The sequence below is a fragment of the Lepidochelys kempii genome, chromosome 21 (assembly GCF_965140265.1).
Source record: "Lepidochelys kempii isolate rLepKem1 chromosome 21, rLepKem1.hap2, whole genome shotgun sequence".
Taxonomy (NCBI): Eukaryota; Metazoa; Chordata; order Testudines; family Cheloniidae; genus Lepidochelys; species Lepidochelys kempii.
In genome coordinates this window covers 17,391,665-17,462,511 of record NC_133276.1, presented here as the reverse complement: position 1 = coordinate 17,462,511, position 70,847 = coordinate 17,391,665, and the positions used below count along the sequence as shown (strand labels likewise).

General features: G+C 54.4%; 1 protein-coding gene across 1 annotated transcript; it reads left to right on the top strand.

Moving 5' to 3' along the window:
- Nucleotides 1-48,612: 48,612 nt before the first annotated feature.
- AMIGO1 (adhesion molecule with Ig like domain 1) lies at nucleotides 48,613-55,669 on the top strand. The gene has a single exon (XM_073320015.1). It carries the CDS (start codon nucleotides 49,052-49,054, stop codon nucleotides 50,546-50,548), a length of 1,497 nt encoding a protein of 498 aa, XP_073176116.1. The 5' UTR covers nucleotides 48,613-49,051; the 3' UTR covers nucleotides 50,549-55,669.
- Nucleotides 55,670-70,847: the final 15,178 nt, after the last annotated feature.

The window sequence follows — 70,847 nt, the reverse complement described above, 5'->3', positions numbered from 1 at the left end:
AAAACTCAACCTACTCCTTGCGATCTGAAGCATAGACGTGACCTCCACAGCTGTTCTCAGAGGCCAGCCCTTACATTTGATTTCCTTGTTCCAGTTTTTGGGATCTGTAACTTACTTGGTTTTCTTAGTCATAGAATCATAGAATCATAGAACCATAGAATATCAGGGTTGGAAGGGACCTCAGGAGGTCATCTAGTCCAACCCCCTGCTCAAAGCAGGACCAATCCCCAATTAAATCATCCCAGCCAGGGCTTTGTCAAGCCTGACCTTAAAAACTTCTAAGGAAGGAGATTCCACCACCTCCCTAGGCAACGCATTCCAGTGTTTCACCACCCTCCTAGTGAAGAAGTTTTTCCTAATATCCAACCTAAATCTCCCCCACTGCAACTTGAGACCATTACTCCTTGTTCTGTCATCTGCTACCACTGAGAACAGTCTAGATCCATCCTCTTTGGAACCCCCTTTCAGGTAGCTGAAAGCAGCTATCAAATCCCCCCTCATTCTTCTCTTCCGCAGACTTTATAAACATCCCCAGTTCCCTCAGTCTCTCCTCATAAGTCATGTGTTCCAGTCCCCTAATCATTTTTGTTGCCCTCCGCTGGACTCTTTCCAATTTTTCCACATCCTTCTTGTAGTGTGGGGCCCAAAACTGGACACAGTACTCCAGATGAGGCCTCACCAGTGTCGAATAGAGGGGAACGATCACGTCCCTCGATCTGCTGGCAATGCCCCTACTTATACATCCCAAAATGCCATTGGCCTTCTTGGCAACAAGGGCACACTGTTGACTCCTATCCAGCTTCTCGTCCACTGTCACCCCTAGGTCCTTTTCTGCAGAACTGCTGCCTAGCCATTCGGTCCCTAGTCTGTAGCGTTGCATGGGATTCTTCCATCCTAAGTGCAGGACTCTGCACTTGTCCTTGTTGAACCTCATCAGATTTCTTTTGGCCCAATCCTCCAATTTGTCTAGGGCCCTCTGTATCCTATCCCTACCGTCCAGCGTATCTATCTCTCCTCCCAGTTTATTGTCATCCGCAAACTTGTTGAGGGTGCAATCCACACCATCCTCCAGATCATTTATGAAGATATTGAACAAAACCGACCCCAGGACCGACCCTTGGGGTACTCCACTTGATCCCGGCTGCCAACTGGACATGGAGCCATTGATCACTACCCGCTGAGCCTGACAATCTAGCCAGCTTTCTACCCACCTTATAGTCCATTAATCCAGCCCATACTTCTTTAACTTGCTGGCAAGAATACTGTGGGAGACCATGTCAAAAGCTTTGCTAAAGTCAAGGAACAACACGTCCACTGCTTTCCCTTCATCCACAGACCCAGTTATCTCGTCATAGAAGGCAATTAGATTAGTCAGGCATGTCTTGCCCTTGGTGAATCCATGCTGACTGTTCCTGATCACTTTCCTCTCCTCTAAGTGCTTCAGAATTGATTCCTTGAGGACCTGCTCCATTAGTAAGACAAAATGGGTGAGGTGATTTCTTCTATTGAACCAACTTCTGTTTGTGAAAGAGAGGAGCTTTCAAAGAGCTCTTCCTCAGGTTTACGCTGCCACTCCCAGTCAGATGGTGTCTTTGGAGTCAGAAAGGAACATTGTGCTCATCTACCGTTACCTCCTGTGACGTGCAGGCCAGAAAACTGCCCTGAAATCATTCCTGTTTGAACTAGAGCATTTATTATAGCAGCGTGGCAGCATCACAACTTCTGCTTAAAGGTCAACCTCTTCTAAGTCCTCTGAAATCGACGTGCTTAGTAGATTTCCTTTGAAATTGGGTGTGCTTCGGAAGGGTGCAGGGACAGGTAAGGAACTCACTGTGGAGATATAAACCCAGGAGAAAAAAAATCACCATTTTTTCAACTAGTTTCTAGGCATTTTCTATTCGTTTTTATTTGGGGTGTTTTGTTTGTTTTGCGCAGAGCTCGAGATCAAACCATTGATGTGATGCGGGTCCGAGTAAGGCCCCACTGAAGATGAAAAGTGGGTGTGAACCTGCCCAGGAGCTTTTGGCTGAGTGTTGCTTTGGGCAGAGAGTGTGTGTGCCACGTTTGTCTTTCTTCCACAGGACAGAAGCGACTTTGTCTGTACAAAGTGCAAGCTGGTCTCCATGTTGGAAGAGAAGATTGAAGATCTGGAGCAACAGATAATGACCCTGCGTTGCATACGAGAAATGGAGAATTTTCTGGACAAAAGTCAGGATATGCTTCTACGGGCACAAAGCTCTAAAGATTTAGAGCAGGTTGCACAGAGGAGCCAAGAGGCCAGTGAAGAAGCTTGGCAACATGTGATCTCCAGAAGAAGAAGGGGGAATGTCCAGGTTCCAGCAACGCGGACACAGGTAACTAACCGCTTTCATGTTCTCTCCACAGGTACCGTTGCGGAGAGTGGACCAGATGATATGTCTGGGGGGAGAAAGCAGAAGGAGACTCCGCTGGTTGGAAGGCATGAGATGCACTGTCCTGAGATGGGGGGTTCCATGACCACCACTCCCAAGAGAAGGAGGCGGGTGGTGATGGTTGGGGACTCTCTACTCCGGGGGACTGAGTCATCTATCTGCCGCCCTGACTGGGAAAACCGAGAAGTCTGCTGCTTGCTGGGGGCTAAGATTTGCGATGTGACGGAGAGACTGCCGAGACTCATCAAGCCCTCGGATCGCTACCCCTTCCTGCTTCTCCACGTGGGCACCAATGATACTGCCAAGAATGACCTTGAGTGGATCACTGTGGACTACATGGCTCTGGGAAGAAGGATAAAGGAGTTTGAGGTGCAAGTGGTATTCTCGTCCATCCTCCCTGTGGAAGGAAAAGGCCTGGGTAGGGACCGTCGAATCGTGGAAGTCAACGAATGGCTACGCAGGTGGTGTCGGAGAGAAGGCTTTGGATTCTTTGACCATGGGATGGTGTTCCATGAAGGAGGAGTGCTGGGCAGAGACGGGCTCCACCTTACGAAGAGAGGGAAGAGCATCTTTGCGAGCAGGCTGGCTAACCTAGTGAGGAGGGCTTTAAACTAGGTTCACCGGGGGAAGGAGACCAAAGCCCTGAGGTAAGTGGGAAAGCGGGATAGCGGGAGGAAGCACAGGCAGGAATGTCTGTGAGGGGAGGGCTCCTACCTCGTACTGAGAATGAGGGGCGATCAGCAGGTTATCTCAAGTGCTTATATATGAATGCACAAAGCCTTGGAAACAAGCAGGGAGAACTGGAGGCCCTGGTGATGTCAAGGAATTATGACGTGATTGGAATAACAGAGACTTGGTGGGATAACTCACATGACTGGAGTACTGTCATGGATGGTTATAAACTGTTCAGGAAGGACAGGCAGGGCAGAAAAGGTGGGGGAGTAGCACTGTATGTAAGGGAGCAGTATGACTGCTCAGAGCTCCGGTACGAAACTGCAGAAAAACCTGAGTGTCTCTGGATTAAGTTTAGAAGTGTGAGCAACAAGAGTGATGTAGTGGTGGGAGTCTGCTATAGACCACCGGACCAGGGGGATGAGGTGGATGAGGCTTTCTTCCGGCAGCTCGCGGAAGCTACTAGATCGCATGCCCTGGTTCTCATGGGTGACTTTAATTTTCCTGATATCTGCTGGGAGAGCAATACAGCGGTGCATAGACAATCCAGGAAGTTTTTGGAAAGCGTAGGGGACAATTTCCTGGTGCAAATGCTAGAGGAGCCAACTGGGGGGGAGCTTTTCTTGACCTGCTGCTCACAAACCGGGAAGAATTAGTAGGGGAAGCAAAAGTGGATAGGAATCTGGGAGGCAGTGACCATGAGTTGGTTGAGTTCAGGATCCTGACACAGGGAAGAAAGGTAAGCAGCAGGATACGGACCCTGGACTTCAGAAAAGCAGACTTCGACTCCCTCAGGGAACGGATGGGTAGGATCCTCTGGGGGACTAACATGAAAGGGAAAGGAGTCCAGGAGAGCTGGCTGTATTTCAAGGAATCCCTATTGAGGTTACAGGGACAAACCATCCCGATGTGTCGAAAGAATAGTAAATACGGCAGGCGACCAGCTTGGCTTAACGGTGAAATCCTAGCGGATCTTAAACATAAAAAAGAAGCTTACAAGAAGTGGAAGGTTGGACATATGACCAGGGAAGAGTATAAAAATATTGCAGGAATATGTAGGAATGAAATCAGGAGGGCCAAATCGCACCTGGAGCTGCAGCTAGCGAGAGATGTTAAGAGTAACAAGAAAGGTTTCTTCAGGTATGTTGGCAACAAGAAGAAAGCCAAGGAAAGTGTGGGCCCCTTAATGAATGAGGGAGGCAACCTAGTGACAGAGGATGTGGAAAAAGCTAATGTACTCAATGCTTTTTTTGCCTCTGTCTTCACGAACAAGGTCAGCTCCCAAACTGCTGCGCTGGGCATCACAACATGGGGAATAGATGGCCAGCCCTCTGTGGAGAAAGAGGTGGTTAGGGACTATTTAGAAAAGCTGGACGTGCACAAGTCCATGGGGCCGGACAAGTTGCATCCGACAGTGCTAAAGGAACTGGCGGCTGTGATTGCAGAGCCATTGGCCATTATCTTTGAAAACTCGTGGCGAATGGGGGAAGTCCCGGATGACTGGAAAAAGGCTAATGTAGTGCCAATCTCTAAAAAAGGGAAGAAGGAGGATCCTGGGAACTACAGGCCAGTCAGCCTCACTTCAGTCCCCGGAAAAATCATGGAGCAGGTCCTCAAAGAATCAATCCTGAAGCACTTAGAGGAGAGGAAAGTGATCAGGAACAGTCAGCATGGATTCACCAAGGGAAGGTCATGCCTGACTAATCTAATCGCCTTCTATGATGAGATTACTGGTTCTGTGGATGAAGGGAAAGCAGTGGATGTATTATTTCTTGACTTTAGCAAAGCTTTTGACATGGTCTCCCACAGTATTCTTGTCAGCAAGTTAAAGGAGTACGGGTTGGATGAATGCACTATACGGTGGGTAGAAAGTTGGCTAGATTGTCGGGCTCAACGGGTAGTGATCAATGGCTCCATGTCTAGTTGGCAGCCGGTGTCAAGTGGAGTGCCCCAGGGGTCGGTCCTGGGGCCGCTTTTGTTCAATATCTTCATAAATGATCTGGAGGATGGTGTGGATTGCACTCTCAGCAAATTTGCAGATGATACTAAACTGGGAGGAGTGGTAGACACGCTGGAGGGAAGGGATAGGATACAGAGGGACCTAGACAAATTGGAGGATTGGGCCAAAAGAAATCTGATGAGGTTCAATAAGGTTAAGTGCAGGGTCCTGCACTTAGGACGGAAGAACCCAATGCACAGCTACAGACTAGGGACCGAATGGCTAGGCAGCAGTTCTGCGGAAAAGTACATAGGGGTGACAGTGGATGAGAAGCTGGATATGAGTCAGCAGTGTGCCCTTGTTGCCAAGAAGGCCAATGGCATTTTGGGATGTATAAGTAGGGGCATAGCGAGCAGATCGAGGGACGTGATCGTCCCCCTCTATTCGACATTGGTGAGGCCTCATCTGGAGTACTGTGTCCAGTTTTGGGCCCAACGCTACAAGAAGGATGTGGAAAAATTAGAAAGCATCCAGCGGAGGGCAACAAAAATGATTAGGGGTCTGGAACACATGATTTATGAGGAGAGGCTGAGGGAACTGGGATTGTTTAGTCTGCAGAAGAGAAGAATGAGGGGGGATTTGATAGCTGCTTTCAACTACCTGAGAGGTGGTTCCAGAGAGGATGGTTCTAGACTGTTCTCAGTGGTGGAAGAGGACAAGGAGTAATGGTCTCAAGTTGCAGTGGGGGAGGTTTAGGTTGGATATTAGGAAAAACTTTTTCACTAGGAGGGTGGTGAAACACTGGAATGCGTTGCCTAGGGAGGTGGTGGAATCTCCTTCCTTAGAAGTTTTTAAGGTCAGGCTTGACAAAGGCCTGGCTGGGATGATTTAATTGGGGATTGGTCCTGCTTTTGAGCAGGGGGTTGGACTAGATGACCTCCTGAGGTCCCTTCCAACCCTGATATTCTATGATTCTATGATTCTATGTGAAGAGAGATCACACACAAACTGCGAACAGACAAAGCCCAGTCAGGGAGGGAGAGGCAAGAAAGCCCAGCAGCTGCCTATCAGCACAGCGTCACCCTGGAAAAAGCCAGAGAGAGCTTTTGGGCTCTGGTGTTGGCTCCTTTCGTTCTTGGTTTCTTCTGCATTCAGAGGCACAGGTACATTCCTTGTAAATAAATCAGATTCCAGCAAAGTCAGCACCACACTCCATCAATTGCTGCTTCCAGCTGGCACATCCTCAGGGCCCCAAACTTTGAGGAGCCGCTGAGGTCAAAAAGGGGCCATGCTGAGGTGAGGAGCAGGATAGGGTTTCCAAGCGGAGAGGTTGTGAGCTGGTTGTTCTGTTGAGCCCAGGGGGAGTGCCTAATGGAGGTGCTTGCAGAAATCCGAAATGGCCAATGGGATTCCACACCAGACTTGAAACAAGAGCTGAAGACGCCACAAAAGAATTTAAAACAAGACCTTGAGGTTTCACAAAAGGAACTAAAGCAGCACTGGTGGGTTCCTTGTAGGTGGAGGTTAAGTCTCTGTGGGAGCAACAACTCCAGCCAGGTTGGCAAGCCCAGCTGCAAAGCTCCCAGGCTGGAAGGAGAGGACAGATCAAAGAGATGCCAGCAACCTGACTGCCATAGACCAGGAGTTCTTCCATGAAAGAGAGGAGACCCCGCGAGCGTTAGCCAGAGGTTGTTAACAGAGATGAGTTGCAGCAAGGCCTTCCCAGAAGTGTCACAACCAGGGCTTAATTTGTGCCAGGGTTAAGTCCCAGCACCTCTTGGCTTGGCAGTTCAGAGCCCTGGCAGTTCTGGGCTTGGCAGTTCATAGCCCCAGCACCTCTGGACTTGCTGCATCAGTTATGAATGTAAAAGAATTTCTTGAGCCTCGGCACCTACTTGCTTGAGCCCCGGCACCTCTTTCATTCCAAATTCAGCACTGGTCACAACATCTAACTTTTAGGCACCTGGAAATTCACCAGAACAACTTCTGCGATCCACAGGCCTTGAGTCAGGTGCCCAGGCTCCGACACAATGAATGGAAGAGCCAGGCGCTTGGAATGGGACCCACAAAAGGCAGCACGCTGGATGGACAGGGAGCTACTTTAGCTAGCCAGTGGGTGATACCAAGAAGTAGAGTCCTGCGTGGATACAAATTTATACCCGCAAATGCGGATATCCGGGGATATAAATGGGTATCCGTGGAACCGCAGGACTCCCCTGGGAACTGCAGTGGTGAAAGGAGCAGAATACGGGGCCGCTGCTCCCAGCCCCAGGCTGGCAGCTCCTCCAGCATGGCTGTACCGACCCCACCCACTGGGGCGGGCAGTGGAGCACCAGGCTCACCGGCAGCTGTCCCTGGTCGCACTCTTGTGTTCAAGCAGCGCGCATGTTCCCAGCTGTGTGGAAGGGACAGGGGCGGGGCCGCATCAGAGGAGCTGCCGGCATGGGGCGCTGGCTCCTGGGAGCAGCAGCCCCACGTTCTGTTCCTTTCACCGCTGCAGTTCCCGGGAGAGCCCTGCAGTTCTGCAGATACTGATTTATATCCGCGGATACCCGCATCCTCGGGTACACATTTCCAGCATGAACCATTTCTACAATGCTCCAGGCCTTGGGCCCAGCTCTTCCGGGTGTCAGTCTAGCTCTGCCTACAGGCAGTGTCCTGAGCTTTGGTGTCTGCTCCCTTTGGGTGGAGGCGGTGTGCTCAGCTCCCAGCATGGCCAGGGAGCTTGAACTGTGCTCAGCAGGCCAGGGCTGCGCTGGGTGCAGGAGAGCTGCAGGTCTGTCCCTGCCACAGCACCAGCCAGTTGCAGCAGGGACAGGGCCTCGCTGCCTCTGGGGGGGTTGAGCAGCAGCAACGCAAATAAAAGGGGACTGTGTGGCTTGTCGTGACAGTCTCACCCCATCTCCTGCTGCCTGGGATCCCTGACTCGCCTGCACTGAGCGGGGCTATCCCGGGAGCTCTACTCACCACTAGAGCATGGGGATTAGCTCTGCCAGTCTGACACCCCTTCCTGCAGGTGCATGCTCCGTTTCTCTCTCTCTCCCTTGGGACTCGACTGCTCCAGCTTCATGGCTTGGCCCCCAGCCAGCTCACCGTACTTTTCCCCTTCTAGGGTGTCTGTACCAAAGTCTCTCCATGCCAGCTGTCCCAGCCAACTTTCCAATTCACTGCCCCTCAATGGTGTCACTTCCCCAGTGGCTGGTGGGGGAACCTGGGCCTGCCCTCGTCTTCAGGTCCAGCCCAGGGACCCTACAACCAGCGGCCAAGGTCCGCACTGTCCTGCACCTCGCTGCTGTTTCCATGGCCTGCTTCCTACACTGCCTCTATTGAGCTGCTTCTCTACCCGCGCCAGGTACAGTCTTCCCTCCAGCCCAGCTCCCTTCTCTCCAGAGCCTCTGAGACAGGGACTGCAGCCCCCTTCTGCCCTCAGCTACCCGGCTTTGTACCAGCCAGCCTGTGTCTGGCCTGGTCAGCGTCATCTTGAATTAGTCTTCTTGCTCCCTGGCTCCTCCAGGTGCAGCCTAGGCGGTTAATTGGCCCACTTGGCCACTTGAATGGGCAGCTGCGGGGTGAACCCCCTGTCATAGACAAACAGCCGTTTTGTAAAGCTGCTGAAGCTTGGTGAGGCAGAACACGGATAGACTCACATTTTCCCCCCCACACATGGGCACCACACACACAGCTACGCCTTCTCCCACACACCGATAGGCCGACAGACACGCACCCAAACTCCAGCATAAGGACAAACCCACCTACAGACAAAGCCATGCCCCCGCCCCCCTTGGAGAGGCTCTGGCTAGAAGGGACCGCTGGGATCTCAGGCCCGAGAACGGCCTGAAAGAATCTTCTACACTTTCCACAGTATGCATCCGATGAAGTGAGCTGTAGCTCACGAAAGCTCATGCTCAAATAAATTGGTTAGTCTCTAAGGTGCCACAAGTCCTCCTGTTCTTTTTGCGAATACAGACTAACACGGCTGCTACTCTGAAACCAGTGACCATTTGGGCAGTTATGGCCTCATTCTACAGCTGTTCGTGGATAGGCTGGCGGAGCGTTCGTGAGACGGCGAGCTGTGCAGAGCGGAGCCATTCGTGAGACAGCGGAGTGGAGCGTTCGTGAGACGGCGGAGCAGAGCGTTCGTGAGACGGCGGAGCGGAGCGTTTGTGAGACGGCGAGCTGTGCAGAGCGGAGCGTTCGTGAGACGGCGGAGCGGAGCGTTCGTGAGACGGCGAGCTGTGCAGAGCGGAGCCATTCGTGAGACGGCGGAGTGGAGCGTTCGTGAGACGGCGGAGCAGAGCGTTCGTGAGACGGCGGAGCGGAGCGTTTGTGAGACGGCGAGCTGTGCAGAGCGGAGCGTTCGTGAGACGGCGGAGCGGAGCGTTCGTGAGACGGCGAGCTGTGCAGAGCGGAGCCGTTCGTGAGACGGCGGAGTGGAGCGTTCGTGAGACGGCGGAGCAGAGCGTTCGTGAGACGGCGGAGCGGAGCGTTTGTGAGACGGCGAGCTGTGCAGAGCGGAGCGTTCGTGAGACGGCGGAGCGGAGCGTTCGTGAGACGGCGAGCTGTGCAGAGCGGAGCCGTTCGTGAGACGGCGGAGTGGAGCGTTCGTGAGACGGCGAGCTGTGCAGAGCGGAGCGTTCGTGAGACGGCGGAGCGGAGCGTTCGTGAGACGGCGGAGTGGAGCGTTCGTGAGACAGCGAGCTGTGCAGAGCGGAGCCGTTCGTGAGACGGCGGAGCGGAGCGTTCGTGAGACGGCGGAGCGGAGCGTTCGTGAGACGGCGGAGCGGAGCCGTTCGTGAGACGGCGGAGTGGAGCGTTCGTGAGACGGCGGAGCGGAGCCGTTCGTGAGACGGCGGAGCGGAGCGTTCGTGGGACGGCGGAGCGGAGCGTTCGTGAGATGGCAGAGTGGAGCGTTCGTGAGACGGCGAGTTGTGCCGAGCAGAGCCGTTCGTGGTGGAGCGGAGCCGTTTGTGAGACGGCAGAGCGGAGCCCTGTGGGGCAGTCAGCTTCAGGACACGTAAGGTGCCCCTTACCTCTTTCCCCCACACACAGGCACATTTTAGCCAGACTGGGGAGTAACACTCTGCAGATGAACTTTTGAACTCTGGGGCTGGACTTTTTGGACTTTGGGTGATTTGTGGATTGCTGGACTCAAGAGACATTTGGGTTGTGGGACTCAAGAACCCGAGGGAAAGGATGTGGCCCAATTTGCTGGGGTGGGTCTTTGCTCATGGTTTGGTTAATGAACACTAGTGGTGGTGTTTCCCCAATTTAATGCTGATGTCGTTTACCTCATGTTATTAAAGATTCTCTGCTACACCGAGACTCCGTGCTTGCGAGAGGGGAAGTATTGCCTCCTTGAGGCGCCCGGGGGGTGTGTAAGATTTTCCCAGGTCACTGGTGGGGGCTCGAGCCAGTTTTGCATTTGCTTTGATGAGAGGGAACCCCTGTGTACTGAACCCGGCCCTTGCTGCTATCAACTTGGCCTGGCAGAAGGGTTACACTGAGTTAGGATGGTATGCTGAAGGGATAGGGTGACCAGACGTCCTGGCTTGTCCCTCTTTTAAGCCCTGTCCCAGCCGTCCCCATGTTTTTGACAAAAGTGGGCATTTGTCCCATTAGCTCTTGCCAGCTTGATCAGGGACAAATGCCCACTTTTGTCAAACCTGTGGGGTGCAGGGGAAATGTGCGGGTGGAGGGCAAGTGGTGATGCCAGCCCCGCAAGAGGGAGCAGGCAGGGACTTGCACAGGGGCCAGGCAGGGCTTGGGCGAGCAGTGACAGCAGCCCCCCCAGGGATGGGGAAGCAGGGCCCAGGCTAGCCCCACGCAGTGTTACATTTTCCATTGGGGGAATAGGGTCACCCTATGAAGGGATCAACCCATGTTCTAACCCCAGGCTGCAGCCAAGACTATTAACACACAGAGGAACATGGGCCCTACCCACTTCCTGGCGCACAAGAGAGGGGAGGCAGTGGCAGGACCCTATCCCAGTTTGAAACCCAAAGGTTTTGGTGTGGCAATAGGGCACGGGACTGCATAAAAGTACCTCACGTGGGCCCTGCGAGTGTCACCAAGCAGCCCTGACTTATGGGAGGATGTGATACAGCTCTGAGCTATGCATTGTAAACTAATTGTGATGGATCAACAAGGGTGCTAAGGAAATCTTGAAAGGGTCGGGTATAACAACTGCCAAGGGCTTGGGAAAGATGCTGTGGCACCTACGGACTCCATTGGTGGGTTCAAACTTCTCCAGTTCACTGGCTGAAGTGACCCCACTCAGCTTGGTCTCGAAGTGGGGAGAGATATGACAAAGTGGGATTTTTTTCAGACTATTTTATATGAATAATATGTGTGCCTCAGTTTCCTCCCTATTATCTCGTTGCAGGCTGGGAGGAAGGTGGAAAAGGTGGGCTTTTTTGCAGAAGAATCCAGTGATCCAGGTGGGGCCTGGGCTCAGACAATGGCCCAGCGATTTGTTACCTAGAAACTGGCCCTCTACGGGAAGCCAGCCGGTTTGACCAGCTGGAGGCAAAGAGTGAGTCAGGAGGAGACCGGGTGACCCTGTTTGCCCAGGAAGAGGAACAAAAGACCGGGCAGTGGCCAGGGGGTGGCATCATATGGGGCTGTGGGCTCCTGGAGACACACTTCTGGACTGGGGGGAAAGAGGGGACTCTACAGAGGGGTCTGAGCCCACCAGGGCTCTGGCCACACCCAGATGGACTAAGCTGTAACTTTTCCATTCTCTGTGCTAACCAAAGACTTTCTACACTGTGTCCCAGACATCTAATAAACCCTTCTGTTTTTACGACTCTGTCTGAGAGTCGCTCCAGTCTCAAGAGGGCGGGAGTGCATTGATCCCTTTGTCTGTTCTGGTCCCCAGGTGTCCAGTTTGAGGGAGCTCATGGAATGAAGCAGAGGTGCTGACGGCTCAGAGGTGAGGCCCCAGGAGGTGGTGAACCCAAGGGGTTTACCCCAGTGAAACAGTAGGACTCTAAGGGGGTTAACACTCAAAAGGGGTCTCCCAGGGACTGTTACAGAGCCGTGAGAGAACATCAGACCTGTGAATCCGTGACACCTTTGTCTACTATTCCCCTTGTAGGTACCTATAGACTGGTCAAGTCACCCCGTAAGCTTCTCTTTGTTCAGCTAAACAGATTGATTCTATCACTCTGTGAGTCTATCACTACGGCATGTTCTCCAATCCTTAAATCATTCTTGTGGCTCTTCTCTGATCCCTCTCCAATTGATCAGCACCCTGCTGGAATGGTGGGCACCAGACCTGGACACAGGATCCCAGCAGCGGTCACACCAGGGCCAAATATAGAGGGAAAATCACCTCTCTGCGCCGACTGAAGATTGCCCTGTTTATACATCCCTGGATCACAGTAGCCCTTTTGGCCCCAGCATTGCACTTGGAGTCACATTCAGCTGATTCTTTACCATGACCTCCAAGACCTTTTCAGAGACTCTGCTTCCCAGGATGGAGTCCCTCACTGTGTAAGTGTGGCCTGTGTTCTTTGCTCCTAGATGGATGCATTTACATTTGGCCATAGTAAAGCACATATTATTTGCTTGTGCCCAGACTACCAAGTGATCCAGCTTGCTCTGAATCAGTGACCCACTCCCTGACTCTGCAAGCTGTATCAGGGGTGAGTTTGTGTTGTCTTCCAGGCCACTGATAAAAATGGTAAATAGCACAGGACCGACCAAGAACCGATCCCTTCCACCCCCTCTCAATGCACACAGAAGCCAGAAGGCCAGGGTCTCAGATGTGCTCAGGAAGGGCAGTCCTCTCCTTTCTGCCTCCCCTGCATGGCTGAGATTATATTCATGGAGGGCTCAGGACACTTGCATGCCCCTCTTCTGTCATAGAATCATAGACTATCAGGGTTGGAAGAGACCTCAGGAGGTCATCTAGTCCAACCCCCTGCTCAAAGCAGGACCAACACCAACTAAATCATCCCAGCCAGGGTTTTGTCAAGCCGGGCCTTAAAAACCTCTAAGGAAGGAGATTCCACCACCTCTCTAGGTAACCCATTCCAGTGCTTCACCACCCTCCTAGTGAAATAGTTTTTCCTAATATCCAACCTAAACCTCCCCCACTGCAACTTGAGACCATTGCTCCTTGTTCTGTCATCTGCCACCACTGAGAACAGCCTAGCTCCATCCTCTTTGGAACCCCCCTTCAGGTAACTGAAGGCTGCTATCAAATCCCCCCTCACTCTTCTCTTCTGCATACTAAATAAGCCCAGTTCCCTCAGCCTCTCCTCGTAAGTCATGTGCCCCAGCCCCCAAATCATTTTCATTGCCCTCTGCTGGACTCTCTCCAATTTGTCCATATCTCTTCTGTAGTGGTGGGACCAAAACCAGACCCAGTACTCCAGGCGTGGCCTCACCAGTGCCGAATAGAGGGGAATAATCACTTCCCTCAATCTGCTGGCAATGCTCCTACTAATAGGGCCCAATATGCAATTGTCCTTCTTGGCAACAAGGGCCCACTGCTGACACACACCCAGCTTCTCGTCCACTGTAACCCCAGGTCCTTTTCTGCAGAACTGCTGCTTAGCCAGCCAGTCCCCAGCCTGTAGCAGTACATGGGATTCTTCCGTCCTAAGTGCAGGACTCTGCACTTGTCCTTGTTGAACCTCATCAGATTTCTTTTGGCCCAATCCTCCAATTTGTCTAGGTCACTCTGGACCCTATCCCTACTCTCCAGCTTATCTACCTTCACCCCATCTTAGTGTCATCTGCGAACTTGCTGAGGGTGCAATTCATCCCATCATCCAGATCATTGATAAAGATGTTGAACAAAACCAGCCCCAGGACCCACCCCCGGGGCACTCCGCTTGATACCGGCTGCCAACTAGACATGGAGCCATTGATCACTATCTGTTGAGCCCGACGATCTAGCCAGCTTTCTATCCACTTTATAATCCATGCCCACACTGTCCTGTCCACACTGGTTCCCTTCCAGGACTCTGTGTCCATGTGCCCTTGCAACACCACTTAATCACAGGTTTCAGAGTAACAGCCGTGTTAGTCTGTATTTGCAAAAAGAAAAGGAGTACTTGTGGCACCTTAGAGACTAACCAATTTATTTGAGCATGAGCTTTCGTGAGCTACAGCTCACTTCATCGGATGCACACCGTGGAAACTGCAGCAGACTTTATATATACACAGAGAATATGAAACAATACCTCCTCCCACCCCACTGTCCTGCTGGTAATAGCTTAGCTAAAGTGATCATCAAGTTGGGCCATGTCCTGCACAAATCCAGGTTCTCTGTGCAGGAAATGGCCCAACTTGATTATCATGCACATTGTGTAAAGAGTTGTCACTTTGGATGGGCTATCACCAGCAGGAGAGTGAATTTGTGTGTGGGGGGGTGGAGGGTGAGAAAACCTGGATTTGTGCTGGAAATGGCCCAACCTGATGATCACTTTAGCTAAGCTATTACCAGCAGGACAGTGGGGTGGGAGGAGGTATTGTTTCATGTTCTCTGTGTGTATATAAAGTCTGCTGCAGTTTCCACGGTATGCATCCGATGAAGTGAGCTGTAGCTCACGAAAGCTCATGCTCAAATAAATTGGTTAGTCTCTAAGGTGCCACAAGTCCTCCTTCACTTAATCACAGGGACTTTCACTCTCTAGACAGTGGCCAGAGGCAGCAGATCTTCCACCTACAGAATTCAAATGAAGGGGGAGATTAGGGAGAGGGGGAGGGGAGAAATGCAATAAATCTCCTCCCTTATAATCTGTTAGCTTGATCTTCTTTCACTTCTGAAGTTAATCTACTCGCTAATCTCCATCCACTGCCCTGGGCTCCCTCCCCAGCCCACCAGCCACATGTGCTAAGTCTGTGTCCCCCCGCCAGCACCGCAGGAAAGGGGAACCAGGGAATGATGTGGCTTTGGCACTGGGACAGTGACTGCCCCCAGATGAGCATGCAGAGATGGGGCAGCACCGCTGGGCATGGGAGGGAGAAGGCAGGAGATGGGCGCACGGGCAATAGAATCTGGATCTGGGTTTTAAAGTCCTGATGTTTAGACTTGGGGCTGAACTCTCCCTCCCCCAGCACTCTATTAGTTAGCTGCATGATGTCAGACCAGCCTGGTTCTTGGCTCTGAAATGCTGAATTCAGCTGAAGGGACCAGGGAGGCAGGACACCCTGCCTGTCTCCCACAGCTTCCCCCACCCCTAGCCTGGGTTCTACCCCTTTACTGAGGCCTACCAGCCAACACAGGTACACTGCGGGGCTAATTAACCCTGTGGCTGCAAGTTAACCCCCTATCTACGCTGTCCCAGGGGGTCTCAGCTCTGCCAGGCCAGGAGATGGGGTTGCCTCTGCTCTGAGTGGCCCCAGGGTGTGGGTGAGGGAATTAGATACTAGCTCAGCTCAGGGGCCTGGGTGATTCTGAATGAGACAGCTGAGAATCCAACCACCCAGTACGCGCCCTCCGCAATGCTGCAGCATCCCAGCTGCACGGCAGAGCCTCTAACTCCTGCCAGGCAGTGATCAGGGAAATCGTTATCGCGCTGCTATTTATTCCAGGCACTAATCAGAAGCCCGCAAGTAACGTAACAGAGAGAAAAACAGAGGCCAAGTCCCAGGGGTGCTCAGTGCTTGGAATGTTTGCAGCCCAAGTGCTTGCAGAACTGCGTGAAGGCAGAGTAAAGGAGATCCAGCTGGGGCTGGGAAAAGCAGGCCCAGCTCTGAAGATAATATATACGCTTGTACCCAGCCTTTGAAGATGACACTCCCTGTGCTCCCCCTCCCACTGGGAGGGATTCTCATCTCATTCTGTTCTGCTTCACTGCAGCCAAAGCACCACAGCGAAAGCCAGCTTTAGAAGAGAATGCCACTGATTCGGCTGCATAGAGAGGTGACCTTGGGCCAGAGACACAGCGAGAAAAAGCGAGAGATGGGGGAGCAGGGAAGAGAGGGAGGAAAGAGATTGTATAAACTCGAGGTAGAGAGAGATGGGGGGGCAAGTGATGGATGAGTGGGCGGGAGGGTGGCTGGAGAGATGATGAGAGAGAGGAAAAGGAAAATAGAGAGAGATGGAGAAAGGAAGGAAGGAAAAGTAGCAGAGGGAAAGGAGGGAGGTGGAGACGTTGTGATGGAGGGGAGAAAAAAGGGGAGAGGGAAAAGTCAGGGAAGGAGAAACATGAGCTCAAGGGAGAGAGAGAAGGAAGGAGAGGAGACTGCTCAGGGAGAAAGGGACAGAGGGGTGGTAAGAGGAGAGAGGCTGGGGGGCAGGAGATGCTGAGGTGATTCTGTCAGACACCATGAGGCTGGGCGTAAGGAGAGCCCTGAATTCAGCCAGGCACTACAGTTCCAGTGCCAGTGATGCCATTCATAGCCACACTTCGCACTTGCTGCCCGCAGGGCTCCTCATGCTGCACCAGTGGTCCATCTAGCTCAGGGGCGGGCAAACTTTTTGGCCTGAGGGCCACATCGGGTTTCCAAAATTGTATGGAGGGCCGGTTAGGGGAGGCTGTGTTTCCCCAAACAGCCAGGCATGGCCCGGCCCTCGGTCCCTATCTGACCCCCCGCTCCCTATCCGACCCCCCCTGCTTCTCGCCCCCTGACGGCTCCCCTGGGACTCCTGCCCCATCCACCACCCCCTGCTCCCTGTCCCCTGACCACCCCCGGATTCCCCACCCCTGACTGCCCCCTGCCACCCCATCCAACCCCCCCCATTCCTGACTGTCCCCACCAGAACCCCTGCCCCATCCAACCCCCTTGTTCCCCGCCCTCTGACTGCCCCGACCCCTATCCACACCCCCGACCACACCCCCGACCACACCCCCGAACTCCCCTGCCCTCTATCCAACCCCCCCTGCCCCCACACTGCACCGCCCAGAGCACTGGGGCAGGCCGCAGCTCTGCACTGCGCTGCCCGGCTGCCCAGAGTGTTTCGCCGGTGGTGAGGTGCGCTGAGACTGGGGGGAGGGGGAACAGCAGGGGAGGGGCCGGAGACCAGCCTCCCAGCCAGGAGCTCAGGGGCCGGGGCAGAGGGTCCCGGGGGTCGGATGTGGCCCACGGGCTGTAGTTTGCCCACCTCTGATCTAGTATCTCCAGCTAGTAACAGGAAAAGTGAGGCACTGGGAGGTGAAGGGAACTGGCCCCGGTCATACAGCGAGCCTGAATAGAGCCCAAATCTCCTGAGGCCTAGCTCCATGTCCTATCCATGACCACACCGCGTCCCTTTTAGGAGGAGTTTAGCCTGAGGAACAAACATCACTTTGGGGACCTGCTGGGATGCAGCAGAAGTTGCAGAGCTGGAGCAGGGCCAGCCAAGAAGCTGATGGGACCAGTGCCCACTGGAAACAGAGCTCTGGTGAAACCCAGCAGCCAGAGGGCGCAGGGACTAGCAGAGAAGATTTCTGTCCTAAAATGTCCCACTGCGACTGCAGCAGGCCAGCTCCACCGGTGGTGAGAACAGTGAGACCCTTAGAGCCCACCAGTGTGGGCCATGCCCCGCTTTCTCGTCCTGCTCTCAGCAGGTCTGAATCCTTCTGGATCCCGCTCCCCCATCTGTAGGGAAGGCCAATGGGCTGGAGGAAGCAATTCCTTGTTTGGTCTTTCCCCTGGTTTGGTCTGCTGCAGGACAGTGGAAGGCTGTGGCTGAGGCACTTGGCTGAGGACTCAGGAGATCTGGGCTCAATTTCTGACCCTGCTTCTTACTCCCTGTGTGACCTTGGGCAAGTCACGTCATAGAGTTGAAGGCCAGAAGAACCACCAGACCATCTACTCTGATCCCCTGTTCATCACAGGCCGCTAAACACCGCCCCACAACCAGAACGAAACCACCGTATTCCAGCCCTCAGGAGACAAAGCTATTGTGTGCGGTAAGCAGAGAACAGAAGAACCACATCCCTCCATGCCACCTGTTATGTGGGAATAACAGCAGTGTCTGTCTTGTCTCGTTAGACTGTGAACTCTTCAGAGCCTGGGCTGTCCCTTTCCATGAGTTTGTACAGCCCCCGCACATCGGGCCTGCTCGGTGTCAGTGTCATGCAACTCACCCCACAAGCCCAACTAGCATCTCCCTTGTGTGAGCATCCCCGAGAGCTAGAAGTGCCGGGCCCCCTAGAATGGGTGATGAGGGAGAGTTGGGGGTTGCTGGGTTTGTGGGTGATGAGTAAGATGTTCAGGGGATTGTACGTTCTTTGCATTTCAGTCTGGCGAGCTTCCCACCTTCCTCCAAACATCTGATTCAGACTTTGATCCCTGTTTATTTGTCTCCATTTCCCTTCCCCCTAATTTTGGATCAAAAAATTGCACAAATGTTTGCATCTAAAAATCTGCCTGAGAGCCAAGGATACAAGCAACTTCCGTACACAGCGAGGAAGAGGGCGGATGCAAAGGAAGGTCAGTCCTGGAACAAGCAGGGGGAGGGGGAAGGACATGGCTTGCTGAGTGAAGGTTAAAGCCTCTAGCTATGCTCTCATGAGGTTGCTGCTTGTTCTCAGACTCCCAGCATCTGGAGCCAGACGGTTTCTGTTCCATCCCCACACACAGGGTGGACCTTCATTCCAAGCCAGCACAGCCTGGCTCTCTCAGCTGGGGCTGGACGAGCTCCGCTGAGGTGCAGGGTAGGGTGGGGCCATGACGGATGTCAGACATTCTCATCTTCCTCCTCGCTGCCTGCCAGCCTGTCAGTTTGCTAGGCTGGGACATTGTCCAGAGCACAAGGGACCCAGGGCAGGACAATTGACTAGCCCCTCCGCGGGGTGGGTTCAGGGTGAGGCATTCACAGCCCATGAAGGCTGATGGGTGTCCACAGTTCAGCTGTGGGGATGTGGAAAGGAGTCACCTTATCAGACTTCTGCATGTTTTAAAAGAAGTTTCCATTATTTTATAGCTTCCTTTAGGTGTGCAGATACCATTGTAATGAGCATTAGATAGATAGATAGATAGATAGATAGATAGATAGATAGATAGATAGATAGATTAGATAGGGTGTGGGGGGGGGGAGAGAGAGAGAGATGCAGTGTATGGGGATGGATAGATAGACAGACAGATGGACAGTGTGTCTGTGCACCATACATGGCTGTGTGTAGATGCGCAGTGAAGGTGAGTCTTGGTGTGTATTTGTACTAATGGGTCTGCCTGTGTATGTGCGTGTCCTATATATGTGGCCAGTCTCCACCCCCTTGTTAAATTTTCTAACAAGCTCCTTTGTGCTTTCCCCCAGGCTTCCCCTCCTGCTGGGGCGGAGGTCCCTGTAAGCCTAGAATCATAGGATCACAGAATATCAGGGTTGGAAGGGACCTCAGGAGGTCATCTAGTCCAACCCCCTGCTCGAAGCAGGACCAACATCAACTAAATCATCCCAGCCAGGGCTTTGTCAAGCCGGGCCTTAAAAACCTCTAAGGAAGGAGATTCCACCACCTCCCTAGGCAACGCATTCCAGTGCTTCGCCACCCTCCTAGTGAAATAGTTTTTCCTAATATCCAACCTAGACCTCCTCCACTGCAACTTGAGACCATTACTCCTTGTTCTGTCATCTACCACCTCTGAGAACAGCCTCTTTGGAACCTGCCTTCAGGTAGTTGAAGGCTGCTATCAAATCCCCCTCACTCTTCTCTTCTGCAGACTCATAAAGCTCCTTCATTCTCCTCCTTCATGTCCCTCCGCAACACTCTCCTTTGCTGTAAGGGCTTCAAGACAACTTGACCACACCTAGTCTGCTGGTGTGCTGAGAACACAGCCTGTCATGCTGGCCAATCCTGTCTCACTGTTTCCTTGTGTGCCCCCTTTGGTCTGCCTGTGTCCAGCTGTTGTCTCTTATCTGATACTTAGGTTGTATACTCCCTGAGGCAGGGACCATCTTTTTGTTCTGTGATTGTACCGAGCCTGACAAAACAGGTCATGTGCCATGAGTGGGACTCCTAGACCAATGGTTCTCAACCAGGGGTCCGGAGCCCACTGAGGGGGCCGCAAACAGGTTTCAGGAGGTCCGCCAAGCAGGGCCAGCATTAGACTTGCTGGGGCCCAGGGCAGAAAGCTGAAGCCCCACCCCATGGAGCTGAAGCCGAAGCCTGAGTAACTTAGCTTTGCGGTGCCCCCTGTGGCGTGGGGCCCAGGCAATTGCCCTGCTTGCTGCCCCCTAACGCTCGCCCTGGCTTTTATATGCAGAAAACCAGGTGTCGTGCACAGGCGGGCCCTGGAGTTTTTATAGCAGGTTGTGGGGTTTTCTCAGAAAGAAAAAGGTTGAAATCCCCTGTCCTAGACACGACTGTAATCACAATAAATGCTTTCCGTGTGCATGTGTGTATACATAATCTGTATGGGTGTACTGCCTGTCTGTACATACGGTCTAGCTGTGTGCATGTCTGTGAGTATATTGTGGCTGCACAGATGTGTGAGGTGTTGTCAGTATTTTTGTGTGTCATTACTCCTGGGGGAATTCTGTGCCACTGTGCGTGCGCAGAATTCATGTCTACCGCAGATTTCTTTGCTTCCCTGCAGAAAAATGGCTTTCTGACAGGGAAGCAAAGGGAAGCTGCAAGAGCAGCCACGCACCACTCCCTAGCTGTGCAGATTGCAGATACATCGCTTCAGGCACCTGGAGCAGCTGACAGAGAGGTAAATCACCGCGGGACTGGGGATGCCCCAGCCAGTGGCTCCTACCCTGAGCTGGGATCAGCTTCCTGTCCCTATCACTCCTCAGCTGCATGGGGAGGGGGTCACTGTATGGGAAGCTGCTCCCCCATCTGCCCAACCCCCATGCATCCAGAACTCCCATACCCAGACACCCCTGCCAAGCCTCACCCAGAACTCCTCCAGCCCTCCATACCTGAACCCCACCCCACTGAACCTTAACCCCTGCATCTGGAGCCCCTCTGCACCTAGACTCGCTGCCTCCAGAACCCCAACCCTGCACCCAGACCACCGCTCCCTGAGCTCCCTGAACTCAAACCCTCACCCTGATGCCCCACCCCCTGTGCCATCCTAAGCCCCCACATCCAGACCCCCATGTCACTGACCCCCAACTAGCTGCACCTTAACCCCCCACCCCACCAAGCCCCACTCCCCAGCACCCAGACCCCTCTGCTGAGCCCCAATCAGCTTCACCTGGAATAACCTGCAGAGTCCGGAACCCCCCCACCCCCCCATGAGCCTCTGTGCATCCTGATCCCCCCACACTGAGCTGCTTGCACCCAGATTGTCCCACACAGAATCCTCTCACCCCACACCTGGATCCCCCCCACACTGATCCCCTCTACACTTGGATCCTGCCTGGTTGAGCCTGCCTGCCCCACACCTGGTGCAGAGGGGCAGGGCTCCAGGGTGTTTCTGGGGCAGGCCCAGACCTTGTGCTTTGTCAAGGTCGGGTGCGGCCTCACTGCTGAGTCTGTGTCCTGGGGTGGGGGGCTGCAGGGTGATCTACCACCTTTGTGCAGCCAGTTGCCTGTGGGCCCCCCACTCCCCACTGCAATACTGGAGCCTCTGCATTTATTTATAGACAAATAAACCTTGCAGAATTTTAAAATATTGTGCACAGAATTTTTATTTTTTTTGGCACAGAATGCCCTCAGGAGTAGTGTATATTCTGAGTGCATATACACTGAGTATGGGGGTGTGTATATTTGTGGTGCAGGTATATATTTTGTGTGCATATGTATGTTGTGTGGGGCTGTGTGCATATATATGTTTCCTTCCCTCCCTGGAAGCCCTGCTCTCCGCTTTCCCCACACACAACAAAGGGCACAATTCTCTCCCTCCTTTGCTTGCAATCCCTGCATTCCTGTGGGTCCATCAGACCCCCTGGGGCTCCTTAGACATTTCCTTCAGTCTGTTGCCCAGGTAGCCCTCCAGCAGCAGCTGCTGCTCTCACTGCCTGGTGCATTTATCCCTGTACCCGCTTCCACTGGCCAGAATTTACCACTTGACACTGTAGCCAAGAGAGGACAGTACAAGGAGAGAGGTGCTGTTTTTAGCAGGCATTTCCCTGTATCCAGCCTGTACAGCCTGTATTTCGTTGGCAGTGTGATGCTGGCAGACCACGTCATGCCAGAGTTTTTTCAGGTACATTCACTTGTGTATAGATCAAAGTGATTGTTAAATGTATCAGAATGTATTTGGGGTGTAAACTTCGTGAAAACTAATGGGATGTTACTGGCATTGTTGTTACTTATCCTGCTATAATGTAATGGCAAACGTTTCCATTGTGTGTCCACCAGTAACTAACTAATCCCTCAGAGAAGCCGTATGGAATGCCAGTGAGGGACTTTAACAGAAAAGTGCTAATTTCAAAGCCAGTGGTTATTGTGTGTGATGATTGGAGGTCAAAGACTCCAAGTGCATTCCTCACTCTCCATCATCAGAAGAAGAGCCCACGTGGGTAAAGACACAGTCGGCTTGTTTTCTGTGAGAAGAAGCTATAAATATGGATTCAAGGAGAGATCTTTCATCTCTGACCTGTTTGGACTCTCACAGGGAAGTGCACCAGAGGCAAAGCGGAGATCCCCAGCAACAATCTGGGTACCCAAAAAAAGACTTTTGGGAAACTGGCAGCTTACTACATCACTGCCATCATTTGGAATTACAAACTGTGACTCACCTGTGCATATATTTTACCTGCTTTAACCTCTCAGTAACTCATTTCCTTTTCTTAGCTAATAAACCTTTAGTTAGTTTACTATACAATTGATTGTCAGCATTGTCTTTGGTGTAAGATCTAGAGAACCACCAACTGATCTGGGGTAAGTGACTGGTCTCTTGGGTCTAGGGCCAATCTGATGTGTGATTTTTGCTGTAAGTGATGTGTCGTGGGGCAAGTACACCCCATCATTCTAGCGGGGGGTGGTCAGGCCATGGTAGCCCTGCGATTGAATTAATATGGCTGCCCTTAGCCTCAGGGCTGCATGGCCTGATGGTCGGAGTTAATAGGACTCCCCTTGGCTGTAGGGAAAGGTCCATAGGAGGGGGTTTGGTGGGCCACCTGCTGTGACGATGTGACGCAGCAGGGAGGGGGGAGTGTTGTCCTGGGAATGTGCCCTGGGGATGGGAGACCTGAGAGCCTGTCACCTGAGCCAGGAGGGGGCGGGGGAGGTAACACCTCTGCCCAGGAATGTGAAGACAGGCTGCAGGAGAGAGCCTGCTGGGGGGGTTTAGTTTTCAGTTTGGGGCTGGGTGCAGGAACGCAGGGAACCCCAGGGCTGGGATCTAAGCTCCCTGCTCCCCCAGAAGGACTTGATGGGGGGGTCCTGGTTGTACCCACAACCTCTGTTTTGGACTGTGTTCCTGTTGTCCAATAAACCTTCTGTTTTACTGGCTGGCTGAGAGTCTCAGTGAATCCCAGGAAGAGGGGTGCAGGGCCTGGACTCCCCCACACTCCGTGACAACTGGTGGCAGCGGTGGGATGTACTGCACCCCGTGAATGGCACTTCCTGCAGTAAGTGACTGGGGAACAGTAAAACGAAGGGGGATTGACGGGGACCAGGCGTGCTGAAGATTCAGAGAGAGACAGTTTCAGGGGGCGGTTAACCCCTGGGAGTGTGTGACCAGAGAGAAGGACTTTTGCAGTAACAGGATCCCCCGGTGGATTGCAGTGAGCAGTCCCAGGGGCGGAGGAGTCTGCAGCTCGACCCTGGCAAAGAGGTGGTGACCTCAAGAAGGACTGGCACTCGAGGGGTTTTTCCTGGAGACCGTGGAAAGCTGCCCGGCCTGCAAGTGGCCAGCAGGGAGATGTACGCTAAATGCCTTAAGAGTGACTTGGTGGAGCTGTGCAGGCAGAGGGGGCTGCGCATTGGGAGGTCCACCAAGGAACAGCTGATTGCCCAGTTGGAGGAGAGGGATCGCTTGGATGACCTGATCCCTGCCCCTGAGGGAAGCCGCCCCGTGGACGCAGCGTGGGCCCTGGGGCCTGACCCGGGCTAGGAGGGGTCAGACTGCTGCAGAGGACATCCCGAGACCCTTCCTACCTATGCCTGGGGGAGGGGTTGGGGGAAGCCCAGCGAATATCGAGGGCACCCTGACCCCAGCAGCCAGCAGGGGATCCTCCCAGTGGAGCTCCCCATCCCTGGAGCAGATGCGGCTGGAATGGGAGAGGGAGATGAAAACGAGGGAGCTGGAGGATCATGAAAAACAACGTCAACATGAACATCAGGAGAAGGAGAAACAAAGACAGCATGAACTGGAGCTGGCCAGGCTGAGGAGCAGTGGGGCCCCGGCTGGGGTGAGTGAGGGGGGACCCAAGACTGCAAGGAGCTTTGATAAGTGCTTCCTGACCCAGCAGAAGGAGGGGGAGGACATAGATAGCTTCCTGACGGCCTTTGAGAATGCCTGTGAGATGCACAGGGTTGACCCTGCAGACAGGCTCCAGTTTCTCACCCCCTTATTGGACCCCAAAGCCGTGGAGGTGTACAGCCGAATGACAGGGGCGGAGGCAGGGGACTACGAACTGTTCAAACAGGCCCTGCTCCATGAGTTTGGGCTGACCACCGAGATGTACCGGAGAAGTGTCCGGAGTCAGCGTAAAACGCCTGAGGTCACCTACCTACAACTGGTCAACCGGATGCAGGGGTATGCCCGCAAGTGGACATCTGGGGCCCAAGCTAAAGAGGACCTGCTTGACCTAATCGTACTGGAGCAACTGTATGAACAGTGCCCTTCCGACCTGAGGCTGTGGTTGGGGGACAAAAAGCTCAAGAACCCCCAGCACGCAGGGCAGCTGGCCGACGAGTTTGTGAACAATCGGTCAAGGGGTAGCCGGGAGGAGTCCCAAAAGAACAGGCCCCCCACGATGCAGAGAGAGAGTCACCATGGGACCTCCCAGCGGGGAAATAGGGAGAACCCCCTCCAAAGGGGAACGCCTGGCGTCGGGCCCCTCCCACCCGCTCGAGGGGACCAACGTGACCTGAGCTGCTATCACTGTGGCCAGAGAGGCCACGTACGGACCCAGTGCCCCAGGCTCAGGGACAGACTGAGCAGACCCAACCTACCCAAGGTTAACTGGGTAGGGACCCAGCTGGACGAGGGGAAGACGGCCCAGGCAAGGGGGGCTGCCAGCTTACCACCTGCTCAGGAAGGAAAAGTACCCCCGGCCAGCCCCGCCAGAGGGCTGGATGCTCTGGACTCAGGGTTCTCGGTTTACAGGGTGGGCGCAGGGCTGTCCCTCCGGAGAGAGTGCCTTGTTCCCCTGGAGGTGGATGGGAGGAAAGTCAATGGATACTGGGATACGGGCGCGGAGGTGACAGCCCCAGATCGGGTGGTGCCCAACACCTACCTGACCTTGGCGGGGGTGGACGGGACCCCATTTAAGGTGCCCATGGCAAGGGTACACCTGAAATGGGGGGCCAAGAAGGGCCCCAAGGATGTGGGGGTACACCACCATTTGCCCACTGAGGTTTTGATGGGGGGAGACCTAGAGGACTGGCCAAGCAACCCCCAGACCGCCCTGGTTGTGACCCGTAGCCAGAGCCGGCGAGGGTCACTGCTCCCTGACCTCGGGGAGGGTACCGCACTGGAGGCGCAGGACCCTACCCTGGTGGGGAGGGAGCGCCGAGGGGCACGGCTCAGAGAGGCTGTAGCCTCAGACCTGGCCAATGAGAGGAAACCGGGCCCCATCCCTTCCCCAGCCGCTGAGTTCCAGGCTGAGTTGAGGAAAGATCCCTCCTTGCGGAAGCTCAGGGACCTGGCCGACCTTAGTGTGGGACGGACCATGAGGAGAGGCTGCCAGGAGAGGTTCCTGTGGGAGAAGGGGTTCCTGTACCGAGAATGGGCTCCCACAAGGGAAGAAGAGTCCTGTGGGATCAGGAGGCAGCTGGTGGTCCCCCAGAAGTATCGCCGCAAGCTCCTGTACCTAGCCCATGACATCCCCCTCTCAGGGCACCAGGGAATCCGGCGCACCCGGCAGAGGTTGCTACAGAACTTTTACTGGCCCGGGGTCTTTACCACGGTCCGGCAGTATTGCCGATCCTGTGACCCCTGTCAGAGGGTGGCGAAGGCTCAGGACAAGGGGAAAGCGGCTTTGAGACCTTTGCCCACCATAGAGGAGCCTTTCCAGAAGGTGGCCATGGACATCGTGGGGCCTCTCAGCAAGATGACCCGGTCGGGGAAGAAATACATTCTGGTGGTGGTAGATTTTGCCACCCGCTACCCCGAGGCAGTGCCCTTAGCTTCCATTGAAGCAGACACCGTGGCCGATGCGCTCCTGACCATTTTCAGCCGAGTGGGGTTCCCCAAGGAAGTCTTGACAGACCAAGGCTCCAACTTCATGTCGGCCCTGCTCCGGTGCTTGTGGGAGAAATGTGGGGTCCGGCACAACTGGGCCTCAGCTTATTACGCCCAGTCCAATGGGCTGGTGGAGAGGTTTAACGGGATGCTAAAGATGATGCTGAAAACCTTTATGCACCAGCACCCGCAGGACTGGGACAAGTACTTACCTCACCTGCTGTTCGCTTACAGGGAAGTGCCCCAGGAATCTACCGGGTTCTCGCCTTTCGAACTGTTATATGGAAGGAGGGTAAGGGGCCCCCTGGACCTGATGAGAGACGAGTGGGAGGGGAAGGCCACTCTCGAAGGAGAGTCAGTGGTGGAGTATGTCCTGATCTTCCGAGAGAGACTGGCTGAACTCATGGGCCTGGCCAAGGAGAATCTGGCCAGAGCCCAGAAGAAGCAGAAGGTCTGGTATGACCGCACGATGCGGGCCCGGGCCTACGCCACCGGGGATCAGGTGATGGTTCTCATCCCAGTGAGAAAGAACAAACTACAGGCCGCCTGGGAGGGCCCTTTCAAGGTTGTCAAGCAGCTCAATGAGGTAAACTATGTGGTGGAGCTGTCGAACCGGGCGCACCACCACTGGGTGTACCATGTGAATATGATGAAGCCATATTATGCCAGGGGGAATGTGGTGTTGGCCGTGTGTGGACAATGGGAGGAGCAGGGAGATGACCCTTTAGTGGATCTATTCCCTGGGACTAGAGCTGGTTCCCCCCTGGAAACAATTCCCCTCTCGGATCAGCTAACCCCTGCCCAGCAAGCTGAGGTCAGGGGGGTGCTGCATCCGTACCGACAGCTGTTTTCCAACCAGCCTGGACGCACTAATCTGACTGTCCACCGGGTGCAGACAGGGTCGCACCCGCCGATAAGATGCTCCCCCTTCTGAGTTACAGGGAAAACTGCTCAGGACCTGGAAAGAGAGGTCTGGGACATGCTGGCTTTGGGGGTGATCCAGCCATCTGCCAGCTCTTGGGCCTCGCCGGTGGTGCTGGTCCCCAAAAAGGACGGGTTGGTCCAGTTCTGTGTGGACTATCAGAAGCTCAATGCCATCACTGTATCAGATGCCTACCCCATGCCCAGGCCTGATGAGCTCCTAGACAAGCTGGGAGCAGCTCGGTACCTTACCACCATGGACCTTACAAAGGGCTACTGGCAAGTGCTGCTGGATGCAGATGCCCGGCTGAAATCGGCCTTTATCACCCCTCTGGGGCTCTATGAGTTCCTGACCCTGCCTTTCGGCCTCAAGGGAGCGCCAGCCAACTTCCAGTGCCAAGTGGATCAGCTACTGAGGGGGATGGAGAGTTTTGCCATGGCGTATATTGATGACATCTGTGTCTTTAGCCAGACCTGGGAGGACCACGTGTCCCAGGTTAGACAAGTGCTGGACCGACTTCAGGGGGCTGGACTGACTGTAAAAGCGGAGAAATGCAAGGTGGGGATGGCTGAAGTATCTTACCTGGGCCATCGGGTGGGGAGCGGTCGCCTAAAGCCGGAACCAGCCAAGGTGGAGGAGATCAGAGACTGGCCCGCTCCCCACACCAAAAAGCAGGTCCAAGCCTTTATTGGGATGGCAGGATACTACCGAAGATTTGTGCCCCACTTTAGCGCCATAGCCACCCCCATCACGGAGCTATGCAAGAAGGGGAAGCCAGACAAGGTGGTCTGGACCGAGCAGTGCCAGGAGGCTTTCCGGGCGCTGAAGGAGGCTCTGGTCAGTGGCCCAGTTCTGGCAAACCCAGACTTTGACAAGCCCTTTGTGGTGTTCACCGATGCCTCAGACACGGGACTGGGGGTGGTGTTAATGCAGGAGGATGAAAAGGGGGAGAGACACCCCATCGTGTACCTGAGCAAGAAGTTGCTACCCCGGGAGCAACACTATGCGGCCATCGAGAAGGAGTGCCTGGCCATGGTGTGGGCCCTCAAGAAACTAGAGCCCTATCTCTTCGGGCGACACTTCACCGTCTACACCGACCACTCTCCCCTGACCTGACTGCACCAGATGAAAGGAGCCAACGCCAAGCTCCTGAGATGGAGCCTGCTCCTGCAGGATTACGAGATGGACGTGGTCCACGTGAAGGGAAGTGCCAACCTGATAGCGGATTTGCTGTCCCAGAGAGGGGGCCCCGAACTTCCCCAGGTCACTGGTCACAGTGACCCCGCTCAGTTCAGTCTCGAAGGGGGGAGAGATGTGACAATGTGACGCTGCAGAGAGAGGGGAGTGTTGACCTGGGAATGTGCCCTGGGGATGGGAGACCTGAGAGCCTGTCCCCTGAGCCAGAAGGGGGAGGGGGAGGTAACACCTTTGCCCAGGAATGTGAAGACAGGCTGCAGGAGAGAGCCTGCTGGGGGGGTTTAGTTTTCAGTTTGGGGCTGGGTGGAGGAATGCAGGGCACCCCAGGGCTGGGGTCTAAGCTCCCTGCTCTCCCAGAAGGACTTGACTGAGGGGTCCTGGTTGTACCCACAACCTCTATTTTGGACTGCGTTCCTGTTGTCCAATAAACCTTCTGTTTTACTGGCTGGCTGAGAGTCTCAGTGAATCCCAGGAAGAGGGGTGCAGGGCCTGGACTCCCCCACACTCCATGACACCTGCCAAAGGGGGTGGCTGGGGTAGGGGGACCCAGACCCTCCCTGCTCTATTGGGTCCCAGCCCAGGGCCCTGGTAGTGGCAAATGGGTTCGTCACTAAGTCGGTGGGGAATCTGCCTGAAACACACCAACTGCTGCTGGGATTCTGGCTAGTCCCTCCCTGGGCTACTTCCTACCGTGGCTCCTGTAGTTGAAGTCTGGGCGTCTTTGGAGTCCCCAGGCTCCTTGGGCAGTGCTGCTCCCGGTGACAACGATCTCCCTGGGGCGTCCACAGGTGCCTGGTGTCATAAATATAAAGGGAAGGGTAACAAAATTTATGTATGCAGTAACACAAAATCCATCCTGGCCAGAGGTACAGAATCACTTTACCTGTAAGGGGTTAAGAAGCTCAAATAACCTGGTTGGCACCTAACCAAAAGGACCAATAAGGAAAGAAGATACTTTCACATCTGTGGGGGGGGGGGAGGGGAGGTTTTGTTTGTGCTCTCTTTGTTGTTCCCTCTCTGGACAGAGAGAGAGACAAAGCAGGTAAAATATCTCCTGAAAACACACCTGAAATGATACATCTAAAATTACAGAAATTGTAAGTAAAGGCAAGGAAATGCGTTAGATTATCTATTGTTTTAGCTTGTGAATTTTCCCTATGCTAAGAGGGAGTTTTATTCCTGTTTTCTGTAACTTTGAAGCTGAGCCTAGAGGGGAATCCTCTGTGTTTAAATCTTTTTATTACCCTGTAAAGTTACCTTCCATCCTGATTTTGCAGGTGTGATTCTTTTACTTTTTTTTCTTTAAATAAAGTTCTTCCTTTAAGAACCTGTTTGATTTTCAGTGTCCTAGGGACAAAGGGTCTGGCTGGTACTCACATTATTCTCAAGCCTCCCCAGGAAAGGGAGTGAAAGGGCTTGGGAGGATATTTTGGGGAACAAGGAACTCCAAGTGACCCTTTTCCTGAATTTTTGTCTAAATCACTTGGTGGTGGCAGCAATCCCATCCAAGGACAAGGAAAGAATTTGTGCCTTGGGGAAGTTTTTAACCTAAGCTGGTAAAAATAAGCTTAGGGAGTCTTTCATCCAGGTCCCCACATCTGTACCCCAGAGTTCAGAGTGGAGAGGGAACCCTGACATGGTGGCAGCGAGGTGGGATCAGTTTCAACCAGAAGCACAGACCTCAGGATTTTAAAAGGACACATTTTTTCTTTTGGCTGCTTGAAAACCAGGGAGGATTTTTTTTTGTTTTTTTTGTTTTTTTTAGCTGAGAGCAGCTGGAGTTGTTTTGTTTTTTTTTTTCTTCTTTGCCTGAAGGCAGAGTAGTTAAGTTCCTGCAAGGGAATTCACAAGCTGGTTTTTTTTCTTTCTTTCTAGCTCTCGGGTTAGGCTAGGCTAAGTGCAGGAAGGCTAGGATGATGGAAAGTGAGGTCCAGAAAAACTGGAATTAGCCAGATTGGAGGCTGAACAAAAACAGAAAGAACATGAAAGACAAATGGACTTAAAAGGCTTGGAGTTGGAAGCGGAGGAGAGGAAAGAGGCAAAATGCTTGCAGGCGGAGGCAAAACACTTGGAGATGGAAATAGAGGCGAAACTCTTGGATATGGAGTTAGAGCTGAAGTGCTTAGAGCTGGAAAGGGCTAAACTGGGTCTACCAGACAACCCTAACAATCCTTCTCCAGGTACCGCTCCCCATTCCAAAAAATTCCCCACCTACAAGGCAGGCGATGATACAGAGGCCTTCTTAGAAAATTTCAAAAGGGCCTGCCTTGGGTACAGCATCTCTACAGACCAGTGTATGGTGGAGCTGAGGCTGCAGCTCAGTGAACTCTTAGCAGAGGTGGCAGCTGAAATGCCTAAGGAACAAATGAACAGCTACAAACTTTTCTTTACAAAAGGCCAGAATTAGAATGGGGCTAACCTCCAAGCAGGCCCGTTGGTGGTTCGGAGCCCTCAGGTGGAAACCGGACTTGGCATTTTCCCAACACGCCGACCACATTGTGAAAAATTGGGATGCCTGGATATCAGTAGAAAACGTTAAGTCTCGGGAAGATCTGTCTCTCCTAACGCAAATGGAACAGTTCTTAGAGGGTGTTCCTGAGGAAATAGAAAGGTATGTCCTAGATGGGAAACCCACAACGGTAATCAAGATGGGGGAGATCAGAACCAAATGGGTGAAGGTGGCGGAAAAGAAAAAAGCTAGTAGCAGTTGAAGTGGATATCAGAAGGGGAACCCGAGACAACACCCTACCACCGGGAGCAGCACAAGGCCCCACCTACACCTCAAGGAAAATCCCAACCACCTTATCGTCCCATCACACCATTCTCCAGCAACCCACCTCACCCCAGTGACCAGTCAGCTGGGCGATATTTTAAATGTAACTAGCTGGGGCATGTGAAGGCCAACTGCCCCAAGAACCCCAACAGACTGCAATTCATTACACTGGAGTCACACCAAAGGTCCCCAGGCCCGATGCCTCCCAGATACCCTCAGAGAGAAGGGAAACTGTGAGTGTGGGCAGGAAGAAGGTTATCGTGTGGAGGAATACTGGAGTGCAGATGTCAGTCATCCACCGATCCTTAGTGGACCCCAAATTCATCAACCCAGAGGCCCAAGTGATGATTCAACCCTTCATGTCCAATTCTTTAAACTTGCCTACAGCCAAGTTGCTTGTCCAGTACAAGAGCTGCTCAGGAATGTGGACTTTTGCACTCTTTAGCCCTTGCCAGAGAAAAGCTAAAAGATGCTCAGGAAGAGCAAAAGGCCTGGTATGATAAACATGCCAGAAAGAGTTCCTTCAAAGTAGGAGACCAGGCCATGGTCTTAAAGGCGCTCCAGGCCCATAAGATGGAAGCATCATGGGAAGGACCATTTACAGTCCAAGAGCTTCTGGGAGCTGTTAACTATCTCAAAGTGTCCCCTACCTCAAACCTAAAGCCTAAAGTGTACTATATTAATTCTCTAAAGCCCTTTTATTCCAGAGAATTAAAGGTTTGTCAGTTTACAGCCCAGGGATGAGATGACGCTGAGTGGCCTGAAGGTGTCTACTATGAAGGAAAAAGTGATGGTGGCGTGAAAGAGGTGAACCTCTCCATGACCCTTGGACATATGCAGCGACAGCAGATCAAGGAGCTGTACGCTAGCTACGCGCCGACGTTCTCAGCTACCCCAGGACGGACCGAACGGGTGTACCACTCCATTGACACAGGTAATGCTCGCCCAATTAGAGCCCAACCTTACTGGGTGGCTCCTCACGCCAAAACTGCTATGGGACAGGAGATCCAGGACATGCTACAGATGGGTGTAATCTGCCCCTCTGGCAGTGCATGAGCATCTCCAGTGGTTCTAGTTCCCAAACCAGATGGGGAAATATGTTTTTGCATGGACTACCGTAAACTGAGTGCTGTGACTCGCCCAGACAACTATCCCATGCCACGCACATGGCTATTGGAGAAACTTCTTAGGCTTGGCCGGATATTACAGGCGATTTGTACCCCACTACAACCAAATCGCCGCCCCACTGACAGACCTAACCAAAAAAACCAGCCAATGCCGTTCAGTGGACTGAAGAGTGTCAGAAGGCTTTTAACCAGCTTAAAGCAACACTCATGTCTGACCCTGTGCTAAGGGCCCCAGACTTTGACAAACCGTTCCTTGTAACCACAGATACATCCGAGCGTGGTGTGGGAGCAGTTTTAATGCAGGAAGGACCGGATCAAGAATTCCATCCTGTCGTGTTTCTCAGCAAGAAGCCGTTTGAGAGGGAAAGCCACTGGTCAATCACCAAAAAGGAATATTACGCCATTGTCTATGCTCTGGAAAAGCTACGCCCATACATTTGGGGACAGCGTTTCCACCTGCAAACCGACCATGCTGTGCTGAAGTGGCTTCATACCGTCAAGGAAAATAACAAAAAACTTCTTTGGTGGAGTTTAGTTCTCCAAGATTTTGATTTCGACATCCAACACATCTCAGGAGCTTCTAACAAGGTGGCTGATGCACTCTCCTGTGAAAGTTTCCCAGAATCAACTGGTTAAAATCATTCTTGAAATGTGAGAAATATTGTTAGTTTTTATATAATCGGTAACATATTTAAAGGTGCATGTGTCTTATTAACTCTGTTTTCTCCTAGAGGTCCAGGAAGAAATCACAGCCAGTGTGGAACAGGCTGTCCGGCACTATCTGTGATTTGGGCGGCGTGTCATAAGTAGATAATCTAATGCATTTCCTTGCCTTTATTTACAATTTCTGTAATTTTAAATGTATTATTTTAGGTATGTTTAAATAAAACTTTCTCCAATAGCTCATCTGTGCGTGGCATTGGATAGTTTTCTGAGCAAGTCACAGCATTTAGCTTACGGTAGTCCATGCAAAAGCATATGAACCTGTTTGATTTTCAGTGTCATAGGGACAAAGGATCTGGTCAGTACTCACATTAGTCTCAAGCCTCCCCAGGAAAGGGGGTAAAGGAGCTTGGGGAAATATTTTGCGGAACAAGGAACTCCAAGTGACCCTTTTCCTGAATCTTTGTCTAACTCACTTGGTGGTGGCAGCAATCCCGTCCAAGGACAAGGAAGGATTTGTGCCTTGGGGAAGTTTTTAACCTAAGCTGGTAAAAATAAGCTTAGGGGGCCTTTCATCCAGGTCCCCACATCTGTACCCCAGAGTTCAGAGTGGGGAGGGAACCCTGACACCTGGGCACCTGGCTGGGTCTTGGCTTCTCCTGCTCCCGTGGTCCAGGATTCCTGCTGCTCCTTGGCTGGAGCCAGCAAGGTGCCTCCTCCCTCCTCAGTGTCAGCCCTGACCTAAGTTCCCTTGAAATGACGCAGGTGCACGGGGCTGCAGTGGGGAGAGATTCCTTTCCCCCCACCCCAGACCCAACCCAGCCTGGCCCAGACCTGTCATGGCTGGGGAAGAGGCGCCCCGCCCCCATCCCCAACCCAGCCCCGGCCCAGAGCTGCCGCAGCCATGGGAGAGGTGCCCCTCCCACCCCCAGCCCAGGTGCTGCTGCGGGGAGAGAAAGCTGGGGAAGTCCTCTCTCCCCACCATAGCCCCGGGGCAGCCTGCACCCTAAACCCCTCATCCCCGGCCCCACTCCAGAGTCTGCACCCCTAGCTGGAGCCCTCACCCCCCTGCAGCCCAACCCTCTGCCCCAGTCCTGAGCCCCTCATCCCCAGCCCCACCCCAGAGCCTGCACCCCCAGCTGGAGCTCTCTCCCCCCTGCACCCAAACCCTCTGCCCCATTCCCGAGCCCCCTCCCACACTCTGTACCCCTTGGCCCCACCCCCACCATATGAACTTTGTTATCTGCATGGATATGGAGGTGATGTGTCACACATCACAAAATTCATTCATAGAATCATAGAATATCAGGGTTGGAAGGGACCCCAGGAGGTCATCTAGTCCAACCCCCTGCTCAAAGCAGCACCAATCCCCCACTAAATCATCCCAGCCAGGGCTTTGTCAAGCCTGACCTTAAAAATATCTAAGGAAGGAGATTCCACCACCTCCCTAAGTAACGCATTCCAGTGTTTCACCACCCTCCTAGTGAAAATTTTTTTCCTAATATCCAACCTAAACCTCCCCCACTGCAACTTGAGACCATTACTCCTTGTTCTGTCATCAGCTACCACTGAGAACAGTCTAGAGCCATCCTCTTTGGAACCCCCTTTCAGGTAGTTGAAAGCAGCTATCAAATCCCCCCTCATGCTTCTCTTCCGCAGACTAAACAGCCCCAGTTCCCTCAACCTCTCCTCATAAGTCATGTGTTCCAGTCCCCTAATCATTTTTGTTGTCCTCCGCTGGACTCTTTCCAATTTTTCCACATCCTTCTTGTAGTGTGGGGCCCAAAACTGGACACAGTACTCCAGATGAGGCCTCACCAATGTCGAAGAGAGGGGAATGATCACATCCCTCGATCTGCTGGCAATGCCCCTACTTATACATCCCAAAATGCCATTGGCCTTCTTGGCAACAAGAGCACACTGTTGACTCCTATCCAGCTTCTCGTCCACTGTCACCCCTAGGTCCTTTTCTGCAGAACTGCTGCCGAGCCATTCGGTCCCTAGTCTGTCGCAATGCATTGGATTCTTCTGTCCTAAGTGCAGGACTCTGCACTTGTCCTTGTTGAACCTCATCAGATTTCTTTTGGCACAATCCTCTAAATTGTCTTGGTCCCTCTGTATCCTATCCCTACCCTCCAGCGTATCTACCTCTCCTCCCAGTTTAGTGTCATCTGCAAACTTGCTGAGGGTGCAATCCACACCATCCTCCAGATCATTTATGAAGATATTGAACAAAACCGACTCGAGAACCGACCCCTGGGGCACTCCACTTGATACCGGCTGCCAACTAGACGTGGAGCCATTGATCACTACCCGTTGAGCCCGACAATCTAGCCAGCTTTCTATCCACCTTATTGTCCATTCATCCAGCCCATACTTCTTTAACTTACTGGCAAGAATACGGTGGGAGACCGTGTCAAAAGCTTTGCTAAAGTCAAGGAACAACACGTCCACTGCTTTCCCTTCATCCACAGAGCCAGTTATCTCGTCATAGAAGGCAGTTAGATTAGTCAGGCACATTCTGCACATGGGATGGGTGGGAAACATTAAAGGGAACATGGGCTGAGCTGCTCCCTTTTATACTGTAGCTGCAGTTGGAGCACACCCCGCCGGGCTGAAGGGGTATGGCTTCCACTGCTAAGAGTGCCACCTTCACCCCTTCCTCTCCAGTGCGGGGCACGCACACCCCGTCACAGGACCATTAGCACAAAGCCCAGTTTGTCTGGCTGTCAAGTCAGGCTGGAGAGTCTAAGGGGACTGTCTGTGACTCCGTCTACAGTGATCCAGGAGTTCACATTTGTTACTGGCGTGGTGAAATCTCCTAACAGAACACACCACCAGTTTGGGGTGTCTGCCCTGTTACCTGACCGTCTGCCCTGAGGTCGGCACTCACGATCATGAGCCACTCCCGACAGCGTGGCAGGCAATACAAACTAGGGGAGAGGCGGACAGGCAGATATGGAGAGAGGATGGAAACAAAGTGGAGAGGAAGGGAACACAGAGCAGAGAAGACCAAAGCTGGAGATGAAGATAGGCTGATTACCAAAAAACTAATGATGAAATACCAGAGAGGTGCAGGGGGGTGCGGGGGGGTGCACACACAGCTCAGGGGAGGGGCGATGGATATAATTGTGGGGCCAGACCCCAGCTGGTGCAAAAGGGCTTCAATGGAACTATACTGATTTATACCAACTGAGGTTCTGGCCAAACATTCCATCACCCTTAACTTGCCTTTCGCACCGTGTAACCCTACTGACCCGCTCCTGTCCTTCCACCCCAGCTCCTCCCGGCTGGTTTGTTACCTGTTTGTCCCATTGTCTATGAAATTCAGCTGTGAGCTCTTTAAGTGAAATAGTTATAGGCAGATACCCTTTCAGCAATAACAGATTCACATGGCTACAATGTAGCCATGGTGATCATAGAATCTCAGGGTTGGAAGGGATCTCAGGAGGTCATCTAGTCCAACCCCCTGCTCAAAGCAGGACCAATCCCCAATTTTTGCCCCAGATCCCTAAATGGCCCCCTCAAGGATTGAACTCTCAACCCTGGGTTTAGTGGGCCAATGTTCAAACCACTGAGCTATCTCCCCCTGTCCACCTTGAATGGTCCCTTGCAAGTCTTTGTCTGGGGTGGGGGTGGTTTTGTTTGACAGCCTAGGCGTGTTCTTCACAAAGGACTGTGACGGGTCCAGGGAGGAATTCTGAGACACAGAGGAGTGCTGGGAACTTGAGCAAGATTTAAGCACTCAGCCCATACTGACTCTTGCTTTTGACACTGACAGCTGTTTAGTTTCCTCTCCTCGGCTGTTTTTAATGACCATTTGTGGAGCTCATGACCGAGCAACACTCCCTGGCTATTGTGCTCACTTACGCACTTTAAAGCACAGAAACATCAGCTCACCCGTAAGCTGCATTCGCACTTGTGCACTATAAGGGCTTGAGGACACAGGGAAACTGACCCGCCCAGCCATAACAGAATAATGCCAGCCCATTTCCCCGTGCAGACAAGTGTTCCCTCGCGCTTTGCTTTGGTAACCAGGCCACAGCTCTCTCAGCCGGCCTGGCGACAGGAGCCCGACACTTTCCCACAGCTCAGCCCTGCGTCGGTTCAGTCCGTGCACCTGCACTTGCCTGGCTGCGTTCGGATTGACGCACTGCAGGGAAACGCAGGCAGCTATCCCATAGTGCCTCAGCAGGGGACAGAGCGCCTGGCAGCCGGGCACTCAGAGCAGCACCGGCAGCATGCAGGGCAACGCGCTCTGGGATAGCCTGCCGCACCGAGGATAGCCAGGGCTGGCCCGCCTGGTTACACAAACACCCTTCGGGAGGCCTGGTTCCGATGCAGAACAACAGGTAGGACCTGGCTCTCAAAAAGAATCCTGTGTCCGCTGAGCCCTCTGGCCAGGTGCCTGCCCGCTAACGGTAGCCAGCACCTGGGGGGTGGACAGGTGATGTGGCGAGCGCCAGGCGCACCGAGCTGTTTACCGGATCAGACAAACGTGACAGGCTGTCGCCAGAGCCTCTGGGCAACAGGATACAACCCCCCGGCCAAAACCAGCAGGCAACGGGGTCCCGTTAGACCAGTGTGTCTGTCTGACAAAAGAGACATGTGTGCAACACAGGAGTGATGAATAATTCTTCCACTTGGGCTATGCCAGTCCAGTGATGAAACCTGTTATATGGAGCAGAAACATGGTCCACAGGTGAGTCTCTGTACGCGCGCAGCGTCTGCAGGGGGAGTGACCCCTGGTGTGGGTTCTTGCCTTAGAGCTCTCAATCCATCCGCAAACCCTGTGGTGACAGGGGAGTTACAGATGCTTAGCCGCACTTTGTACCCTTCCAGAGCAGGCAAGTTGGCAGCCAAAGTAGATCTGAGGATCAGAAAAAATAACTTGGCCACACAAGATAATGCACCAAGCCAGGCCATTATAAGCTCACGGCCTGGTCTCTGCGCTTTGTGCTGTGTCCCCCACCCTGCTCTCCCTGCTGCATGTCTGCGATATGCACCAAGCCTGAATTTAAAAACAGGACATTTCGGGGCAACTGTATCTCCGGACCCCTTTGATCAAATGACCCCGGGGTGGCCCCACCGAGCTGAACTAGCCTCTGATCCGGCATGCCAGATTTCACTCTTCCTGTGCATTTCAGAGCACTTTGAAACGTTGCCTTTGCAAAGAAACGCTGCCCCAGCCTGCGTCGCTCAGCCCGCTCCTGCTGGCACGCTGGACCTGTCGCACTCACGTGCACCCCTCGGACAACCAGACACCAAAGGCTCCTCACGGCTGACCCACGGGGTTTTGAAGCTGGCTCTTGGTGGCCAGGGCCAGCTGAGATGAGGGGCAGCGCAGTGATAGAATCTGTATGTGAGTACTCCCTCTAGTTTTCCCCTAGCTCTGGGCAAAAAAGTGTAGTCAGAACCAGCAGATTCTAAAAAGGAGGTCACGGCGTGGGGGCGGAATCTCAAGAACCCCTGTACCAAATGCCCCAAATTTCCAGTGCTAACGCTCTCTGGGCTCTCCATTGGCCCAGCAGTTCTCTGCCCAGTTTGACGACGTGTGCAGATTTTAGTGCACTTACAAAAATCGTCTCTCCACAGAATACACAGAAAGCTCTGTGCAACCTTAATGATGGATCTTTTAACAATTTTCACATCTCTCTCAAAAGCTCTGCTGACTGTATTCCTAGATAATGTCTCTTTCCACAAACACTAACCGCGGTCAGGATTGTTTTGTTTCTGATATTTACACGGCAAGGATTTGTAAGTCACATTGTTAAAACAAAGAAAACAACTTCCATCAGCACCCAAGAGTAAGGTGACTCAGCTCCCTTCCATGACTGAAGGGTCTTTGGTCAATCATGCGTAGATCACAAGTGATTTGTCTGGTTGTCTAGCAAAGTGCCCAAGGTCTCACTGGGGCAGCTGGGACTCAGTGCAGTGGTAACCATTGATTTTAAGTTCCAGAGATTCTACAGGTTTTCGCAGCTCATCCAGCATTAGCTGTAGTTGGTCAGTGGCTCTCCCAGTGAGACAAAACCATCCGCATCGTTCAGATCCTCTAAATTTGATTAATCTTTATCTTTCTCACCTCCTACTTTGGCCTACATCAGCTTTCTCACTGGGTAGTCTATCAGAATATTAAAAAACGAAGGTGAGAGAATGCACCCCTGGAGTACTCCTGATTCTACTGAAAACCGATCTGTAAGGCAGCTGTCGACCCTCACTCCGCTCAACTTATCACAACACAGTTTTTTCATGTGGCACCCTGAGGCCTAAGGCACCCCACACTGGGGTACCAGCATCCAGAGGGCAGACTGATGCACTGAGTCAAAAGCAGCTCCTCTCTCTTTTACTGATCCTGGTGTAAATCAGGAGTAACTCCTCTCTATGTCTGGTATATATCATCATGACTCACCATAGGCACCAATTTTCCTTTTCCCCGAGGGCTCTCCACCCCTGCTCCATCCCAAGGCCCCAGCCCCCTCTGCCCCCCCTCAAGGCCCCTGTCTGACCACCATTCATTGCTTTCCCTCCTCCCCAAGCCACCAAACAGCTGTGTCTGGTGAGTGCTGAGCACCCACTTTTTTTTTCCGTGGGTGCTCCAGGGCTGGAGCACCCACGGAGTCTGTGCCTATGTGACCCACTCGTCAGAAACCTGGGTCAGCAGGGTTTATAGGAGCAGCCCTGCTCCAACCCTCCATCTGACAGCCTGCATACCTAGGACCCATGAAGCCCAGCTCCGCCTCTGCAGTCCTATTGGTGGAGTCCCAAGGCAGCTGATTGGTCTGCTAGCCCTACTTAAGCCAACAGCAGGAACAGGAAGCTGTCCACACTGTTCTGGAGTGTGTGCTCCCTGCCTCATTTCCTGGCATCTGATTTGTGGTTTTCACCTCCAGTTTGTCTCCTGTTTCTGACCTCCTCATATCCTGACCCAGCTGACTCCTGTCTTGCGACCATGGCCTCTGGCTACTAGGTCTGGCTGCCCACAACCCCACTGTGACACTTACAGTGTCTCAGCATCTCACAGTCCTGAATATATTATCCTCACACACTCGTGTGGGGCAGGGCTGGGCTGGAAGTCCCATTGTACAGATGGAAACTGAGGCAAGAGAAGCTAAGTATATTGCCCAAGGTCACACAGGAAGCCTATGGCAGAGTTGGGACTTGAACTCAAGTCTGCCATGTACCAGTCTAGTACCCTACTCATTGGGCCATCCTGGTGCTATTTCACAGTCCCCAGTCATGTGCCAGGCAGGCCCCTCTTGATACAAGGCCCCCTGCAATTCCACTGGGTGGTCTTCTCTCACCCCCTGGTGTAAATGAGGGTCACCCACTGGGTGACACCAGTGTACAGTTGGTGTAAGAGAGATCAGAACTAGATTCCTTGGTTCCACCTTAGGAGGAGTGTGGCTTGGAAGGTGGGGCAGGGGCGGAGCCTGGTTCATTTTGAGCCCCAGGGTCAGGGTGAGGGCCCTCTGAGCAGCTGCCCCGGTTTGCTTGTTAGCATGCTTCCTGCTCCTGCGAGTGCTGGCGCGACCTTCCAGTCATTAGAGCCAGGAGGATTGCAAGGCTGAGCTGGGAGCACACACAAGCCAGGCATCAGCAATTATTTTTAATGTGGTTCAACTCCCCATGCTCTGTAGCAGGGTATCCACATCAATTATCCATCAATTGGTGCTCGTTTAAGAGGATTATTTCACTGTGTGCACCATCACCGCACTGGGCAGCACACACTTGCATTTATCTACTTAACAGCTTTAGCCAGTCCTGGGTCAGCCGATTGCCATCTCTTGCTGTCAGCCCTGCACAATTCGGCCTCTTTTAATTCCTTAATCAGACATTCTGGAGCTAATGTCTTCCAAGGACATCAAAGATTTGCGTAGACTGCCATTCTGGGAACAAGCTTGCCACAGACACACGCCAGTGCCTCCTTATCACATTTTTGGGAGCCAGGGGTCACTAGGGCAAGGATAATTATTATATAGATCATCATGACCCACCATAGGCACCAACTTTTCCTTTTCCCTGGGGGTGCTCCACCCCCACTCCACCCCAAGGCTGGCCCCACTCTGCCCCCTCCCCAAAGCCACCCTCACTCCACCTCTTCCCGCCCCCGCTCTGCCCCCTCCCCAAGGGACCAGGTACAGTGACGATTGGGTGTAGCATTTAAATGCACAGAAGTTAGGGTATTAGAGGCTCATGGTCTCTCACACCAGCCATCTCTCAGCACACCCCTCCCCCCCAACTGGGATATCTCAGCCAAGATTGTCCACAGTAACTAGAGATTTTGGGGGCATCAATTTTTGGATGCCCAACTTGAGATGCCTTAAGGGGCCTGGTTTTTAGAAAGTGCTGAGCACCTGTCCTCTGAACGCCATCCCTTTCCTGTGTCTCAAGATCAATCTATCCATCAGTCTCCCTCTCCCTCCACATCCACCCATCTGTCTACCGCACAGTGTGCCAGAGTTACCATTCCTGGGACAATCTCGCATCCATTCACTTTCGCGGATGTCAAAGGTGTTACTCCAGCTTTACACTGGGGTAAGTGACAGTAAAATTGGGTCCAGTAACTCTGCAGTTCCTGGCTTTTGCGCATTAAAATAATTAACAAAATAATCACTGTTACTGTCATTTTTGCACTGCTTTCAAGGAAAGAAAAGAAAGCTGATTAATGACATACTGAAGTGAACCCATGTAGCATTTAATGGGAGAGTGACATAGACAGAGATTCAGACAGAGCCAAGTTGGAGTGCATGTAAATTCCCAGCTGGATGACGGAGCATGGGCCACTGGTCAGTGCTCAGGATTAAGAGTCAGGAAACGCATGGTCTATTCCCAGTTCTAAATCTCCGTGACCTTCGGTAGGTCACTTCCTAAATCTGTCCCTCAGTTTCCCCATCTGTAGAATGGTAATAACACTACTCATGCACCTGTGATGCTAGGAGAGCAAAAAGAGAGTCAGGACTCCTGGGTTCTATTCAGTTTCTGCTGTATGCATACCATGTCACCTTGGACAAAGCATTTCTCCTCTTCTCCGCCCCCCACGCACCTGTGAAATGGGGATAGTTGATATAAACTCTTCAGGGCAGGGACCGTCTCTTCCTCTGTGTCTGTGCAGCACCCCACACAATGGGGGCCTGATCTCAGGGTCCTGGGCCACAACTTGTGCTTCTAGGCACTCTGGTAATACAAATGATAAATAATAATTGTAATAATTCCCTGCAATGTCCCTCCTCCAAACATGCGCAAACCCGAGTCACTCTCTGACCTCTGGCACGTCTCACACGCTTGTGACTATGATACCCGTAAGTGTGGAGCAGCAGTGAAGAAGCCCTGAATGTGCCTATAAAGAATTATTATCTCATACTGGCAGAGGCCCCTGCCTGGTGGCATTTCAGCACTTCTGTTTCTGACCACCCCCAGGAAATGCATAGGGGGCATACTCTGGTGTTATGCAGACCAGTGATCTGCTCGGTCACTCCAATCCTTGACTCTGGGAGCCAGCCTTACCCTGCTCTTCTGTGAGAACCCTCACTCCTGGGCTGTTCACACACAGCCTCTAGCATGTAAGCTGCTCCTTGGATTGTGCAACCGAATGACACTAGCTAATATCTCCCATCCCAGACACAACCCTAGGAACCTCCGTCTTGCCGTGTCCAGTTATACCTGCTGGACGCTGCAGGTTTATATGAATTCATCAGTTTAACAAAGAAATTCACAGAATCATAGAATATCAAGGTTGGAAGGGACCTCGGGAGATCATCTAATCCAATCCTATCATAAATATAAAGGGAAGGGTAACCACCTTTCTGTATACAGTGCTATAAAATCCCACCTGGCCAGAGGCAAAATCCTTTAATCTGTTAAGGGTTAAGAAGCTAAGGTAACCTCGCTGGCACCTGACCTAAATGACCAATGAGGAGACAAGATACTTTCAAATCTGGAGGCGGGGGACAAGGGGTTTTGTCTGGCTGTGTGATACCTTTGCTGGGAAAAGATCAAGGATGCAAACCCTTCAACTCCTGTAAAGTTAGTAAGTAATCTAGCTAGAAAATGCATTAGATTTCCTTTCGTTATGGAGCTGCTCTGTCCCTAGGCAGAGAGACAGAATCTGCAGCTGCAATCATCTTTTACAAAACCTTTTAAAATCCTGCTGTGCTTCTGGTTCAAAATGATCCCACTGCTCTGCCACCATGTCAAGGTTCCTTCCCCATTCTGAACTCTAGGGTACAGATGTGGGGACCTGCAATGAAAGACCCCCTAAGCTTATTCTTACCAGCTTTGGTTAAAAACTTCCCCAAGGTACAGACTTTGCCTGGTCCTTGAACACTATGCTGCCACCACCAAGTGTTTTAAACAAAGAATAGGGAAAGAGCCCATGGAGACATCTTCCCCCAAAATATGCCCCCAAGCCCTACACCCCCTTTCCTGGGGAAGGCTTGATAATAATATCCTCACCAATTGGTACAGGTGAATGTCACGGAGTGTGGGGGAGTCCAGGTCCTGCACCCCTCTTCCTGGGATTCACTGAGACTCTCAGCCAGCCAGTAAAACAGAAGGTTTATTGGACAACAGGAACACAGTCCAAAATAGAGCTTGTGGGTACACCCAGGACCCCTCAGTCACATCTTTCTGGGGGAGCAGGGAGCTTAGACCCCAGCCCTGGGGTTCCCTGTGTTCCTCCACCCAGCTCCAAACTGAAACTAAAACCCCTCCCAGCAGGCTCTCTCCTGCAGCCTGTCTTCACATTCCTGGGCAGAGGTGTTACCTCCCCCTACCCCTCCTGGCTCAGGTGACAGGCTCTCAGGTCTCCCATCCCCAGGGCACATTCCCAGGTCAACACTCCCCCCTCCCTGCTGTGTCACATCGTCACAGTGAACACAGACCCAAACCCTTGGATCTTAAGAACAATGAAAAATCAATCAGGTTCTTAAAAGAAGAATTTTATTTAAAGAAAAGGTAAAAGAATCACCTCTGTAAAATCAGGATGATAAATATATTACAGGGTAATCCGATTCAAAACATAGAGAATCCCTCTAGGCAAAACCTTAAGTTACAAAAAGACACAAAAACAGGAATACACATTCCCTCCTGCACAGCAAATTTTACAAGCCAAAAAACAAAAGGAAATCTAACGCATTTTCTAGCTAGATTACTTACTAACTTTACAAGAGTTGGAAGGCTTGCATCCTTGATCTGTTCCTGGCAAAGGTATCACACAGACAAAACCCTTTGTCCCTCACTCCAGATTTGAAAGTATCTTGTCTCCTCATTGGTCATTTTGGGTCAGGTGCCAGTGACGTTACCTTAGCTTCTTAACCCTTTACAGGTGAAAGGATTTTGCCTCCAGCCAGGCGGGATTTTATAGCATTGTATACAGAAAGGTGGTTACCCTTCCCTTTATGACAAACCCCCTGCTCAAAGCAGAACCAATCCCCAACTTTTGCCCCAATTCCCTAAATGGCCCCCTCAAGGATTGAGCTCACAACCCTGGGTTTAGCAGGCCAATGCTCAAACCACTGAGCTATCCCTCCCCCCAGGCTTGTTATCCCAAGGGGAATCTCTTACATGCTTCAAACCAAGCGCACTGCTTCAGGTAGAATAAACAAATAGATTTACTAACTATAAAGATAGATTTTAAGTGATTATAAGCCAAAGCACAACAAGTCAGATTTAGTCAAATGAAATAAAAACAAAACGCATTCTAAGCTGATCTTAACACTTTCAGTGCCCTTACAAACTTAGAGGCTTCTCACCATAGGCTGGCTGATTGTCCTTCAGCCAGGCTCTCCCCTTTGATCAGCGCTTCATTCGCTTGGTGGTGGAGTCTGTAGATGTAGGTGGAAGAGAGAGGAAGAGCATGGCAAACATCTCTCCCTTTTGTCATGTCCTTTCTTCCCTCTTGGCTTTGCCCCCTTCGCTCCTCCCCCCACCCCTTCAGAGTCAGGGGAGCATTACCTCATCATTGTCCCAAACTGACCAAAGGAAGGGGGTGTCATGGAGTCCCTGGGCGATGCTCTGGAACTGCTCCCTACGAAGACAATCAGGACTCTGGGGAAGTCTCCTCTCTGTGAGCAGCCTGTCTTCAGGACACACAGCTCACACAGCTTCCACCTTCCTGGGTCTGACCTTGGAGCCTTCAGCATCCTCTGCCCCTCCGTGCGCTTCCCACAGCGAGTCCACCCAGGCAGAGTCTTGGGGAAGCCAGAGGGTCCTGCCCCGCAACTCCGCAGTCAGCCGTGACTCTCAGCCAGCCAGTAAAACAGAAGGTTTATTAGACGACAGGAACATGGTCTAAAACAGAGCTTGCAGGTGCAGAGAACAGGACCCCTCAGCTGGGTCCATTTTGGGGGGCAGTGAGCCAGACAACCACGTCTGCACTTCACTCCATGTCCCAGCCAGCCCCAAACTGAAACTCCCTCCAGCCCCTCCTCCTCTGGGCTTTGTCCCTTTCCTGGGCCAGGAGGTCACCGGATTCCTTTGTTCTCCAACCCTTTAGCTCTCACCTTGCAGGGGGGGAGGGCCAGGTCATCAGTTGCCAGGAAACAGGGTGTCGGCCATTCTCTGTGTCCAGACCCCTGCACACACCTGCCCTCTAGGGCTCTGCAATGATCATACACCCTTACCCCACCACCTAGATACTTAAGAACTGCATAGGGGAAACTGAGGCACCCCCACACTATTCAGAGGAAACATTAAGAACAGTCCCACTTCGTCACAGGGGGTGACTCACTCGAGAGTCCACCAGATTCTTTTGTTGCTGCCTAGGCCAGCGTCCTTTGTTCCTGTGAGGCTGGGCAGGTTTGTCCCATACCTGTCCTTATGAGGTGTGAACTGCTTCTCTGCTCTTGGAGAGTTTTTGTCTGGGCTTATTTTAAGCCATGAGGATACATTTTCAGCCTCATAACTATATAGATGTAATTATAACCTATAACATTACTGTAACAATTACTATAACATCACTATAACAACAATGATCAGTGTATCATGAGCCTTCCGAAGACACCCGACATGACAAACTTTGCATTGGATACCACAAAATCATTTTACAAGGATGAACATGGGGATGCTGGGTGTTCCCCTGAGGTACAGAGTGTCACAGCATGAACTATAAACATTGGGTTGATGATCCAGTACAGCAGGCGGCAGGATACTGGACTATATAGGCAGCCCAGTTTCACATGCAAATTTGCATCCACCCAAGAAGACCATACCAGAGGTAGCCAAACTTTTCAGAAAGTCAAAGAAAGACTTGGCTCTGGCTGAAGATTCGGGCTGGTTCTTGTTGTCTCCAACCCTGTTCAGCCACCCCTGAGCCTTGCACAGCTATTTATATAATTCTGCTCCATCCAATTCCATCTGGATTCAATAGGTCAAATTGTGCCCTCAGCTGCTCATCAAAGTCAAAGCGGTTTCCACTGCTGTCCCTGAGAGAGTTTAGCCCAACATGTCTCCATCAACTCACCGCAAGCCCATGATTTGTAGCCATCCTTCCCGAGCCCTCTTCTGAGAGAGAGAGAGAGAGAGAGAGAGAGGATTAATGCTGTGTTTTGGGGCATCTGTGCTGGGAAAGATCCAGTCCCATAAGTGACATGAAAATTTAAAGGCACTAATAATTTATGACCTTTAGCAATTTCCTTGATGTCTCAGTTAAAAGTAACTTTGGAAACCACAACTAAGATGAAAAGTTGGCTGCTTCCATGGCTTGCCTTTGAGTGATGGAAAAGAAGTGAATATTGCATGGCTGTCTCTCCTCCAGCCTGCTGAGCAAACTGCAAAGCACACCCGCTGGGCTACAGGAGGCCCCAAGGGGCAGGAGACCACCGCAAAGGCACCAGAGGTAACTCAAAGGCAAACCTCGAAGTGTTCTAAGGGTTGAGACTAGTAAGAACCCAAATGTTTCCAGGCTTTTTGGGCCCTCTGGATCTGCACACAACACTGGGCTGGCTATGCTACTCTCCTGCCTCCTGCCGTACGGCGTCAGACCAATGGTCCATCTAGTCTCCTCAAAATGCAGACTGGCCTCATCCAGTATCTTGCCTATTGCAATAACTGATGCTTCAAAAGAGGGCAAAATATGCTTGGGGGGCTATGTCCATTTTGGATGCACAGACACTGCCTGGGGAAGAGGGGGATGCAAACCTGGCCCTGAGAAATCGGTGCTGTTCCCTGGCATTGGGGTCCTATTGCCCATGTGGGACCTACAGTGGGAATAAACTATATAATGCCTGCCCCTCAGTCTGGTCCAGCTCTCTAGTACCAGAGTAATGGGGCCCTGCTACCGGGAACCTCCCCCCAGTTTGCAGTTAAAGCTACATAAGCAAACGAAAGCTTCAGAACCAGGGCTGGGTTGTTTTTCCCATGAGAAATTTCAACCAAACCAAAAATATATTTGTTTTTGTCAAAAAAAAAATCTTTGATTTTTTTCTGACTTTTTAAAAAAATAAAATATTTTGGTTTAAAATAGAAATATTTCAGGTTTTGGATAAAAAATATCCTTTTTTCCAAAATGGACATTTTTTCCCCAATGGGGAATTCTCCATTAGCTCAATTGCAACCCCATTTAGAGGCATGCACCCCCCCGTCTGGCCCATCTCCTTATCTAGTGCCCACCCCCTGCCCACCCTTTCCCACCACCCTCCGCTTCTTCTCCTGCTCTCCATGTGCCATCTCTTATCTAGAAGGGAAGGTGCTGTGAACCTGCTAGCGCAGTCGAGTAAAGAATAAGATCTGGCTCCCTCAGTGGAGCCTGGCATTGCGAATGCTTCTCCTCTGGCACCCTGCGAGTTGGGTGGCCACCCATCCCTTATTTCTAAGAGGCAGGAAGTGAATTCAGACTGGTAAGTACATTACGTTGACGCTGGTGACAACTGTCTCGAGGGCAGTAGAAATGTACAAGTGAGAGGCAAAGGCCTGCTCTGCGAAGGGACATGGTGTTGTCCCTTATTTTTCATGTGGTTTCCCCTGATCCCCATGCCACCCAGGAGGCCACCCACCCTCCCGGCTGGACGCACTGCCCGCAGCCAGCCCAGAGTCTGCGCGGGGCGCTCCCTTCGGACAGCTCTGCTCATTCCGACCTAGAGAGGGGCCCGAGTCAGCCGGTGCTGAGCTGCCCGCGTCCCCGCAAGGAGCGCACGGGCCGGGCCGGGCCTAGCTCCCCGGCCCCGCTCCCGCGGCAGCGGGGCTGGGTGTCTCTGCCGGCAGGCAGCGCGTCACAGGCTACAAGCCAGCGACGGTTCATTGGGCTCCTGCGGCGCAGCCCCAGCCAATGCCGGGCCGCGGAGCGCGGGGAGCGGCCGGGGACTGGTTCGCGCCGCACCCCCCGGAATAATACGATCCGAGTCATGCTAATAAGGCGCCCGGGCCCGTCAAGGCGGAGGAGGATCCGGAGCCAGAACCTTTGCAAAGCCAGGCGGGCGCCGGCTGCGGAGCATCCAGGAGCGGCCCCCGCCTCCCTCCAGCCGGGGACCGAGCCAGGGTTGCTGCAGCGTCCGGGCTTCCCGGCTCGCTCGCTCCCGGGCTTCCCGGCCGGCCGCTGCCCCAGGAGCCCCCGGCCGCGGCGGGCGGCGATGAGCACGGCTCGGGGCGGGCAGCGCCGGCCCGGCCCCCCGGCCAGCCAGCCCCCCGCGCGGTGACAGCCGCCCCCCGGCACTCGGGGCCCCCCGCGCTCGCTGCGCCCCGGGCAGGCTCCTTGCCGCGCCGCGCGGCGCCGTCCGAGGAGCGGGGCGCGGGCTGCCCTCGCCAGCGGCTCGCTCGGCCCCGGTGCCGGGAGGGGCGAGGATGGGCTGAGCGCCGCGGGGGTCTCTCCCCGGACGGGAGGAGCCGCGGCCCGGCCCGCACCCGCCCGGCTCGGAGAGGGAGCGGTGGCGCCGCCTGCCCGGTGCGGGGCTCGGCGCAGAGCAGCGAGGCGGGAGGAGACGGACTCCGCCGGGCCAGGCTCCGCTGCCGCGGCCCGATCCCCCGCCGGGCAGCCCGTGGCAAAGAGCAGGTGGATGCGAGCATGACTCGGGTGATTAATATTCCGGCAGCGTGCCAAGCCTTCCCCGCGCGCTGCGCCAGAGCCTAGCAGCCTGCGAGCCCGAGCCCGAGCCCGAGCCCGCACCAGCCTCGGCGCTGCGCCCATGGTCCCGGCCCTGCGGCTCTCTGCGCCTGGCACCCCTGACCATGTTAGCGCCGGGTCACCGCCTGGCGCTGCGCTGCGGGAGAGTCTGGCTCCTGCTCCTCTTGCTGCTGGGTTGCGGCCTGGCCCCGGAGGCTGGGTCCCTCCTGAACTGCCCCCCAAGATGCCTGTGTGCCAGCAACATCATCAGCTGCTCCAAGCTGGGCCTGGGGATCATCCCCACCCAGCTGCCTCGCTTCACAGCCATCCTGGACCTCAGCCACAACAACCTGACCCGCCTGCGGGCGGACTGGACCCCCGCCCGCCTCCCGCACCTCCACTCCCTGCTGCTCAGCCACAACGCCCTGGGCTTCATCTCCACCGAGGCCTTCTGCCACGTCCCACACCTGAGGTACCTGGACCTCTCCTCCAACAGCCTCAAGGCGCTGGAGGAGTTCCTCTTCAGCCAGCTGCAGGAGCTGGAGGTGCTGCTGCTGTACAACAACCAGATCGCCCAGATGGACCGCAGCGCTTTCGACGACATGGCCAGGCTGCAGAAACTCTACCTGAGCCAGAACCAGATCTCCCGCTTCCCGGTGGAGCTGGTGAAGGACCGGGCCAAGCTGCCTGACCTGGCCCTGCTGGACCTTTCCGCCAACAAAATCAAGGGCCTGCCAGTCATGGCCCTGAAAGGCCTCCCCGCCTGGATGAAAAATGGCCTCTACCTCCACAGCAACCCGCTGAACTGTGACTGCGGGTTGTACGAGCTCTTTGCTCACTGGCACGCGCGCCAGCTAAGCTCGGTGGTGGACTTCCGGGAGGAGCTTGTGTGCAGCCTGCCCCAGGCCAAGCGCAGCGTCAGCGTCTTCACCCTCAACCGCCACGACTCCCTCAACTGCAGCGAGTTCAAGGAGCACATGCTGGAGGCCTACCTGGGGGACACGGTGACCATCGACTGCGACACCAAGGTCCGGGGGGCGACCACCAGGGAGTGGGTGACCCCAACCAACGGGCGCTTCCCGGAGGAGTCCACCAACAGCACCATGACCGTGCTGGGCAACGGCAGCCTGCAGATCCGCCCCATCCGGGTGGAGGACATGGGCACGTACACCTGCTACGCGGTCAGCCAGGCCTTCAACGAGACCCTCTATGTGGACGTGATGGTCCACAACTTCACCCAGCATGGGCCTCACGACACGCTGAACACGGCCTACACCACGCTGGTGGGCTGCATCCTCAGCGTCATCCTGGTGCTCATCTACCTGTACCTGACGCCATGCCGATGCTGCTGCCGGAGCAACGAGAAGCTGGCCGCCCCGCCGGAGGACAGCATCAACTCCTCCATGCTCAGCACCACGCCCAACCACAACCCCGAGGCAGGCGGCCGGAAGGGAAGCCTCAGCCACCTCGCGGCTTCCGGCCCCATGCAAGGCCAGAACGGCAAGGTCAAACCCCACAGCACGCCAGAGCAGGCGGCCAGAAGGGCCCAGAAGGCCCACAGGAAAGTGTCAGACCCAGACTCTGTCAGCTCTGTCTTCTCGGACACGCCCATCGTAGTGTAAGTGTCGGAAGACATGGAGAGGTGGGAGTGTTGCAGAGCGAGTGGATGAGGACAGGTAGTGACCCTCCCCTAGAGCGTAGCTGGCCAGGGGGGCAGGGGCTGGGCCCAGCAGTGGGGTGATGGATCTCCATGCACATGGCACAACACTGTTGCCAGGCGCTGCCTCCCGCTATGCAGCACTGATCCTGCTATCACCCCAATTGTCCTCCCATCCAGCAGAGCCCAAGTGGCAAGCAGAGCCCGGCAGTCTGCTCCCTGCAGCCACCCCCAGCCCTCGATGTGGAATGACAACTGCAAGTTCCTCCAGCCAGAGCTTTGCAGAGTCCCACCGAGAAAGGAAACGTGAGCAGGGACACAGCACCAGTGGCCCACCCAGCTAAGATGGGATGTGGGGGGTTGCTGCTGCAATGCCGGGGCAACCCTTCCTTACTCCTCAAGGGACATCCCAGGTCTGCTCTTGACTACTGTGGTGTGAAACCATGTTCATCTCTGAGGTGTCCCAGCACCACAACCTTGACCTGGATCCGCCATTTGAAGGTCACCTTCTGCTTTCATAGCTTGGCCACTGAAAGCCTTGACATCTGTTGGGGACCTGCATGTGGGAGCGGGGGTCTCTCTCCTGCTACCTACCAGCTTCTTGCTAGACACCCCCTTTTGGAACTAATGCAACCCAGAGATTTTCAGCTCCATCAGGATGAAAGTGGCAATTGATCACTCCTGGGGTCTGTAAGATGGCATGTCAGCTGCCCCTCCTGCATCACGAACTCAGGACACAGTGGGGCATGATCAACACCAGCTGGTCCCCCAGTGCACTCTCTGGATGACAGCCTAATGATCCGATTCCCATTCCTAATTACAGTGATACATCAAGGCACAAGCTGGGTTTCTGGGACAGCTATTCAGCATTGCAGAACATCAGCAACCCCTTGGCAGGCTGTGCCGTGGCTGCCAGGGAGGCACTGCTCCTCTACCCCTCTGTACGGCGCTTGTGTGGGCTGTCCCAGCGAGCCGAGGGGCTGCGTGCTCCAGGGATGGTAGGAAGGAGAACTGGTAATGGAGGCTGTTGAAGGCAGCAGGCAGCGCACAGGAGTCCTGCAGGGAAGGGGGGTTGGGAACTACGTGATCAGACGTAGCAGCACTTCTGAGCAGATAGGGGGGTTGGGGCCCCCAAAATATGCTCCTGCTCCTTCTACATCTCCCTTCCTCAAGCCTCCTCCACCCCCTGATCCTGGTGGCTTTTCTCTCTGCCGAGCTACAGATTGATTCTTTCCATCCTATGTTTCCTTTTCCCTTCTCCTTTCACCGGGGAGAGTCTGGGCCCTTCCCAGGGAGAGGATGGGCACAGAGAAGGAGTGGGGGCAGTAGAGCAGTATGTCCCCTTGTAGTGGTCCCTTTGCCTGCCTCAATATGAGATGTGGTCTTGACACAGATCATCCCAGCTCTGAGCCTGCTAGCAACAAACTCGCTCAGCCCGGGCCAACTGGAGGCAGGGTTTGGTCTATGCACCAGGTGCAGCCAGAGGACTCAGCGCTTAGCAGAGGAGATAGCAGGGGCAGCGACCAGGGTCGGGGGTCCCAGAGGGCGGGTGCTGCTGTACATGAAGGTGGGGGAGCTAATCAGATACCCAGGGCTGTCTGGGCAGTACCTTGCGGGGGTCCCACCCAGCCTACAGCTGTCCGTGCTACTAGTGGCTCCCTTAGCTTCAGACAGCGGGGGCGTGAACAAAGGGAAGAGAGCAGCCCGGAGAGACTGGGACAGAGGGAAGCCCCCACTGATCTCTAGGGCCTGGCCATGAATAGCATCATCCCCAAAGAGTGGTGAGCTCCATGGTACGTCGCTGTGGGCTCTCCCTGGAGCCCTAGATCTCTCCATCACTGCCCCAGCTGGCCTCGTCTTGGGGGCTGTCTGAGCCTGCCAGGGCCTGAGGTGATGGCAAGCAGAAGGAGCGCAAGGCGCCATCTCTTCCATCCTACTCATCAGCCCGAGAACGGGGCCTGGCTCCGGGACTCGTCTAAATGCTTTTCCTGGCATGTTATTGTGAAGCATGAGTCCTCCAAGAGAAGCATGCGATCCAGGTGAGACCAGCCTGCAAGCCACACAGCGGGGAGCTCGAGGGGAGGGGGCAGAGCAAGGGCAGGGTGCGTGTGAAAGGGATTGTGCTGGGGGAAGGAGGAGGGGCGATTTGACTCTAATGAGCAGGATGTGTGTGACTGAGATTCAATCCTGGCACCTGTGGGACCACAAGGCTGCTTCGCTGGCGGCCCTTTCCTCCCACTCTGTGCAGTCTCTTCCCGTCTCCACCCCGCAAAAAAGCCCCGCTACCTTGTAGCCTCCTTGTGAGCTCCCTGAATACCACAGCCGCCTGTGTGCTGGGCAGGGAGTGCCCCGGGCAGGCCAAGGCAGCTGCAGGAAGGTAGGAGGTGGGGAGGAAACAGGGAGATCTGACTCGGGGGAGGTCAGTGCCCTCCACAGGCCAGTTCCCATCTCTGCCTAGCCCTCCCTGGAGTGACACACACGTATGCTGCCGCACACAGCTTACCCCTGTATAATCGCTCTTGCACACACACCCATGCATCCAGTCCAGTTCGCACGCTCAGTGTGTGGATCTGTGAGCTGTTGCGTGGCGTGGCACAGAGGCTGTGAGCGGCTGTGCTGTGTGCGTGGAGCTGGAAGGTTGCGAGTGTCTCTGCCGGTGTGTGCCCCTCTGGGGGAGAGCAGAGATGGGGAGTGAGACTGAGCTTGTTGGTACCTTGCTAGGGGTGCATGCATGCCTCCGTGTGTAGGAGCGCACAAGTGTGCACGGCGATGAGCACACAAGTGTGCATGGGAGCGTTGCATACCTGTGTGTATGGATGCATGTGTGAACTTGAGAGCACACACAAGTGTGCATGGGTGTGTACATGGATGTGTACATTCACACACACCCCACTCAAAGACCCAGCCTCCAAACACAGTTGCTCCCCTTCCCGCTTGCCTGCCAGAAGATGTGGGTACTTCTGCATGTGACAGGAAGCAAAGGGGATGAGATCCCCTAAGGCCTGGTGAGCACAGCCCACTGTCCAGACCTACGGTCGGATCTGCCAGGAGGAAGCTATGCCTAGCTCTCCCGTGGCCCCTACAAGGGCCAGGCTGCCAGAGGGAGAATCAGACCAGGAGCTGTCCCTGGCTGGAGAGGTGCGGGCTGGGCTAACTCATCTGTTAAGAACAGTTCAGAGCTGCATGGCGAGTGTGAGGCTGCTGGCTGGGCTCGTGCCCCTTGGCTTGCTGAGAGCCCCACATGCAGGCCAGGACATAACTCAGTCCCCTGGCAAGAGCCCCACATAGGGGCTGGGCCACCACCCAGTTGGGAGATGCCAGCCTGCTGCATCGGGGCTAGAGAACTGAAAAGCTCCCTGTGGCACTGCCCAGGAACAGAAAGGCAGGGGCAGAAGCAGAGAGCAGGAGCCCTGGGTTCTATGCGCCAGCTTGTGCGCTGGGTAGGGTGACCAGATGCCCTGATTTTTTGGGTCTTTTTCTTATAGAGGCTCCTATTACCCCCACCCCTACCCCCGTCCCGATATTTCACACTTGCTGTCTGGTCACCCTAGCGCTCGGCTGTCCCACGGGCTGTGTGCTGTGTCCTTGCCAGGGGTTGCCTTCCTAGAATGTACATTAGGGAGCTACTGGTGACCCGCAGCAGGGCCCGACAGGCAAACTCCAGCATGCTCGAAGGTGCAGCCTGCTCTGAGCACCTCACCATGGCTCTGGGCTTTGACGGGGCCGTGCAGGAGGATGCAGAAGGGAAGACAGGACAGCTCTGGGCAGTCAGATCTCCAGTGCCCTGTATTCTATTCCCCTGAGCTGGCCAGTCCCCCAACCCTGGGGCCATATCAGAGCCAGTGCCCCAGAGAGGGAAAAGGCCCAAGAGCCTATTCCCCACTCCCAAGCCAGCCAATGTCTTTTGCATCTGACCAGAAGATCATGTCCCCGTAGCCTGAGCTCCCAACTCTGCAGCCCCTCGGTGAACAGCTAGAGCCTTGCCTGCTTTCGTGCCCCCAGATGACACTGTGCATCATGAATAATTCCAAAGGCAACCTTCCCTTCCCTTAAACCTGTGCAGGCAGAATGGGAAGCCCCCCGCGCTCTCTTTCCCATTGTAAATAACAAACAAGGGGCTGGAAGATTCGCCCACTGGCCGCACAGCTGCCTGCACAGAAACGGGCCCGGGGCATTGGTCTGGGCAACCCCCCGGCATGTGCCTGCCACAGGGGGATGCCTGACAGGCAAATGCAGCCCATAAGAGAGCTCTGCCCCCCACATCCCTGCCACGTCCCAGGAGATGTAGCCCCCAAAAAGACAGGACCGAGATCATGGCATGCAAGAGTGGCCACCCTTGTGCTTGCTAATCAATGGGCAGATCCTAGAAGGTGCTGAGCACCCTCAACTCCATCACCCAGCACCGCGAAGGAGCAGGCCCGATTTGGACACCTGTCTCTGCTAGTGCCTGACAGCTGATGCTAGGGAGGCAGGACACCCCCTTCCCATGTCCAGAGGTCCTCCATGTGAGGGTATTGATGGAGAGGCACAGCCCCCCAAGCATCCTCGCAGCTCCATGTGGATACACCACGGATACAAGGAGCAGGGGCTTGGGGGCAGCCAGGAGCAGAGCGGTGGTTGCTCAGAGGAACGAAGCTGGAGAGGGAAACCCACAGGGCAGGGCAGGGGGCCCAGCGTGCTGAACAGAGAGCCTAAAGAGGCCCCTGGCAGTGGACAGGAGCCCCCAGGAAGGTAAAGGGAGAGCAGAGAGGGGGCAGGGGGAGCTCTGGTTCCACGGGGTGTGTGTGTGTGTGTGAGAGAGAGAGTGTGCGCGCGTGCGTGCAGAGTCTGGGGAGCCTCCAGGCCAGGTCTGTGGCAGCTGCTCTGCTCCCACCGCGACAGGGGGCCAGGCAGAGCCTGTCCACTCCTGCCCCACCCTGAGGGCTTGCAGGCCCCATGGATGTTAGTCTGCCCTGCACGGGATGCGCATTCTGTTCTCCATTCCAGCCGGAGCCGCCCGGCCCGCTGAGCACCAGGCTGCAGCTCTCTCTGGTAGGCTGTGCTCTGACGCATAGACATAGGCAAAAATAAACATGTTTTAAGGTTCTGCATTCGCAGGCTTGCCTGGTTTGTCACTGGCCTGGTGAGTAACGACAGGATGTCTCCAGGAGGTGGAGAGAGGCCTGAGACAACGGACATGCTCCCGTAGACAGGGCGATGGTGGGGGCTTCAGCCATCAGCTAGGGCAGCTCTAGCATGAAGCTGGCGTCTTGGTGAAATGGGCAGCGCTGGGTTTACAGTGGTGCCAGAGGCTCCATGGAGCCGGGCCCATGCTCAGAAAGGGCCTCGGTCTGCTCTGCCTCCCTGCACCCCAGGGCCCCGCGGGCTGCCCCCACCCACCACTTGCTCCTCTCGGCCTGCCTGCCTGCTGCCTCCTTGGCCCCACTCCACTGCTCGTCTCTGCCCCTGGCCAGACCCCAGGGCACTTCTGGCTCTGGGCAGTCTCTGCTTCCCACCACTGGTGGGGCCCCACCTGTCCCCCCGGAGCTGAGCCACCTGGGACTGGTGCAGAAACCTGGCCAGTCTCGGCACCATGCTCCATTGCTCCCACGGGGCCCACAGATAAGTTTGGCACCAGGCCCAAGAAAGGTTAATCCAGCCCTGGGAACAGGCCTGGGGTTAGGTGCCCCGGGACAGGTCATGGTTCCCAGCAGTGCCGCTCTAGGGCACCCCAGTGTAGACAAGGCTGCGGCTGGGAGGGAGGAAGGTCTTCGGGACTCCAGCTGGGAAGGCATGTGCTGCCGTAGGCGGATCTCTAGCTCACCTTGGCAGGCACTAGGGTTTCCACAGGACCCACGTGGTCCCAGTGGGGAATGAACAATGGGAGAGATCAATGCCTCACTTAGGCGGGTGTGTCTGTCCGCTCGGGAGCATTAGCCGTCTCGGGCAGGGTAAGCTGAATTGAATAAGCCATGCTGGGGAGCCCCCAGAGGACAGTGGTGTGGGGTGATGGAGGGGGAATGTGACAGAGCCCCGGTGGGAAGCAGTCACAACAGCCCTTCAGTGACAGCGTGGCTCGGTGTGGATGTGGTGGTCTAACATGGAATTTGGTGATCTGGCACCGCTGGGGGCTGGCGTGGAGGATACAAACCCCGTGATAGACCCCTAGTGTCAGTGACACAAGGTAACCAACCATTAAAGGTCTGACTTGGTGCCAAAGGCCCACAGGCTGAAAGGATCCACTGGGAAAGGGTGGGGACCCTTTGGCAGTTTTAACCCTTCTGCCAGGTGCTGTCTGGAGCAAAAAGGGCCAGGTTCTATTTTCTAGGAGTTCCTTCTAAAGACTTAAATAGCACTGACTTCAGCCCCCACCCAGAAACCTGGGAGACTGTCTGAACCCCCCTTGGTGCCCTTGATGGGCAATGCTTCCCTGCCGCAAGCGCTGAGTCTGGGGGTCTAAAACAAATAGAACTTAATGGGGGTGGGGAGTAGGGGACAACAGGCTGAACTTGGGAGAGCCAGCAATTAACAAACTCTAGGAGGTAAGACTCCCCCACCCCTTAACAATAGTCTCACCCTTACTCCTCCTCTGGTTGCTGTGACTGGCTGATGTTTCCCCAGCTCCCTGCTCGCTGTTAGCTGGCCTGGAGAAGTCCAAGGATGCTGGCAGGCTGATGCAGCCTGGGCTGCTCTGGGGGCTCTGTCTCCTGACCTGGATGGAGCAATTTGAGCAGGGAGACTGCTACTTTCTGTACAGCCAGAGCCACCTCCGCATTGCACCTGCTGCTGTCTTGCAGCAATCTCAGCTCAGCTCTCTAGAGAAGAATCCGTGTCTCCAGCCCTCCACGCAGTCCTCCCCCCAGACAGGCACTCTGCACGCTGCCCCACTGTCTCTCTCCCTTTAGCTTTCTGCTCTTCTTGCAGCCCTGGGCAGGGGCCCAAGGCATGCTTGCTGCTGCTCTCTTGTCCTCGCATCTCCCAGCAGGGTCAGTTGCATTCTGTTGCCCTCAAACTCACAATGGACTTGGATTTCCACCAAAATGTCCCCAACTGCCACATAACTAAAATGCCAGAGACGCTGGGCCCACTTAGTCAATTCCCACAGCTCTCCACCGGAGGCCGACAGAGAGCTCCCTGCCCCACAGTGTCCCTGCCTAGCTGGAGTGTGTGGGTCATTTGGAGCTGTGTCATGGAGTCCCTGGGCGATGCTCTGGAACTGCTCCCTATGAAGCCAGTCAGGACTCTGGTGAAGCCTCCTCTCTGGGAGCAGCCTGTCTGCAGGGCAAAAAGCTCACACAGCTTCCACCTTCCTGGTTCTGACCTTGGAGCATTCAGCATCCTCTGCCCCTCCGTGTGCTTCCCACAGCGAGTCCGCCCAGGTGAGGTTCTGGGGAAGCCAGAGGGTCCTGCACCCCACAGCAGTCAGAAGTGACTCTCAGCCAGCCAGTAAAACAGAGGTTTATTAGATGACAGGAACATGGTCTAAACCAGAGCTTGTAGGTGCAGAGAACAGGACCCCTCAGCTGGGTCCATTTTGGGTGGGCAGTGAGCCAGACAACCATGTCTGCCCTTCACTCCATGTCCCCAGCCAGCCCCCAACTGAAACTCTGTCCAGCCCCTCCTCCTCTCGGCTTTGTTCCTTTCCCGGGCCAGGAGGTCACCGGATTCCTTTGTTCTCTAACCTTTAGCTCTCACCTTGCAGGGGGGAAGGGCCCAGGCCATCAGTTGCCAGGAAACAGGGTGTCGGCCATTCTCTGTGTCCAGACCCCTGCACACGCCTACCTGCTAGGGCTCTGCAACGATCATACACCCTTATCCCACCACCTAGATACTTAAGAACTGCCTAGGGGAAACTGAGGCACCCCCACACTATTCAGAGGAAACATTAAGAACAGTCCCACTTCGTCACATCTCTCCCCCCTTTGAGACTGAACTGAGTGGGGTCACTTTAGCCAGTGACCTGGGGAAGTTCGAAGCCACCAACATTCCCATGGATGCCCCAGCATCTCTCCTGTTCCTTGGTGGGAGTTACACAAGGCCCTTCCAGTTTCATGCCTCCCTTAGGTCGGGGGTGGTCGATAGCACTCGCATGCCACATGTGGGAAGGTTTATGCGGCCCGTGCCCTTCCGCCACCCCAAAACCCCCAGGGGTCAAACTGGGATCGGGTCTTCTCCCAGCGCTCCAGTCTGGAGGGCTGCAATTCCGGCTGTCTTGGTTAAGAGCCCCCATCTTGACCTGGGCCACATACTATTCACTTACAGAACTAGCATGGAGACATTCCTTTCTCAACAACCTTGTCTCCCCAACAAGCTGGCCAAACACAGCCACTTGGTTATAGGACTGTTTAACTTTCTTAACAGTTTTCACTTCATCTGAAACCTTCTCAAAGCTATCCACACTGGATCTTTCAACAGGAAAGTCAGTGGATCCATTCACAACAGAAAATTTATGGCCATTAGGAACTGCAACTTTCTTGATTAAATCACTTTCACACCCTTCAGTTGCAGTAAACTGTTTGCAAAGACTCCATGAGGATTCCTTTCCCTAGGGCTTTTCTATGCAACAATTCACCCTTCACAGAAATTCTGCTCTTACCCTCTTTACCTAGGGCTTGCTCTAGAGGAACACTTTCCTGAGCAACAACAGACTCTATCTGGGTCTCACTTACATCCAGAATTACCTCTGGCCCATCCAGCGGATTCCTACACAATCTCCTTTCAGGCAAACTCACAGACTTCCTAGATAAAAGGTCAGAAGCATTCTCCTTCCCTTTGCCACACACAAGTTCAGGAATCTTTTCCTTCTTGCTACAGGTTTCCACACCCTCAGTAGGCAACACAATCAAATCACCTTCATGCTCTCCTTGTGCCCTGGCTAGGATCTCACCCTGATTAGACAGAGTTGCTACACCCTTTCCCAACAACACACTAGCAACAGGCAAAATACAAGCACCAGAATTGTCTGGTCTCTGGGATTTTACATAGACACTAACTGGATGCGACCTAGTTACAGGGCCATTCTCCCGAGCAGATACAAACTTAGGACCCTTCCCTTCCTGGGCTTTAGCTGAATCCAGAACCAACTCTGAGACAACTGCACTATGTCATGGCGTCCCCGCACTACCCTCAACCATCACAGGCTGAAAGGCCCCTTCTGTCTGCTCCACAGACAAAGAAGAGCCGGACACACTTTCTCCTTTACCAGACACACAGCTTGGGATCTCATTCCCCTTGTCCCAGCACACAAGGCTGTTCACAGACAACTGCTTGGAGATCAGGGTAGCTCCCTCCATAGGCAAGTCAATACCCCTGACAGACACAGGCATGTTTCCTTCCCTGTCCCAATTCTCCACCCAGGTAACAGGTAAGGTCCAGGGACACTCATCTTCCACTCTCCTCGCCTTCCCACCCTGCTGACTAGACACAGCCATCAGCTCACAAGGCTGCCTAGGCTCATCCAGACTTTCCTTACCCAGCACCTTGCCACTCCCAACAGATACCCTGCCCTGCCTGTGTCTCCCCACACTCAGCTGGGGTCTCAGCTCCCACTGTGCTCAGCACTGCCCTGGCTGTCCCAGTGGGGGTAGGGAGCGAGCTCCCTGCTTTCCTCACTGCATCAGAGCCAGCGTGAGCCCCTCTCTGCTGTGTGTGAGGGGGCGGGAAGCATCTCTCTGTCCCACCCAGTCCCAGGGGTCTGGTTACAGGCAGGCAGGTATCCTGAGCCTAGCAGCTCCTCCCCGCTGCCAGCCAGGTCATCTGCATTTTCACTTTAGAGACTAACCACGGCTGTTACTCTGAAACCTGCATTTTCACTGACCATTTCCTCCCCCGATTGGTTCCCTGGATTCAAATTCAAACCCTTGGCAGTTACCGGAGCAGGGCCTGGATCCTGTCCCAAAGAGACACAGTCACCCCACAGCAGGGTCTCACAGCTGGTATCCTGGAGAACCCCAATGACCAGGCAGTCCCACCCCTCCTGGGTCTGCACAGGGATCTGGGCCATAGGCAGGGCAAGAGACTTCATCCCTGGGACCCTCACACAGCTCACACAGCCCCTCAGCATCTGAGGCTGCACCACCCGGGGCCTGACAACCGTTCTCTCTGTCCCAGGATCTCGCCACCCCAAGAATGTCTCCCCATTGACCATCACCTTCCGCTCCCACTGGGGGCCCAAGGGGCCTGGCCCAGGAGACTCCACACAGACATATAGGTTGGGACCAGGAGTGGGAGCCTGTCCACCGCCCCACCCCTCTGGTTGACGGAGTCTGCGGCCTTGGGACCCAGCAAGGGAGCTAGACACCAGGGCTTTTCCGCAGCGTCCCCCTGGTTCAAATCTCCAGCCTGCTCAAAGGCAGTGAGGTGGGCATCCACATCCCCCGCCCCTTAACCAGGGGCAGCAATTTAATCTCGAGGTTCCCTACAGAACTGGCCCCCCGGGGTCTATCCCCACTCACCCCTGGGGGGTCCCCTAGGCCTCTCCGCTCCCCCACCGCCAGTTCATGCTGCTGCTGCTTCTGCAGCTCTTTCTCGGGCTCTCGCTGTCTCTCACAGACGTCTTGCTCTCTCGGACTCAGCTCCAATCCTGTCCATCTCCAATCCCCTGATGGGGAACCCGATCGTGAAGACCCCCATCTGGTCGGGGACAGGAGTCTTGGGGATGCCTGGCTCCCACTCCAGCTGCTCCCAGATCCTGCTATAGCCCCATTGGGGGTCAGGAATCTGTTCCTTAGAGCGGTCATCCTCCTCCAGCTGCATGATTAACTCTGCTTTGGTGAACTTTCCAATGCGCAACCCTCTCTTTCTGCACTGGGTTACAATGTCCTTCTTCAGGAGACAGTGACAGGCCATCACTCCGCTCTTCCCAAGTTGCTGTGGACTCACAGGCCTGTGTGCTCTCAGCTCCCCACGGTTTCCAGGGAGAACCCCTAGTGTGCCAGCCCTTCTCGAGGTCACCACCTCTTTGCCAGGGTCGAGCTGCAGACTCCTTCGCCCCTTGGACTGCTCGCTGCAATCCCCAAGGGAACCCTGTTACTGCAAAAGTCCTTCTCTCTCCCAGGGCCAAGCCGCAGGCTCCTCCACCCCTGAGACTGCTCACCGCAGTCCCCAGGGGCACCCCATTACTGCACAGTCCTTCTTGCTGGTCACACACTCTCAGGGGTTAACCGCCCCCCAAAACCACTCCTCTCTGAGCCTTCAGCACGCCTGGTCCTCGTCAATTCCCTTTCGTTTTACTGCTCCCCAGTCACTTACTGCAGGAAGCGCCATCCACGGGGTGCAGTACATCCCACCGCTGCCACCAGTTGTCACGGAATCCCCGGGCGATGCTCTGGAACTGCTCCCTATGAAGCCAGTCAGGACTCCAGGGAAGTCTCCTTTCTGTGAGCAGACTGTCTGCAGGACACCCAGCTCACACAGCTTCCACCTTCCTGGGTCTGACCTTGGAGCATTCGGCATACTCTGCCCCTCCGTGCGCTTCCCACAGCTAGTCTGCCCAGGCAGGGTCCTGGGGAAGCCAGAGGGTCCTGCACCCCACCGCAGTCAGATGTGACTCTGAGCCAGCCAGTAAAACAGAAGGTTTATTAGATGACAGGAACATGGTCTAAACCAGAGCTTGTAGGTGCAGAGAACAGGACCCCTCAGCTGGGTCCATTTTGGGTGGGCAGTGAGCCAGACAACCATGTCTGCCCTTCACTCCATGTCCCCAGCCAGCCTCAAACTGAAAACTGTCTCCAGCCCCTCCTCCTCTGGGCTTTGTCCCTTTCCCGGGCAGGAGGTCATTGGATTCCTTTGTTCTCCAACCCTTTAGCTCTCACCTTGCAGGGGGGAAGGGCCCAGGCCATCAGTTGCCAGGAAACAGGGTGTCGGCCATTCTCTGTGTCCAGACCCCTGCACACACCTGCCCTCTAGGGCTCTGCAAGGATCATACACCCTTATCCCCCCACCTAGAGACTTAAGAACTGCATAGGGGAAACTGAGGCGCCCCCACACTATTCAGAGGAAACATTAAGAACAGTCCCACTTCGTCACAGGCTGCTCTACTACTCACCAACAGGGGTCACTAGTGAGCGCTCATCTCTCTAAGGCTTCAGGCCACAGGGCTTATTGTGGTACTTGCTTCTTGCCCCCAGAGCCTTCTCCTCAAACATGGTCTCACCAGAGTAAGGAGCAGGTTCAGCTTACACATGCACACCACACACAGGTCCCAGACACCACACTCACCACACATGCACACTGCCCATACATCAACCCCGCAAACACCTCACACACCCCAAGCCATGCACACCCCAGCCTTGTTGGCTACTGGCAGATGCCCAAGAGAGGGGCACAGAACCAGCACTGTGGTTCTACAATTCTACAATACACGTGAGCCGCCCTTTGGATGGGCCTTGCTACTGTCAGCTCCGTGGGAAAGGGGAACGCTTACCCTGACAGGCCTGTGGGCATCCTTGCAATGAAAGCGCAGGGTCAGTCCTCTCAGAAATGTGCCGACCGAAGCAGCAGGGCCCTTTCGCGCTCCCAGCCCCCACCAGCCACGTCTCGCCCTCCGGCAGGCAGAGCTCTCAGCTTGTATGATGCAGCCGTCAGTTTTGCTGCATTAGCCTTTCCCTTTTAGAGGCTCAAGTTAAATTCTACAAGCCCACTTTTCTGTCCTACCCTGTGTAAAGGTACCTTACACACACACACCCCTGTGCAAAGTGCAGCCCTGCCGGCACAGAAGATCTGGTGCATAAGGGCTGGCCTAGATCGACACCAAGGTAGAATTTGGCGGTAGGCTTGCAGAATTTAACTTGAGCCTCTAAAAGGGAAAGGCTAATGCAGCAAAACTGATGGCTGCATCATACAAGCTGAGAGCTCTGCCTGCCAGAGGGCGAGACGTGGCTGGTGGGGGCTGGGAGCGCGAAAGGGCCCTGCTGCTTCGGTCGGCACATTTCTGAGAGGACTGACCCTGCGCTTTCATTGCAAGGGTGCCCACAGGCCTTTCAGGGTAAGCGTTCCCCTTTCCCACGGAGCTGACAGTAGCAAGGCCCATCCAAAGGGCGGCTCACTCACTCAGGGCTGGGAGACGCCAGCAGCTCAGGAGACAGCCTGTGGAACTGGAAGGTAAAATCTTTTTCAGCCACGAATGTTAGGCGACGGAGTCGCTGGGGCAGGCTGATGGGAGCATTGTGTATGGAGAAAACACTACGGCCTGCTGGGACATTCTCTCGGCCAGACCCTTCCGTCCACCGCAGCTAACCACGGCTCTGGGCCATTCCAGCAGCACCAGGGCCAGCTTGTGGCCCCAGGTGTCACCTCAGTGACCGGCTGCCTGGACAGCAGCATTTGTTTGCATGTCTGTACACGGGGGGAGCTCAGAGAGACCTGGCTTCCAGCCCAGCCACTTTGGGAGGCTCTTCCACAGCCTAATGGATCTCCACCATTAAGAGGTTTCTCGTAATACTCCGCTTTCTTCATTTCCTCCAGTCCCTCATAGCAATTCCCTCGTGTGCCTCTGTTTTCTTGATGCTTAGCCCATGCAAATACCTGCAGCGTGCTATCATGTCTCCCCCAGGGCCTGATTTGCAGAGTGCTCACAACTCCAGTGGAAGCTAATGGGAACTGATGGCAAATCAAGCTCTTAGCTAAGCTGGATCTGTTTAGCTCCTTCCATTCTCACCGTGGGAAAATCCCTCCAGCCTCTGCTCATTTCTTTGGCTCTTAGAATCATAGAATCATAGAATATCAGGGTTGGAAGGGACCCCAGAAGGTCATCTACTCCAACCCCCTGCTCGAAGCAGGACCAATTCCCAGTTAAATCATCCCAGCCAGGGCTTTGTCAAGCCTGACCTTAAAAACCTCTAAGGAAGGAGATTCTACCACCTCCCTAGGTAACGCATTCCAGTGTTTCACCACCCTCCTAGTGAAAAAGTTTTTCCTAATATCCAACCTAAACCTCCCCCACTGCAACTTGAGACCATTACTCCTCGTTCTGTCATCTGCTACCATTGAGAACAGTCTAGAGCCATCCTCTTTGGAACCCCCTTTCAGGTAGTTGAAAGCAGCTATCAAATCCCCCCTCATTCTTCTCTTCTGCAGGCTAAACAATCCCAGCTCCCTCAGCCTCTCCTCATAACTCATGTGTTCCAGTCCCCTAATCATTTTTGTTGCCCTTCGCTGGACTCTCTCCAATTTATCCACATCCTTCTTGTAGTGTGGGGCCCAAAACTGGACACAGTACTCCAGATGAGGCCTCACCAATGTCGAATAGAGGGGAACGATCACGTCCCTCGAACTGCTCGCTATGCCCCTACTTATACATCCCAAAATGCCATTGGCCTTCTTGGCAACAAGGGCACACTGCTGACTCATATCCAGCTTCTCGTCCACTGTCACCCCTAGGTCCTTTTCCGCAGAACTGCTGCCTAGCCATTCGGTCCCTAGTCTGTAGCTGTGCATTGGGTTCTTCCGTCCCAAGTGCAGGACCCTGCACTTATCCTTATTGAACCTCATCAGATTCCTTTTGGCCGAATCCTCCAATTTGTCTAGGTCCTTCTGTATCCTATCCCTCCCCTCCAGCGTATCTACCACTCCTCCCAGGAATTCTTCTCTGAATTCCTCCCGGAAGTGCTGACAGTTTTCTAGCAGTGAGGTGCCCAGCACCGACTCCTGGCACTGGTTGATGGATGCAGGCCCTCAGTCTCGGCGTGCACGTGCGTGTGATGCTGCCCACGCTAGCTGTGAACCCTGATCTGTTAGGGGACAGGGTGCATCCCTCCACCAGCTCAGTCAGAAGAAGGATGCGTCCCAGAGAAGACTAGACAGTGCCAGCTGCTTTTTAACCCTGTCCTGGTCGCCACGATTCCTTGGCCAAAACTGGCCATTTCTCCCTTTGGCTCTTGTCGAGTTGCTCAGTTGCCAAGAGCTAATGGGACAAATGCCCAATTTTATCAAAAAGCGGGATGCAGAGCACAAGTGTGACGAAGTGGGACTGTTCTTAATGTTTCCTCTGAATAGTGTGGGGGTGCCTCAGTTTCCCCTATGCAGTTCTTAAGTATCTAGGGGGTGGAATAAGGGTGTGTGATCATTGCAGAGCCCTAGAGGGCCGGTGTGTGCAGGAGTCTGGACACAGAGGATGGCCGACACCCTGTTTCCTGGCAACTGATGGCCTGGGCCCTTCCCCCCCTGCAAGGTGAGAGCTGAAGGGTTGGAGAACAAAGGAATCAGGTGACCACCTGGCCCGGGAAAGGAACAAAGCCCAGAGGAGGAGGGGCTGGAGGGGGTTTTCGGTTTGGGGCTGGCTGGGGACATGGAGTGAAGGGCAGACGTGGTTGTCTGGCTCACTGCCCCCAAAATGGACCCAGCTGAGGGGTCCCATTCTCTGCACCTACAAGCTCTGTGTTAGACCATGTTCCTGTCGTCTAATAAACCTTCTGTTTTACTGGCTGGCTGAGAGTCACGTCTGACTGCGAAGTTGGGGTGCAGGACCCTCTGGCTTCCCCAGGAGCCCCGCCTGAGCGGACTCGCTGGGGGGAAGCGCACGGAGGGGCAGAGGATGCTGAATGCTCCGAGGTCAGACCCAGGAAGGTGGAAGCTGTGTGAGCCGTGTGTCCTGAAGACAGGCTGCTCACAGAAAGGCGACTGCCCCAGAGTCCTGACTGGCTTCATGGGGAGCAGTTCCAGAGCATCGCCCAGGGACTCCGTGACAACAAGGTTGCAGGGACGCAGGGTGGAGGTGAGCAGCAAGGCCAGCTCTGTGCAGGGGAGGAGGGGGGCAGGGCTCGGGAGAGGAGTTCTGCCAGCCCTGTGGGAGAGGGGGGGCAGGGCTCAGGTGAGCAGCGACACCAGCCCGAGCCTCGGGGTGGGGGGCAGACAGGGCTTGGGAGAGGAGTGCTGCCAGTCCTGTGGGGGAGGGTGGGGGGCAGGGCTTGGGTGAGCGACTCAGGTCAGCCCCACATGGTGAGAGGACTCGGGCCAGCCCCATACGATGCCCCATTTTCACTTGGGGAACTACGGTCACCCTAGAACTGCTAGGAACTGGCAGGAAGAGCAGCTGCAGGGGAAAGCCAGCACTGGAGAACTGGGAAGAGAACGCACCGCACATGGGGGACACAGTCACACCTGCAGGCATGTTCACCCTCTGAAAAGAGCAAGTTCAGCCCCTGCCAATCCCCTGTCATTTACTCAGGCGGAACCCCCCCCCCACCCCCGCCCACAGCCCCAGGTGAGCCTTGGAAAAAGGTGGGGTTGACAGGCGGAGCATCAGCCACTCTGCCCGAGAGCCCTGAGCTAGTCTTGCCCACTGCCATGGTACACAGGCTTCCAGATTTAAAAATGAGCCCACTGCCTGGCTGTGTCTCAGAGAGGAGTCCCAGGGACCTTCCAAATCATCCAGCCCACATGCAATCACATTTGTCACGTATATAGCCTCTGACTCGGCGAGCCACGATTGCTCCTCACAGCTCTCCGGCAGGAGAGGGAAGTCGTATTATCCCTATTTAATAGATAGGACCACTAAGGCACCAGGACATGTCGTGACCAATTTCTCAGAGTGTCAGTGGAAAAGCCAGGAATAAAACCCAGGAGGCCTCACTTCCAATCACTAGACCCCATTCTCCCCACAGGGCTGGAAATAGAACCCAGGGTTCCTGACCCCCATCCCTCTGCGCTAATCGTTAGACAACATCTCCTGGTACCTGCCACCACCTTCCATGGTACAGCTCAGCCTGTGCTACGAAAGCAGCTCTCCCTAGGGCAGCTCCACACCCAGGGTCCCCTCCATCAATCCCCGGGAGGCGATACGTTATCAGGCTTCTCCAGAGACCCTTCAAGCAAAGAGAGAGAAGTTGCTGAGAGATGCAAACTAGACACATTGGGCTCCCTCCGCCTGGCCCTGGCAGCCGAACACTATTATAGCCATTAGAGCACCCAGGAGCCTGCAGGGGCACAAACAGAATGACAAAAGCCATGCCCCAATGAGCAGCATTCCTATCCCCTGGCTGCTGGAATCACTGGCTGTGCCCTGCTTGCTAATACAGTCAGCGCTCAAGCCAGGACCCTCCCAGTCCCCAGGTAACAGTTCTACCTTTGGAGACCAATGCGGGGTTTTGCACCCATTTCCAGGTCTGGTGCATTGCAGCTTGGGAGCTGCAGGATCTGGGGCCCATGGGGCCAATGCTGCCCAGTGATGTGGGTGCTGCACGGTGATATAGCTGCTTTGGAGGAGCACAGACCTCCCTTTCCTTGCTACTGCCCACAGGAAGGTTCTGAGCCTCTCTCCAGAATGCCAAGCAAATCCTGGGCAGCAGCAGGTGCTGATCTCGGGGCACCATGGAGAGCTCAGGGCCCTGTGTGAACTGCTCTGTGGGGCGGATGAATAGGTAGGCAGCACTGTATCCCTGCTGCAGAAATCCACTCAGCTCTCTGGCAGGTATTAGAAAGGCTTTGGAGCCAGCTCCATATGAAGGGGATAATACCTTTTAGCAATGATATTAATGCCTAATTTATCCTCTCTGGGCAAGGGTTTTATGCTGCTCCGGCTGCTCCTGCAGGCCCAGTAGACTCTGCTGAGGTTCCCATTTCCTTTTCTCTTGGGAACTAAAAAGTGTCTTCCCTCCCCCATGGCCTGCAGTCAGAGAGGGGCAATAAGTACGCTCCTGTGCCAGGTTTTAGGGGAGGATTCTTTTTCTCTCTGTCAAAGCCATGACTGCTTCTGAAGCAGCAGCTGGGGAGAGGGAGCAGCCCTAGCTAAGCAACCTGCCTTCCTGCAGGGCCTAGGGTTAAAATGAGCCCCAGGCATGGGGCTTCCTCCCCGCCCCCTGCCAAACAGAGGTGTCACAGCGTCACTGCACCAGCAGTCTCTCTTGGGATGATGTTACCTGGGCCCCACAAATGACTTCAGAGCCAGGCTCACAGGACTAGGATCGCTGTCCCCCCCCAGCGCATGCGCACACAGACACACAGAGCCAGAAGGAGCCCAGTGCTCTCCCTTCTCCAGCATTGCAGGGGACCTCTCCGTATCTGGCATACTCTGGCTTTCAGATGGACCCAGACCAAAGCCCAGACCACTGTGCTTTGCATGGGTTCTGCCTCAAATCACAACCTTCCCCAAACCTGGGGGGCCTCAAGGTAGGCAACTAATGCCATAACAAAGCGGCTGGATTTTCAGAGATATGGAGCACCCCGGTTCCCACTGATTTGGGCTGGATCTGGGGGTGCCCAGCACCACAGAGGAACAGGTCCCCTGGCACACAGGGGCATAAGCTTGGGCCCCATGGCTTAGAAATGGTGGCCTGTGTATTCAGTGACCTTGCTGGGGTCAGGCACCCACGCGGGAGAGGTTACTGGAAAGCGAGGTGGCAGGAAGGAGTGCAGAGGAGTTGAAGCCTCTAGGCACACATCAGGAGAGGAGCTGTTCCGGGCTTGAGTGGGAGGTGGGAAACCAACTGCAGAGTGCAAGGGGCAGAGAAGGGCATGCAGGGGGCAGCCGGAGGAGGCACCCAGGCAGGGGAGGATGCCACAGAGAGCCTGGGAAGCCAGGGTGAGGAGCTGGAGCTGGAGCTGACATGCAAGGAGGTCCGGGTGAGGCCCAGGGCTGGGGGTGTGATACGGTGGAAGCGGCAGGGCAGGATGGACATGTGAAGGGAGAAGAGGAGGCTGTAGTAGTCCAGGCGGGAGGTGGCGAAGGCCTGGAGAAGGCCTTGGCGGTATGGCTGGGGTGGATTTGGGAACCCAGGTAGGAGGGGGTGCTGGCCAGGTACGGGGGGGAAGGAGCCAAGCGAGAGGATATCTGTGACTGTGCAAGGATAGGTGTGGCCTGGCGGGCAGGCTAGTAGAGTGGCAGCCCAGATGCCAGGCATGAGACGCTGACCTGTTGTAGCAGGAGGCCGCCCAGGAGGCAGGACCAAGCCATGGCAGAGACAGCGGGAGGCTGGGGGCAGATGTGCGCGCACACAGAATTATTCTGGTTATCAGGCTGTCAAAGCCAGCCTGTCCTGCCTGCAAAGCTGACTCCTGCAGGGTTGGACTGTCCCTTGCCATCTCGTCCACTCTGCCCCAGCACAGAAGTGACTCAAGGTGCTGCCATGCCAGCAAGGAGCCCTCGCTGCACTGAATTTCAGGCCAGGAGAATTTACATGGCTCAGGATCTGTGCTGAATGCATCCCCCCGCCCCCTGATACTTCTCTGGCCTAACTGTGCGCCCTGGCAGAGCTGCCCCTGAGCAGGATGTGGTTTGCTGCAGAATCCTGATTAACTACACAGCAGCGCATCGCCCCCAAGGCCCCCCATTCACAAGGCACCTCCAGCCAGAGGCCTGAGCCTGCTCTGGGCAGCAATGGGATGCTGGGTGGATCAGCACCAAGCAAGACACCCCACCCCACATGGGGATTACTAGAGACCCTGGCCCCATGTTAATGAACCGCTGACGTGTGGCTGCCAAGCTGCGCCTCCCCTACCACAGAGCGAGGCCTAAAGGAAGTCCTGTGCCAAGGCTTCCCAAGCTCACCCCTCCCATCCATCCTCTACCCTGTGCTCTGAAGGCTAGTGCAGCAGGTGTGCAAACAGCTTGAGCTCCCTGCAGCACCAGACCTTAACCCCCACGCAGCCTCTGCTCACACGAGCGCTGGAATACAGGAGCCCCACCCCCAAAGGGCCTCCAGCATCAGAGGCTGCAGAATTTCCCCCAGTGATCTTATAAGTGCATGGTGGAAACGCGAAGAGAAGCCAGGCCACCTCGATGGCACTGCAGCCGCCAGCACAGGCTCCTCTCGCTATTGCTTCCCCTATGGAAGCGCCCACATTTCTCCTTCCCAAAGATCCCCCCCCGCCCCCCCCCCCCCACACACTCTAATCGTCTGGCTGGACCAGCAAGCTGGCATCTAGCTCTGTGCTGGAGCTCCTGGGGCAGTTCTGTTCTCAGAATACCCAGGCGCCCCTCCCAAGCTGTGAAGCAGACACCAGCTGCTGCAGCCTGAGAAAGGGATGTAGGGGGACAGCGGGGAGGAGAACCCTGGGAGTTTCCTCTGTTAGGAATTCCCCTCACAGCACTCCATGCCACCCTCCCCTTTGGTGACCACGTCCCTGGCCCATTGTCTTGTTTCCTAGGAAACTTGTCTGGAGCTTCCCCCCCACAACCTACTTCTCCTCCTGCTCTGCCTGTACATCAACCAGCCACTGCTCCCAGCCTGAAGAGCGCAGCACACCAGAGCTGTCACAGACATAACATCATCTGGCAGCAACACCACTTTCATCCTCGCTCCTCCTGGATGGGAGACTTGAAAGGATACTGTCAGCTAGGTGCAGGCACC

Excerpts from the sequence above, each read along its gene's own strand:
- AMIGO1 (XM_073320015.1), top strand. The coding sequence starts at position 49,052 with ATGTTAGCGCCGGGTCACCGCCTGGCGCTGCGCTGCGGGAGAGTCTGG.